Consider the following 72,089-nt stretch of genomic DNA (forward strand, 5'->3'; position numbering starts at 1 on the left):
ATGCCAGCCCCACCCCATTACTGTAGCTTCAACATTTCCCTCACAGCCAACTCACTGATGGTCAGCTAAGCCTCACTGACTTCTGCCTAAGTACTCACTTGGTCTGTCTGTGTTTTTTTGTTCTTCATACAAGCAAACTGAAAAAAGCACATGTGGTTAAGAACACAGAACAAAAAGTATCTCAGTCTCACACTCCCAATCTGTGCGTTGCATGGTCAGTTTGGGAGTGGGGAACATAGGTACTGTACTCCAGGCATGTAACTTTTAGATAATTAATCTAAACTACTTCTTCGGGCTTTTTTTTCTTGAAAATATAGGGAGAGAAGTGCATCCTTAGGGGTGTTAGGTACATTTCTCTCAGGCATTTGCCTAAGGATACCTTTAATTGCCCATTTGGCAGTGCTAGGCTCCTCCTCATTGGCAAATGAGAGCTAGTTTGCCATGGCACTCTTTCAAAGAGTACCTTCTGCTGGCATTTCCTTAATGGATTATGCAGTGAAAGCCTAATTGCAGGTCCCACTGCAGGACAACAGCAGCTCAGCATAGAACCAGTGATTCCTAGTAGCATTCAGTGCCTTCTTCTTCTCTTCATCACCTGGATGATGAAGAACCATTCCAGGTCACAGGAAGTTCATTTCCATGTATCACCACAGACATATATTCACTACCAAGCTACAACCAATTTGAAATAATGAGCTACAGGTCATGGAATTTCTGTTTCACTCTGTTATTGATTCATTGGGCTTTCCCCTGGCCTTTTTCTCCCTGGAGAATTGGTTTCATTTCTGTACATATGGCTACTGTAGCCTTCTTCAGTAGATGGGGAGAGAATTGTTGTTCTCCCTCAAGTTTGCCAGGATGGACCTCATTATTCATGTTCCTTCTTTATTTTTAGCTTTCCATCAGGCAAACAGCAAAAAAATCAAAGCTGGTTTATAGCCATTGCTGGACAGTTCTCCATGGCAATTGCTGCTTCATGGCCTGAATTGTTATGAATAGGACAACTTGTGATCTGTCCAGCCCTTCCCATATACAGCAGCTCCTGCTCCATTCAAAGCAAATTGATCCCTATCATGGATTAGCTGAAGATTTTTGATAGAACAACCTCTACAGAGGGCTCAGGAGGGCTGGCAGTGGAGAAGAGGCATTATGAAATACAAGAATGGATTAAAGAGAGGGTGACGTTGTTAAAAAACACCTAAATTATGTAATCAGCGACCTGGGCTCCAACTGTTTGTGTCCTTCCTCTCTTGCAATCCTGCTGCTGCTGTTATGGGGTTTTGCTTGGGAGAAATACTTTTCTGAGTCCATTTCACCTTGATGGATTATGATGTCATTTTAAATGTCAATTAATAATAATTGTGCCATAAAAAAAATCATAAATGTTATCTGCTTAAACCTACCATGTCCCTTTTATTAATATTTCTAATTTATAAGCATTTTGAGAAATCTACAGAGACAACAGGGCTAATAAATCTGGGGTGAAAGGGACTCCAGAAGCAGTCTGTGTGAGCTTTACACTGGATCAATGCCAGCTGTTGAACTGTGAGGAGATCAGAGCAGCTCAGGTGTCAGTGGGGAGACTGGTAGAGTCCAGTAAGGCATAAAGGATGGAAGACAACCTGCAAGGACATGAGGCTCCAGAGGCGATGTGGGCAATTTGCAGCTGCGGGAGCACTGGTGTGTCTCCGGCTGCCTGAGCTCGCTGACTTGCTCTGAACAGCTGACTGAGCACAGGCCCTCAGAGATGAGCTGCTGCGAGCTGCAGCATCCACACTGTGCATAAACGCTGGACAGCTCTGACTCTGAGTCGCATTTCTGAACGCAGTTTAAAGGAGATGCTTCAGAGGCATTGGGCAGAATATCATCCCATTACTGCCTTTATCCAGTGGAAGACCCCAGTGGGACAGGAAACAGGAACAATCCTGTTTCGTGACCGACAGGGTAAACACAATTCTTCCTCCTTGAGATAGCCAGTATAGGGCAAAAAATTCCAGAGTATTGATCCCAAGTTGATTTTAAGTCTATGTATCCAGAATTTTTCACTTCCTGAGATTCTTTAATTTATAAACCTCAGGGGTTGTGTGGACCTCTAGATTTGCCTGGCACCAAGAGCATGAGCTGAGAAAATCAACACGGCATGATTTTGTTCTAGACAGTCGCCTTCTGCTGTAAAGGATTGCCTTCAGAGCTCAGCAATCCCAGAGGAAGATGTGTTTCCTGCCTCAAGGAATTTATAGACTAAATTAGATGGGTAGCACAATAATTGTAACAAATGAGAGTCATCTGCATTTCCAGGTCAAGCAGAAATATAAAATATCCTCAAACTACCCTGCAAAAGCCAGCATATTAGAACTTAGCAGAAAAATGACTTCTTCATTCTCCAGTAATTTAAAAGTAAATAATTTCTTGTTTTGAACTTAAATAATTTGTTACATTTCAGCAACTCAATCATTTGAGAAAGGGGGTCAACTGAACTATTTTAATTTGCAAAATGTTCATTTGCATTTCAAGGGTCTATTTTTTACCACTCATCTTTATTTTAACATAATACGAAGCAAAAAAATTCTGAGCGAGCAGTCATTCCAAAGACAATATTTAATCTATTTTTTAGTTAATTAAATGGTATTTATAATTATTTTCCAATTTCTGTATCAAAAATACTAAAATGTTAAAATCCTTTGGTATTACTTAAACATTTTGATATCAAACCTGCCTTTTTTGCTAAAAAAACTTTTGTACACAAAACGCGGGATTTATGCATCATTACGCTGCTGCTTTCTAATCCCCTTTCAAGGGCTGTCACTTATTTATCCTATTTCCTACTTTAGTGCTTGTTTTGTTTTCCTATATAGAAGAACAAAAATATATTTCTCAGTTGGCATTGCCTTCAGTTTTAATAAAAGAGTACAATACAATCAGACAGAACAAAAATAAAGCCTTCAAAAGGACTCTTTCAAGTTGTAAATTTGGATGTGAGCATCTAATTTAAGCACACACAGAAAATCAACTTGTCAGTGCAAGCAGCAGGGAGGTTTAAAGTTGCAGGCTGAGACAGACTAGTTATACAAACATGCACAATTTGATTTTGTGACATGGAACTACAGAATCGTCTCAGCAGGTGCCTACACAGAGTGAGCTGGTGGCAGTGGAGACAGGCAGTGCAGACACTCTGAGTATGGGGTAATGCTGAATTCACTCATGACCATAGAATAGAAGTATTTATGCTATTCTGAAACGGGAACTTGGAGTCTGCCTGTCTCAATTCTCTTTACTTCAGAATTTTTTTAAAAAGAATGCACATGTATTTCTACCAGAAGTCTACGTTTCTCCCTTTCAAAACTGTGTGTGTTTAACTCAGCAAAAATGAAGCTGGGGCAAGGAAGAGGGATAGGAGGTGTATTTTTTCACCCTGAGAGTCTCTAGGGTATTTTACTCAGCTATTGTAGCCAAAGATATGGGTCCCCTCATGAGGAGTACTGGAACCTGTCAAACTTTCCTATTAAATCCTTCTCTTCCTCCTCCTCCTCCTGCCCCTGCAGCAAGAAATTATCCCCTTGAACACCTAGGTTTTAATAACAAACCAAAGTTTTCCATAGCAAAGGAAAATGTGGCCTTGTTTCACTTGATAACAGAAGCAGAGAAATCCATAGGCTTCACTACTGCACCTATATGTATCACTACTGCACCTATATGTATCCTTTGGAAAATGGACAGCAGGGGAGGCTGAAAAAGCGGACGTCCCTAGATCTGTTTTTCCTGCGCCTGAAGCTTACAGGTAAAAGGTAGCACAGTAAACATCAGAGAGTTTAGACACTGTAATGTATACTAAATTAATACAGTGAGGGCCAGGTCAAGGACTCTTGACTTGAGGCATCTGGGAAGTAAGATTTGAAGCCATTGCTCTATAGGAAGCCAGAAAGCAAGAAGAGTGACTAGTGCCTCAGGCAAACAGAGTAGGGAAAGTAGGGTGTCTGTAAAAGAATGTATTAGGTTTCTTCTTATGCTTTTTCATGAGTTTTGAATCAGGAAACTTAAGGAAAATGGAAACCTTGTTGTTAATTTGGCAGTTTTAATCTAGGGTATGGATTCAGAGCACTTTTCTTTCCCTTCTCCCTGTATACAGACAGCGTGCTCACATAAATTACCCATTCTCTCATTCTGCCTGAGCAAAGAAGGGGACACATCCCTCTCTGTGTGCCCAGCTGGGATTACACACTCCGGCAGCAAAGCTGGAGAGGACAAAGCTTGGCTAGAGAGACATTCCTCCAGTGCAGGGATCGGGAAGATGTTCCCTGCTAAATGGAGAAAGCCACAAGAAATTTTGCACCCACTCAAGAGCTCCCACCTCATCACACAACCAGGAAGGCTCAAGATCCTCCTTTATAGGCAGAGGGATGCAAAGGGAACAAAGGAAAACACTTCCCACTCTACCCCACGTGTGCCATCAGTGTGAAAGACACTCACTGGTCTATCCTGTTGCCTGGAGAGAAGTTTGATTCATAAAATCAGATAATTAAATATTCTCCATCACACCTGGTTGCATCATTTTGAACCTCTTCCATTGTTCTTTTCCTCATCACCCCCACTGTTTTTCCAGTATCTAGAATCTAGAAAAAGCAGAAAGCCTTTCATCTTATCAGGTGTGGTTTATTGCCCCCTGGTTACACAGTAATTTTGGTCTCCACTCCATGAAAAGGTTATATGATGGGATATCAGCTCAAGAATTGTCAGTTTCGCTGGACAAATAAGGCAGGGACTGCCAATACAATTATAAGAGCCTGATAAGGAAGGCACAGAGAAGAACCAGCAGGAAAGAGAGAAACGACCATAGCAATTTAAAAGGTGAGGGGCAATCTCAGAAGAAGGCAAGAAATGCCCCTGGGGGGAGGGAGAGGGAAGGAACAGGAGTGTATCTAACCACATTCTTTCCAAAATAAAAATTAACAAGAAGATAGAAGTGGATCAGGAGAGGAATCACAGGTATTCACCCTCATTAACCAGGAAATCTCCCACTGTGCTGGATGCCTAATTAGGAGGTGTAAGCAACTGGTGAGATGATTATCAAGCTAGCTTGCCTCATAGCTCTTGGATGGAAAGAAAATAATGTTTTCTCTTTAGAAGTATAGAGGGGGGTAAGAGGGCACTAATTCCTATTCCTAAATGTGTTGCAAGGGCCATCTCTTTTTCTCTTGTGACTGATAAGATGGGTTGATGTTAAAAACACCTGCTTGTAAAGTTCAAAGAGTTTTCACAATAGAAGAAAAGAGAATCTGAACCAAAGCTGATGGCTAGGAGGGGTAGCTGAAGGAAAACCTGGGAACTGCTGGTGAGGAGGGTTTTCATATGTGACACCTCGTTGTATGCAAGAGAAGTTGTATGCAAGAGAGAAGGTTGTCTCTCTTGCTAGTAAATTGCCTGATGGACCAGTATTTGTCCTGCCAATTATTTTCTTAATTCCATAATGGTACAACTCCAGTGGGCTTTTTCAGGTTTCTGCCTGAAAGCAGAAAAGGAAGATAACTTCCCCACAAACAAGATTTACCAACAAGAGGCAACCCTTCCCAGGGCATTTTTCTCCCGGGTCTGCAAGGAGCACACCTCCTCCTGCAATGGCTATCCGATTGTTCAGAGCTCTGTAAGCACAAGAGGCAGGGGGAACGCTCAGCACCGGCTGGGATTGGAAAGACTTTTAATCCCCACTTCCAACACTGCTTTCCCCAGCAGCAGGAGCGCAGGTGTTGGTGCCAGGGTGACCAGCAGCGAGGAGCAGGCGTGTGTGCTGAGTTGTGGGTCGCTTTTGTTTCTCCTCCCAGCGCTGCCGCGGGTCACCCGGGCATGGGTGGGGAGCGACACGCACCATCCCAGCCGCGTGTGCCTCGGGCTGCTCCGAGACCCAGGACAGCACCACAGCACTCTGGGACCCAGGGCCACTTTGGCAGGAATATGACGGACCCCCGGGTGTGTGCTGGACAGAGGAAGCCCAGCCTGTCCTTTTCCATTGAGGAAATCTTAAAGAAACCTTCTGCCAGCACTGCCCTGAGCAGTGAAACCAGGAACAGAAGTAGCTGTGCTGAGAGACCTCCGTCCCTAAAAGCAGGGTCACTGGTGGCCTTCAGTAAGTACCAGTTATTACGCTTAATGAAAATGCTCCTTGCTTTTTGATCCCTAAGGCTCTTAGGTTTAATCACGTAGAATTTTTATCCTTCAACTTTCGTAGGAATTTGGGAATTTCCCTTATCGGGTTCAAGCCATTCATTATATATACAGCAATAGTATTTTAAAAATAATTTGCTTTCAACCTCACAGTAGATTGGACTCTGGGGTTTTGTACATTGTAAAGCCCCAATGTCATTGGAGAGGTGAGTATGCAACCTGAAAAATTATTTCAGTTAACTCTCTTCAGTGAGGAGTGCTTATTGTAAAAAAAATACAGTATCTTTCTTTTTTAAAACAATACTCTTGTTATCTGGTGGGGGGTCAGGGGGGGAGGACGACAAGACAAATAAATGCTTGCCATAAGAAGGCCAGGTATTCAGATTCAGGAAGCAAGCCTAAGACTGCTGCAACTTAACAAAATTTTTGGAGTTTCCCTTATATAAAGAGTTGGGTATTGTCTGGAATTACAGCCAAATCTCATATCAGCACCCTTTTCTGATGGTAGCTATAGGAGTGTTAGAACCCAGTTGCTAGAATAAGAAAAGAGAAAGCATATACGTTTAATAATTTCTTATTATTATTATGGACACCAAGTTCTTTCATGAACTAAATAAAAACAGCTAGTAGAAAACTTGCATGACTTGGATCTTAGCAAACCAGCTAGTGCATAAGACTTTTTGACATCAGTTTCCACAGTTTAGTTACTCTGGTCTTGAGTGAACTTTTGTCCCCACAGAAATGATCTCCTTTTGTTAAACAGAGAACAAAAAATCAACACTTTCTGGATTTAGTATTTTTTCATCTTTTTCAATCTGTATTTTCCATGAAAAAGAGATATTTTATTTATATAACCAGATCCACTTAAACAAAAGATCACCTGTAGTTTTGATACAAAATTTTCACTCACTTCTCACTCAACTGCTTTCAACAAAGCTTAATGCTGCACTTCATTTTTTGTAATACAGAGAGACCCTTTTGTGGATCAGGTCCCCATTTCCCAGGATACTGGATGAACCACCCATTAGTGAGGGAGTCTTTTTCCAAAAGCCTGTCAGTCCAAGAAACCATTGCCTATTTGCATAGTTTCATCTATTTTTATGTCCAAACTGGATATGGACCTGGACTGGAAAGCAAACAAGATCTAATAGTGAGGGAAACTATTCACTAGTGTAAAATTAGTTACTGGGGTTGGACTCAAGCAGCCTAACACTGACTCTCAGTCATGCTTTGCACAAGATTTGGACTTCTTTTTGTTCATCTGTGACATAGGATGGCTGGTCTCATCACCAGGTGGCAGTCCCCACAATTCACCTCACAGCATTGGGGCTGAATGTACCACTGCTGCCTTTGCACCAGTAGCTGTGGCCTTCCATGGAAACTTGCATATGGGGAAGAGAGACAGCATTCTGTTGAATTTTCCCATAGGATAACTGGGGTTTGGGGGGACTTCTCCAGGTCCTCTGGAGGTACAGCTCTCTGCTCAAAGAAAAAACTGTTTCAAAGATAAAATTAGGTTGCTGAAGGCTTTGGTAATCATTGCTTGCCTGTTTCGCCACTGGTACTATTGAAGGACTGGAGCATTTGGAGGTTTTCTTAGGGTGCTTTTGCCAGCTGGAACTGGACAACTAGTCCTGAAAGAAACAAGAACTTGGTAGTTTGTAGAAGTGGATGAGGACATGGCTGATGCTGCTGCTGGTGCAGTGGGGCCCATGTGCCAGGTTGTGAAGGGGGAGAAATACTGCTGTGAGCTCTGGCAGTGTGGTTTTGTGAGCTAGAAGTCCTTTCCTGAGGGCCAGTGGCAGTCACTCTGTGCCACTGAATCCAAAGTGAGACAAACAACACCACCGAAAATTCAGTCAGTGTTTGTTCACAACATGGACCACAGAACTGCATTTCAACAACATGAGAGTGTTCTTTGGGAACAGAGACAGGACCTTTTTATAATAAGTCTTTTTCTCAAGCAATATGCTGAAGCCCAGTTTCACTGTGTGTCTTGGCTAAATGTGTCTTGGTCACTGCAAACACAAGGGTCTCACAAATCTGCATGAGGGACATGGTGGGTTCCTGGGACTGCACTACTGCACTGCCAGTGCATCCTCACCCCAAGATGCTCCACCTGAGCATACAGTCAGTTTTTCATCTTAAAAGCAATGCAGGCAGGACCACCAGGCCTTGCCTTTGGCTTTGCTTCACAACCTCCACACCAGAGAGAGACTGTAGCTGTAGCAAGAGAATATAGTGACTCTTCTCTCCCCTGCTAGAAAGCAAGGCTGGATTCATAAACTTAAGGGAATGTAGAACATTAACTAATGAAAACAGTATAGACACATGAAGATTCACTTAATTGTTACTGGAAGTGGGAAAACAGAAAAGCTGTAGAAATCTTCCAAAACGTTGTTGTACTTTGTTTTTGCAAATGATCCTGGATTTTTTTTTTAAAGGAAAACAAAACTTTTTCACTATTTGTTTCTTACCTAAGAATGTGGTACCTAAGTTTATTACACTTTGCTTTCTGAGCAGAACTGTGATTTATTCAGATAAGTTATGTTTATTTCAGGAGTGCAATACTCTGTGTTGTACATCTAGGGATAATTGCTGTATTCCATCTAAGTAATTCAGCTTCATGCCATATAACACTCTCATTAAAAAAATTGCGTAAATAATCAGCCACATCTAGTATGGCTCAGTGTAAGGTCAGGGAACTGAAATGAGCTAGGGAACTTGCTGGAAATTCCAGGATGGGATACAAATCCAGCTGCTTTTTCATAACAGTTCAGCAGAAGCAGCAGCAAAGAAGGGAGTATTGCAGGTCAGGGCTTAGTTATATCTTACTATGAATTTTAAGAATATTCCCCACAATCCCACATGGTGTTTATCTGAGCAAAGCCATGATTCATATGAGAGACAAGAAGACCCATATGGTACCAGACAGGCTACTGTAAGGTAAATACTGAGGCTAGAAATTACCATCTGATGTAGACAGTATCAGTACCATGATCGTACTTGTTTAAATCTAGACTCCAGATCATGGAGTCTAAATCTAGCCATTTTGAGCTAAGGAGATAGGTGGCACCAGGGGAGCAGAAGATGCAGAATATCAAAAATAGTTGGATTTAGTGGTCTACAGTTTGGACTCTATGATTTTAAAGGTCTTTTTCAACATACAATTCTAAATGAGGCATGCAAACCAAGATTCTCAAGAAAACCCATGGGTGCTGGACCAGATGAATCCTAGAAGTTGCTTCTAACAAATTATTCTGAGTCTCTGACAAAAAGGATGTTGTGATGTACAGTGCAAGCCTCTCACAAAAAGCTGAGGCTTGACCATGTATGGGAAGATCTCTGGGCCTGACTCCAAAGTTCCTATGCTTTTGTGAGTGTAATTCCTGTGGGATTTGGATTAAGATGTGCTGTGTTCTCTGAAGTGTTTGGTTTCCCAGTTGCAGTGTTAGTCATAAGGGAGTTCACTGCACAAACACAACAGCTAGCGGACCAGGAGCTGCAGTTGTTGAAGCCTGTTGAAATAATTGAAAGACTCTTGCCAAATTAAAAAACAAACAATGGACAAGAATTGACTGCACTAAAATGTGCAGTCTGTGTTTGTCCTCTCAACCTTTTGTCACAAAGCCTAGAAAGGGTAAAGGCCTTTGCAAGGAACACAATTAAACACCCAGTGAGCACTGATCTCCTCCCCCATGCAAACACTTTAATTTAAAACACAGAATATCAGTCCTATTTCAGAAAAAAAAAATTGTTCAGAAATTCTGGGAACCTGACTTTAATGTACTTGAAATTACATCTGAAGTGATTGTTCGTTACTCCCCTGGTTTCTGCCAGTGAGGTTTCACCAACAGGAGATGCTTTATCAGTCAGGGAAAGCTTGGGATGAGAGTGTTACACTTGGGAAATTAATAGTGAAAGCAGTAACAGATAGGGTAATTTCGTCATTCTGCCTGTTATGATCCTTCATGTTAAGGATAAGCCAATTAATTGGAATACAACCACCACTTAACACACAAATGTCAATAAGATGATTGTTCACCTTTAGCTATACTCCACCCAGCTTTATCACTAAAGAGGGAACAAACTGAAGGAATCTAACTGAATAGATACCATCTGGCCAATAAGACTAATTCACCCCACCTATTACAAGGAAAACCAATAAACCTGGAAAGCAAAAAAATAGGAAAGAAAGAAAAATATGTAGAAGAAATAGAAAAACAGCACAATACAAAGATGCTTTTGTTTCTCAGTGATAGGCTCTTCCCTGTTCACAGCCTTAGTAAGACCCTAAAATCATAAACCTTTTGCCTCCACAGGTCTGTCTCTCTCCAGTGATTACACAACAAGGCTTAAGTGGAATTTAGGTAATTTGAAATAATCTCCTGCTTTCAAAGTGAAACCCTACTGTCTTGCCTGAAATTGTCCATCCTTTCCTATGCAACTGAAAGTCAAGACAAAAAGACCATTTTGGGCCACAAGTCAAAGTAATTTCTGTGCATGACAGTAACAAGTATCTCATGTTGTGCTAGGCTGAAATGTCATTGCCTTCCCTGAGGGAAAAGAAAAAAAAAAGAAAAAAAAAGAAAGAAAACTAAGGAAAACTACATTCCCTGGAGGAAGTTTTGCCCCATGCCAGTTCATAGCTATTTTTCAGAGCTCCCTGCTGGAATCACATGAATGTGTACCAAAAAAACCCCTCAAGCTGGCCTAAAGAGCAATCACTTCAGGCAGTCTCTTCTTGGTGAGAACAACAAACACCAGAGAAGGTTGCAATGCAAACAGGATTGGGCTCCTAACTCTCAGCTCTGAACTCAGTATCATCTACCTTCAAGCTTATCCTCCAGAAAAACTCCTTGATTAATTTAGCCTGTCTTTGAGGTTCATAGTTCTTTGATCTCAAACAACAGATCCTCCCACTCCTTTTCACCAGTTCACAGAGGCACATAAGGCATTTTCCTATCTGCCTAGGTCTGTCTTCCATTTCCTCCCTGTTCTTTCTACTTCAGTCTGTATTTGTGCTCTATCCGTGCTTATGCATAACTTGTGCTCATCATTTGGGTATGTGAGCATCTCAGGGAAAACTTCTGGGGAGGAAAGTTGTATATGAAGGATAAAGGCATGTGAAAAGTCTTCTGTAATTTAGGAAATGCTTATGTCATTCTTAGAAAGCTTTTATCACTCCCCATAAGAGCACCTTGCTTAGGTACCCTTACATTTTTCATTATTGTAGGATATAAGCATCGTCACTTCTGTAACATATTAATTTTCACAGCATCACATCTAGCAAAGGAGTGCAACTAGCTCTTAATTTAAGGATGGGAAACTGAGATAGAAATCCTGGGCTAAGAACCTATGCCAGTACTCATATCCTCTGATCATCTGTTACTTAACCCCTGCCTCATGCTAGTGACTATTCCCAGGCCTATCCTTCTCTTTTATCCCACAGATATTATTCAAAACTTCAGATGTTTTCTCACTAGAAAACTCAAAGTTAGTTGATAATAAAGGAATAAAATGAGTCCCATTTTGCACAATGTGCCTCAAATGCAGAGGTGGGCCAGGATTTTAAGGTCCACATGACTGTACACATGTAATTGTGTTTTTAAGGTTACTCAAAGATTGGTGATATTTTAAATAGATAAGAATTGAACAATTATTCTTTATTGACATGAAGCTTTGGCTAATTTTTTACAACTTTGTTTTCTTCATGTAAGTGTCAACCCTCTATAAAATTACTGTTGTGTGGGTTCTTAGTGAGGGCAGAAGCAGAATTGGGTACTTTGTCTCCAGATGGTACAATTATCATCGCTCCAAAGCTGCTTTCAAATAGAACTTGTTTGTTTGAGAAAATAAATCTCTAACAATTTTTAAAAGTTAGATGTTTTGCCAATGCCAGACATGACATCATATATATATATATATTACATACATATATATACACATATGTGTGTATATATATGTGTGTGTGTGTGTGTGTGTGTGTATGTAAAATGTATATTAAAAAGTGGAGTCTCTTCCAGTACAGCCTGTAGTGGTTCACACCTGCTGTCAGTTAGATATGAGAAGGGAGAGGAGTCCAGCCACAGGTGCAGCAAACCTCTGAGCTTAGATGTGGGAGACTGCTCAGGAGTGCAGTCCATTATTGCATTAGGATTTTAATGTTCTCTGGCAAGAATAGCAGACAAACCTGTACTGTCATACTTGCTCCCAGGCCATGCAAACTATGAAACCGAAATTCCCCAATGGGTATGCTGTGTTTATGTGTTGCCTTTCGCTCTGGCTTTCCAAGCAAAGAAATCTAGGTGGGGAGGAGAACTAGAGCAAATTCTAGGTTTGCCATTAAAGCAATGCAAACACAGATGTCTTGTCTCTGAAGAGTCAGCTGAGCCATGATTGCAGCTACCAAAGGCAGCACATCAAACATTCAGCATCAGGGTTTATAGCAAGGCTGTAATATAGAAAAGGGAACTGGAGAGTGGGGTGTTTGGTGCAACTCTCTTGGGATGCTAACAGCCACAGATAGCCCATGGCTCTAAACCTTGAGTCTTCACAGCATGTTATATTTCAGTGCATGGCTTTGCAAGGTCTGCTTACATTTATAAGGAAGAGTAAGACCTCATATGATATTCATGAGGGCAGAGAAGTCACCTGGAAGATCTTTGTGGTGCCCCTGCTGCACACTGAGGTAATGGTATTAGTAATAAGGCAACACCATGGCTGAAGAAAGATTGTGGCTTCTGGGGCCAATTTCCTCAGCACTTGGGGTCAGGTGTCCTAGCACATGTCATCACTGGTTGCTGCTGGGGTCACCTCAGAGATTGTTCATAATGTCCATGCTGAAATCTAAGCTAATGTTACAGCTGCACTTCATGAAAATAGGCTGACACATGCTTCTCCTGTTTGTCCTGTCAACAAGAGCGTGCAGGTGATTTTAAAAAGATGAGTTGGCTGTCAGTACCTTCCTAGATATCACCAGTGTCACCTGTCACAAAGGCAGAGGGCAAATGTTGACAGTCTGGGCAAAGGCTGCCTTTAGAATGGTCCAATGCCTAGATCAGAGCGGCAGGCAGCCCAGATGGAGAAGAAAGGACAGAGGGACCTGAATTGGGGAAGACACTGACTTTTAGGCTATTCATTGGATCATTTTCCTATAGGGTAGATGTACCTACAGAGACATTTAAGAAAGGACCAGACTTTTAAAAGCACTTGGCATTCAGCAAATTCCATGGCAAGCTTGTTGTCAGATTTTCAGAGTAGCTCAATATACACTTTGCTTCCAAGTTCTTAAAAAAAGGCAGCCACTAATTTGGATACTGACAGAGAAGCTAAGATTTCTCAATCTTTTGGTTATGTCTCCTTGTTTTTAAAAATCTCTCATAAGGACCACTGAAAGTTTTAAGGTGGAAGGAAGCAGAGAGCAGGCAAGATTTGGGGGTCAAATTCACCGAGACCTTGTGTCTGGAAAATGGGGTAATCTTGGCATTGAAGTACAGCACAGAAGGATTAGGGTCATTTTAAATATGATCAGGTTTGAATGGTACAGTATCCAGAGCACTTTTTTCACACAAACTTGAAGGTGTGCTGAACGGTGGCTGCTTTATTCAAAGCTGTCTTCTGCTGTGTCCTTCACAGATTCCAGCAGCCGGAGTCAGTCTGACTGTGACTTACCTTCAGCCAAAATGCTTCTTCCCACCACATGTGCTACACCCGTGACCAAAGCAAGGAGAGTGCAGGCAACTCACTGCAGAAGACCTACTGCCAACCCAGTGTCCCTCCTGGGTGAGGACATGGGACATGAACGTCTGGAAGGCAAAAGAAAACATGAGGAAGAGGAAGATCAGCTATGTGGTTTCCCAGTGGACCATTCACTTCATGGTGAGTGTCTCTATATCCAGACTTTCCCCTTCAATGCCCCAGAACACGGCTGTTATCTTACAGTTATGTACATGGCGATACCAAGCAACAGACATCACAAATGTTTCCATTGGCTGAGTCACAGTAGATGGTCATAGCTCCTGGATGAGTCACAGAGACAGTTCTTCATTCTTGCCATCAAAAGACTGAAGAACCACTATTTGAGCTGAGGTTCCAGCTTAGTCCTAACAACTCTACCAATGTTAGTGGTAGGGACTGCTTTGGGTGTTTATTGCTGTGCTGTGTGGGGTGTGAGGAGTTACCACATTCTGAGCCTCACTGCCAGGGTTGTGCAACGCCCATTTCCTGGCAAATGTGCATTGCACAACGTGGAGAGAGAGGCTGGTGAATGAGCTGAGTCAGCTCAATGTGTCCTGTACACCTTGGACCCACTGTACAGGTGATGAAGAGGTCATCAGCATGCACACAGGCAAACTGGCGACATGCAATAGATCTGGCAGGATGTGTCAGGCACAATTTTCAATTCTGGCCATGTTGGTGAATCTGCTAATTTAATTAGTTATGAGCATTGGTAATCAGCCATCTATCTCTTAGCCAAAGCACTGAGCAATACAAGTATCCTTTTCCAATATGTTGCACAGACTTTAGACTAATCAGGATACGTGGTACCTGAACAGATAAGTTCCTAACAGACAGATGACAATTAATTAGCAGCATGTGACAAAAATTCCTCTAAGTTCTTTGAGTTTGAGGAAAAGTAAATGCAGACATTCATACATACACTCCAGAAAACAGGTTTTCAGCAGTAGCAGAAGGGTGGTTTTTACATAGTTTGTTTATTATTTACTCCAGGGAAAAGAAGGCATTTCATTTAAGCCTATTGAAGATGGCAGATATGGGCTTACTTAGCTGGCTTTTCTGAGATCCACACATCATCCTTGCTCCATACTTTGCAAGCTGGCAGGAGAAACAACACTTTCTGGGAAATATGTTTGAAAGAAAATCCCTGTTTCTGCCACTGCTGCCATGGTATACCTGAATTTTGTGACAAGCTGCTGTCACCTCCTCCTCCTGCACGAGAAAGCCATCAGTCTTGATGCAGGGAGAAGCCTTGTCAGATAGCTGGAAACTTTAGCTTTCCTCTGCCCTGTAAGCTGCACACAGCTCATGGCAGCAGAGCTAAATCATGTTGCCTCCTCATAGAAGAGCCAGGGCTGTATGTATCTGTCTTTCAGAGTTGCCTCTGAGTATAAAAGTAGAATATTCACATATGAGGGAGTGTCCAGCCAGGAGGATCACATCATAGCTGGGAGGTGGCTATCCTGACTTGGCATTTAGCCTCATTGACCAGCACCGTGGTGGGTACCAGCCTCATCAGTAAAGCAGAGGAGGAAGGATGTAATTATCTGCACAAAAGTGAGCCAACATGAGCAGCCCCCTTCAATGGCAATGTGTATTTTAAAGGCATTTTAAACAAAATCCCTCTGTTCCCTGCTCGCAGTGAGGTTTTGAAGCCAAGCAGAAGTTGAATGATCTGCCATTTTCTAGGCTACTGGTTCCTGCAGTTGCCGAGCCCTTGATAGAAACTGACTGGAAGAGGAGGGAGAATCCTGAAGCACTGGATTGACATTTTCCCCATGGTGTGCAAACAATGATGTTTTGGATCCCGTTCATACACTGTGTCATTCCTAGCAGAGAGCTGGAGGCCTGGGTTTAAAATACTTTCCTGTATCTCAAGTTTCAACCTCCTTCTCCCACTTTACATTATGGGGGAAGAGCTGGTGGCTCTTTTCTTCCTGCCTCTGGGCTGTGGCAGGTATCACCTTTCTCAGACAAAGTCAGCAACAACACTGCAGGAAGGGTAGACTGCATCATCCCTGGAAGCAGTCTCTAGTCCTGGTGACAGCTCAAGCTGTTAACAAATTAACTTTGTTTATGCACCTGCCAACTATGGGGTGCTTCAGACCTGCTTTTGGCATGGCAGCTACAGGTCAGTTATGGGTCCTCTGACAAGGCACCTTGTCAGTCCCAAACACCCACAGCATATCCTTGGAGGTGTCCCCAGGACCTCCCTCACACCCACACCAACAATGCCTGTAAGCACTCAGAGGAACAGCACCAGCCTCAGCAGCAGGAGACCAGGAGATGTGAAAAGACATCAGAAGCCCTGGGTGGGGCATTCCCTCACCTCTCTCTCTCTCAGCACACATCTGTTGATGTAAAACACCTTCATGATTTGTGAGGAAGGGCCCTGGACTCTACCTAGACACACACATCTGTTTAGTTGTCAGGGAATAGAAGAAATAAAGTGTGCTATACAATCACCTTGGAGGCAGGAGGGCTGGGCTTTGGTGCTATTTTGTATAGGATGAGAAGGGTGAGGAAGAGGCTTTGATAACAGCCTCCTTCATGGGCATGTGGTCTGAGATAGCAAGAGCACCCTGACTGTGACCCTGAGTATGGATTTGGAGCATATTTCCAGGAAACCCTGTAACAATTCCCTAAAATTTTCTTTTCCCACAAAATGGCTTCTGCCACTAAGCGGTTTAGAAATGCAGTGTCATTTAAGCTACATAGATTTGTGCCCTTATCACAAACCACTTGCAGGAAGCAATGCCTCTTGTACTTTGAACTTAGAGGCTGCATCGTAAGCAAAAAAGGAAGAGCCCTCATATGCTAGAGACATGCTGACACTGGCATTTAGTTTTGCTAAATCCTTATTTAAATTTGGGTGCCTTCATTCTAAATGCTGTGTGCTTTCAGCTGTGGCCTTCTGCATGAAAAGCTCAGCAGAGACTTTTCAGGAAATATGGATTCTTGGAAAGCAGCATTGATAAATCCCATTTTAGAAGGAGAAACATCTTTGATAAAATCTGTTTTAGAAGGAGATCATTGTCAGGAAGGCCTTACTTTGGAGCTGCAGGTTCAGACTTTCTTTGGGCCAGCTTCTGCAAGATAAGTCATTGCAGCCCCTTGGCCAGGTGCAGCCACCATCACTGCCAAGGTATTCAAAACTTCAGAACAAGCAGGGCAAATTCTTGTGGTTGTTGGTCAGCCTCTCAGCAACCTGTCCATATAAACACCCAAATCCGGAGCTCCTACTTTCCTTTTAATTACTTCTCTCTACTCTGTCTGACTTCCCTGGGACTCAGCTTGCCAGTTCAGAATAGTGGAACACTGGAGCCTGAGAGGATAGCAAACCCCATGCCTGCCTGACACATGGCAGTTCCTGGTGGAGATTGCCAAGTATGAGATCCCAGTCTGGTTTGGATCCTCCTGGGCAATTATTTTGCAATGTCTTTTACACGTGCTGGGTCTGATTGTATACCTTGTGCGGGTGTGCACTGTAACTACATCCAAAGGCAGTGTGTGAGTGTGCCCAGCATTGCACATGGATAATGTTTCCAATTTTCTGCTCAAGCAAAGGAGCGGTTGGTGCCTTGGAGAAGCCAGGTAACAGCATCACGTTCATAAAATGGTGGATGTCCGGTCTTGTGGGATTTCTTCTCTGGGCAGTAATTCAAGGACAGCATAGTTCATGCTTCAATAAATAGAGCTGACTCCCAATTCCACCAGAAACTGAGCAGTTAAGGCTGTGAGACACACGTGGTTCAGAGGTTCATGTTATTTGCTTCAGTTCATGTCTTCATTATTTGCCGTAGAGGAGGCTGCCCTAATGAGTCAACATCACCCAAATATTTCCATAGCAGAAATCATCTGCACATTGCTGACTGGGAGCTCAGGGATCTTTTTTATTAATCTAATTGTTTTATTGTTTTGATAGCATTTGTGATCCCAAAGCATATTTATGAATTCTGATGACAATTTTCATAAAGACAACAGGAAGTATAGAGATAATCTCAGTTCTGGAGGAATTCCAGTGTAAGTCATGTCCCCTCTGTACTGATGCCAGTTGCAGACATCCTTAGCTCAACGTTTATATTTTCTCTGAAGTTATAAATTCACTTGTACTGTTCATTTGTGGACAATATGGTCACATCCATGTACTCCTGTGAAACAGCATGGTTTATCTCTCATGGAACAGTCTTTTCCCCAATATGCTGACTTACCTCAATGAATTTTGAAACACCCAAGAGACAATGAAGCACTGTGCAATCACAGTCCCAGATAAATATCAGCTGCCCAGAATATGCCAGTGGGACTGTGAGAAAGGACACAAACATCCCATTGTCCTGCAGAACAAAAGGAAACAATTTTAAATGAAAAGGAAAAGCGGGAGAAAAAAAATTGCCCATATATATAATTTGGCTGCCATTAGCTGTCTTACCAGCCTTTTGTTTATCTGTGTGAATAGTCCCTGCAGCCCTGTGTCTCTAAAGTGCAGCGTTCCTCTCTATACACTTGGAAATGCCCCAGGTCATTGAACTTGTTTTGGTGGGTTTACTTTAGACATTGTTGAAGGCTGATTCTTTTTTTTTTTCTCCCTCTTTGAAGACTGTTGGTTTATAATGACACCCTGGATATTAAATGAAAACCTGAATACTTTCTCTCACCCTTCAAACTCTGTTCACATATAAGTCTCACTGGTACAAGTAAGCACTGAAAAAAGCAAAGCTGTCAGCAGCTGGGGACTATCATAAGGAATCATAAATTCTTTTGTGTTGTTTCTTTATGGGTTTTGGGTTTGGAGTTTTATTTATTTAAAATGTTAACATTCAGTGTTTTTCTCAAGCAGCCCCTTCTTTCCTGGGAATTTTTGATCCAAAGGGTACATTACACTGGACCCAGAGGTTAATTTGTTCTTTCTAGTTGAGTCTAATGTGACCTCTTGTAAGGCTGATGGCACGTCATAAATTGTTTATTTCAAAGGTCTTACTGAGTACTTATTGGCTTCTCCAAAATTGTCCTAGAACTTTTCAGTAAAGCCCCAGGATGTGGTACTGTTAATTATTCTTCTTTGAAATTGAGAGCAGATCTTCTACCTACTGTTTCAGCAAGCCCTTAACGTTTAAAGGGGAAACAGCAGAGGCAGGGTTGTAAATAAACATTCCTGATTGGTGTCTAGATGTTTGCAGGTACAAATAACCACAAAGAGCAGGAAGAAAGAAGAAAGCAGGCTGTCTGTTCAACCTGCAATAAGCTCAGCTTTCTCTTTGTTGCAAATGGCTGGTTTCTCACAAGAGTTTTGGAGAAAGCGTGGAGAGAGTGGTGGGAAACCTGTTTTCTTTGCTGAGAACCATTATTGGTTTAGGCTGGCCACCGGTTTTAAGATGAGGTTTGACTGTGGCAAACATTCACTGAAATGAATGTGTCAAGTGTCAAGCTTGAGATTTAGCTGCATGGGAAACCTACACATGTCTACCACAAATCCACACTGGCCTGAAGAAGTTCATGAAGGTGCAGGCCCTTTGGCCTAGGTACAGACCTGATGCTTTGCTTCATCCTTCAGATATTCTGCTAACTACTGTCTGTGCCAGAGTTATGCACACCAGCATTTCAGGCAGCAGCATTTGTAAACACTGTCATCACTTTGCTGGCAGACAGGAAAGGTTAAATTCACCAGGGGCTCAGGCTGATGGTGAGCACGATCCTCCACAACAAACTGTCTGCATGAATGGTTTCATACATACTGTCTACTCCTTGCCAACTTCTTTGACAAGCAGACTTAAGAAACTCCCCTGACCACCACTGTACAGCCTGCTTGAACAGGTTTCTAGCCTGGTATTTTTAGCAGTCCTGTTCACACCCCCTGAAGTCTGTTCCTCTCTGCATTTCAGTCTTGCTGTCAGGTGATTAGGCACCATACTCTGCCAGGGTGGAAGCAACTCTATGTGAAGGAGTTTTGGACTGAAGGGAGGAGGTCAAGATTTTAAAAGTTTTAAGTTGTGCTTCTCTGAATTAACTTTGGCAATGCCTGAACACACAGCAGCTGGATGCTAAAAGCTGTGTTTCACTATCAGGAGGCTCTATCTGGAGCACATTGTACCCATCCAATTAGGATCAGCCTCACTGGCTATGCTATTCCTTCTTAGGCTGGAAAACCACATAAAGATTAGCCACACTGCAATATTCATGCCTAAATATTGCAGCACATGCTCTTTTGAAAGCCATGAGCCACCTTTTTAACTAGGAGAAGGACCAGGGCACACCCTGGTCCTTCAGACAAGTGGTTTTGGCCTGATGCCATCAGCACTCTGTAATAATGGGTGGGTTTTGCTATGGGGCCGTCTGCCATGAGCAGAATGTCACCACAAGAAAACAACATTCATAAAATCCACATGAAGGAACTAGCTAGGAGACCCACATATCTGAATTACAAAGAAATGAGAGAGAGAGAGAGAGGGACTTCTCTGAAAAAAGCAAAGAAAGGATAAAACAGAACTTAAACAGATATAACGAGGTTCTATTTCAACACACCCAAGTTTCTTTCTGAGAAACAAATGACAGAGTCAACTTTGTTACGCAGAGAAAAATATATTTCTGAGGATATATAGCTAAAGCCACTTGCTTGCTACATAACTGCTTTCTCCTTATCAAAGAAGAAGAAGAATCTTTGGATCTGGCTGTCGCATACTGTGAGAGGGTGCCTGTCCAGAAATGACAAAGAAGATTGCAGCAAGATAAACTGATCCTACCAGTTTTCATCTCCCTGGATTACCTACATCAAGGCAAATATGTGCTAGTATTGGTTTCCAGCCCTTCTCCTGCGTTTTCAATTCCTTGTCCCTCTAGTGTATGGCCTAAGTAGGCCAGTCCTAGCTGCTACTAGGGTAAGTGCAAATTGGGGGTGCAGTTGCAGAGGTCTCCCTGAGGCAGCGTTTTTCTGGCTAGGTCAGATATGCATCTAAGCAACAGCAGTGCAAGGTGTACCATAGGCTATTTGCCTATCACAGAATGTAGTCCAGAATAAATTTGCTCCAATTATAGCATTATTGCAGCTGTGCAGCTTTTACTTTACAAACTGCAAATGTTAACAAACTTTTACAAGCAGTAGTAATCAGTATTGATTTGCTCATACCTCGAATTTCTTGAAATTCTGTTATACTGAACAGTAGAAATAAGCCACAATATGCTAAGCTAAAACTGTGTATATAGGTAATTGCAAATCAGATGATTTGAGCTGTGCTTAGTTTAAGGCCTTAATACTCCATGCTCTCTTACTTTTTAGGGAAGGAATGATGGAGGGACTTTACTTCATGTGGTTATTTGGAGGTCAGAGATTACATAATAAAATATGTTGTGAGAAGCCTCTGGAGACTATCTTGTCCAACCCCAAATCTAAGCAGGGCCATCTGAAATCTGGTGTCTTAGGCTTTTGACCAGTCAGATTCAGAATATCTGCAAGGACTGAGACTTCACAGCCTCTCCTGGCCCACATCAGTCTACCCTCATGATTAAAACATTTTTTGCCCGTTATGTAACCAGAATTTCCCTTGCTGCAACTTGTAGTCATTGATCTCATCCTTCCACTGTGCACCTTCAAGAATAATCTCTTATTTCTACAAAGTTCATATGTTCCAAATTGCTCTAAGTCTGACCTAGTAATAAAGCAGATCTGCAAAGGACAAATGAGCCTGATACTGAATTTAAAGGAGCTATACTGCTTTATCAGCGTGGGGAATCTGGCACTTGCAATGTCAACAGTAAGGCAATGTATAGACAGCTGTATCTCTAAGCATCTGAAAATGCTGACATATTTAGCTGCCTCATATTTTCAGGCTTGGTTTCAGCAGTCAGCTAACCTGCAAATGACTTTCATGGAGCATAAAAGCACACTTGAATATCCTCAGCTTTTATATAAAAAATAGCTCAGGAAAGTCAGACAGAGTCTTACTTCCCCAGAGACACTAGAGCCACATTTGAAAAGCCAAAGTTACACTTCCAACACTTCGTAGTCTTACATCTTCCACCCACATTCTTTATTAGACTGTAATTCTGAATGCTGTTGTTTGCTATGGGATCTCTAAGCTGAGGTCCGAAGGCAAAGGGAACTATCAAAGCTACAGTCAGAAAAAGTTTCATCTTGCAAGAGAAAATGTTAACATAGAGTCCCATGTTTTTTGCATTTCTTAATAGATTTTTTTAAAAAATTAAAAATAGAATGACTGATTACTTATTGAAAAAAACCCAAACTTTTCTATATTCCCTGCTGGCAAATCCCTGATTAGTTCACAGGAGTCTATTTTGTTAGCAATTTAATTTCTTATCTAGTCAAAATCAAAGTTTGTCCTTCAGTCTCTACTGGCCCCTAACTGACCTCATGTTACTGTATTTTGTTCAATCTAATGAGTTTCAGCTTTGCAAAGTCTGGTTTCAGTAGGATTAACACTTCTGAGCACTGTGCAGACCTTCCCCTTACATAAGACTCTTGCCTATAACACAGTTCACCTTTCCAGAAGGAAAAATGTGGAGGCTTTAGAGTGAGCTGATAGGGAATTTCTTTTGCTCATCACCACGTTATGTGGGTGATGCATCATTTTCATGTCCAAGAAGCTGGTATGAGACACCAGAGACTCATGTGTTTGCTCTCTTTGAAGCCACACTCTCTAGTCCTGAGCATTTCTCAGGTGCCAGCAGGACAGAATATAGTAAGCTATATAGTAAATATGAGGTGAAAATCCTCCTAGCAAGAAACAGCCTTATGAACTGGGAACCCTATCTTATCTACAGGAGATGTAGTGTCCTAAGATTTCTACTGTCAGCACTGATACTTTTCTTGCATATAGCAATGAACCCCCTTTACAGTAATCTTCTGAGAAGGTTCAAGTCTATGTAATCAGAACTTCTTAGAAGGTGTCCTTTATACCTTCAGCATAAATGCACATTAATATTTCTCATTTCAAATCTCTGCCCCAGTAGTGCCAGCAAGATTTAGTGGAAATAACATCTTTTCTCTTGAGTCTGAAGCCAGTGCTGTGGTTTAGTGAATAGTACTTCGATAGGCTGGTAGAAAGTCTAATGATACAGATTTAACTGTGTTGGACATCAGCTTTATTAGGCTGTTTCTGAGACATGGTAGTATTGACAGTATTTATCATAAATTACGTTCCTCAGTTATTCTTGCATGACTCGTTTCCTTTCAAAGTCCCCAAAAGGTTTAGAAAAGATTAAATATTCACAATGGTATCATGTCTGGGCTCCTTTCTACCAAGTTGCTGAACAGAATATTTTAATCTTTATTTTCTGTGTCAACAGAGTCTCAATAAGGTTTGAATTACAGAATGAAAAATGACATTTTCCAGTTGGCACAGAGCCCACTTTATATTGGCCTAGGTGTTTAGTTTCACTGCCCTCCAAAGGATGCTAATGGCTGAACAAAAGGGGGAAAAGGTACCGAATCTCTTTGAGGGGCTAAGCTAAACTTGTCTGGTTAATTGTTCCCATTAGAAAGAGTATGCCTCTAGTTACCTAGTATGAATTGTTAGTTGTCATCAAACCATGGAAGACCAAAAGCAGCCATTCAGAATAGCAATTTTCTCTTAACAATATGGCTTCATTGACAATTACTTCAGGTCACTGAGTAGCAAGCTCATGACAGTCACTGAAATAGTCGTAAAATTTTTATGTACCTATCAGATGCAGCTTTCTGAGCTCAGTAGAACAAACCCTGTGATTCACAATGCTTGGGGTGTGGCTTTTTGTGCTGGCCACTCAGTGTCAGCATCAGAGAAAATTCCAGCTCTGGGATGAGGCTGAACTCCACATTCTGCAGCTGCTTCTCTCAGCTGCTTCTTCCTCTTCCTTGCAAGACCTTCAGCATCATTTCGAGCAATCAAGACCTCATTCTAACTTACATCAAGTGCTATACAGAGTTCATGATCTAAATAAAATGTCCTGGTGTAAGAGGACATTTTCAGAACACAATAGGAACATTGAGGGAAGTACTTTTTGTGATCACACCACAACAGGTGAAGCAATGGGGTAGTCTAAGAGTCACCTTAGGAATTCACAGCACCTAAATTTTCACAAGGGCTTTAAGGCCTTATTCTTAAGGTTAAGTTCTTTAGGTTAAGCTTGTTTAGAAAGTCCCCACACCACAGCGGTGCAGTCAGAAAAATACCTTTTCTTTGCAATTGCAAAGTTAAACTGCTGGCTATCCCTGCTGCCATAGGAATGTGTGGGAAGAGGACAGCAGTCAGTCCGGGGTCAATGGCTGGTCCAACACTGAAGGACTTTGGTGACAAACTCATTGCAGGGCTAGTGTGGTTAAAATACATAGGTGTTTGTAGCTGTTGGTATGCAGTGGATCCGTGGTATTAGCAGAGCAAATGGACAGTTTTGACTCATTCCTTTAATGATAAAGGAGTTAATTAACATTGTCTGTTAGAGAATGTCAGGAGCCAGTCATCTGTGCTAAGTACATGTCTAGAAGGTGTTGTAAATGCCATCCCAACTGCAGAGCAATTTAGAGAAATTGCTGCATCTCTGAATCTTCTTGTGGTCCCCTAGCCTTTTCCTGTAAAAACTAATACATCTTTCCTTGTTTTTCACAGCTGAGAGGAAGGGAAAGCGAAGAATCCGGACAACATTCACAGCTGAGCAGCTGCAGGAACTGGAGAAAATTTTCCAAGTGACTCACTACCCGGATGTCCATATTCGCAATCAACTGGCAGCAAAGATAAACCTCCCAGAAGCCAGAGTTCAGGTACAGTGTACCTCCAAAAGGCTATGTTCTCTGCAATTCATTTGTTATTTGGAGTGCATTCTTAATAGTTTATGCCTGGGTGGCAATGCTAATGAGATGTGACCTCTCTCTTACCCCTCAGACAAGGCCAGTATCACTGCTCTCTTTTTACAAACAGGGAAAGAAGTATTTGACACCCAGCTGTGACTAACCAAATGGAATTAATCAAAGGGTTAACAGGAGCTCTAAGCATACTAAATGCATAGCAAATAGGAGTTGCAGATGGTTATGAGCAACCTGTTGGACTCTGTAGCAACAGAGCAGCCATTTATGAAAATATTTATTAATCATTTATCAACCATTTATAGGCTAGTATTCATCCAGTACAAGCTGTCATCCACATCCATCTTCCACAGGGTCTCAAAAAAGTGAAAATAGTTGCCCAAATAGAAGTGCTTCTTGGTGTTCTGTATTTTGATATCACAGGCTATTAAATGCCCTGGCTATAATTTCAGCACACAGAAACTAATCCAGTTTCCCCCAGTTGTAATATAATGTTGCTGACTGAGCTAAAAAATTGATCCCAAATTCTTACTGCATAGGAAATCTGCTACATTAAAATATATACATCACTCTATATGAGTATTTGGTGTTGTCTACCAGGCACTGTAGTGATGATTTTTGCATGAGGCAGTTTGTGCACTTGCCCCAGTGCTGGAGTCATTGATGTACTTCTTTGCATATATCTGTCTGTAACAATCAAAGTTCAACACAGAGCTGTTTATTGACTATGACATGCCTGGGATTATTGACTAGCCATGATAATATTGCTTCATCATTAGGTGACAGGGAGAATTAGACCTGCATTTCCACAATATGCCCATTAGCAATACCAGTACACCAACAATGCATTTCCAATGGCATAAAACACAAGCTGGGCTGCCAGTCAGTGTTCTCCACAGAACAATAAATCACATGAAAGAACTGGACATGTTTCTGTTTAAAAAAAAATAATCTGTATGGGGACAAATAAAAATTAGTTATTATGGGAAACATCAACCTGAGATGTAAATGAAATAAGTAGAAAGCCCCTCATGTAAGAAGTGCAAATGGCAAATTCCCAATTTAGACAGTGTTACACATGACACAGGAAATTCTGTCTTTGACCTCTCATCCTGGCTGATAAAGGGAAATCAGCCATGGAACTAAAAATTAGCAGTAACTTAGGTTCAAGTTATAGTTTTGATTGTCTGCATTTGTCACACAAATCAAATAGAACACAGAGAATTTGCATGTCCTCTTGCTACTTTGAAATAATAGTTTTGACAAAGCTAAAAGCTTTGTGTAAGTCAAATCACCTCAGAAATATAACTAAACTATCAAAACATTACATGAATAACCATCCGGATGAAACCCTTCATAACTGTGAAAAATCTTCTGTCCTCCAGTCAAGGAAAAAAGTTATGATTGCTGTGAAACAGCTTAAGTGGATAGATTAAATTGTATAACTGCATGTGTTGCACAGAAAAATTAAGAATCCTGTATGAGTAAACATGGGAAGAAATTATAAAAAATAAATAAGCAAAGCAGGAGGGTGCAGGCCAAAACTTTGGTCAGAAAAATTAAGGATCAAAAACTCAATAAAAGTCGATTAAGAACAAAATAGCAAAATCCAAAGTGATCAATTATATTGATCTGTTACTTTATAGAAACAGTAGGACTGTCAAGGATAATGCATAAATGGCAAAGGTGTTCAGTCATAATTTCTGCTCTATCCTTGGAAATATGCAGGTAAGGTGGCAACACTTTCTGTAAGGATAATGCTGAACAGCAGCTGCTACAGACAGATATTTTTAAATCTACAAATCTAAGTAACTTGCCTCCAGTGGTTCTTAAAAAGCTGCTTGAGAAGCATTTTGGGTCATCAGTGTTGATATTTAATCAGTTCTGGAGCATGAGAGACATTTCATTCCAGGGACCTTGAAGAGACCTAATGTTGTGTCAGTATTTAAAGGACGACCAAATAATGACTGGCCTGTCAGACAAACACTGATTTTTGGCAAAACTGTGTAAAGGGCTGTATACTCTGTTAATGGAGAGTTAATGAGAAGATAACATATTTAATGCTTATCAGCACTGGTTCATGAAAATAGACTGTACCAAACTCATCTTTGTATGTTGAGATTATTAGTGACAGTTTAAAACTGAATGAAGGTAGATTTACTTTGTGAATGAGGAAGGAATTCTTTATGGTGAGATTGGCAAGACAGTGGAATAGATTGCCCAGAGAGGCTGTCAGTGTCCCATCACTGGAAGTGTTCAAAGTCAGGCTGAGTGGGGCTTTGAGCAACCTGGTCTAGTGAAAGATGTCCCTGCCCGCAGCAGAAGCATTGGAACTAGATCTTTAAAAGATGCATTCCAACCTTGACTAGTCTATGGTTCTATGATTTTGTGTATTTGGTTGATAAAGGTAAGATATCTGCGGTAGACAGAGCATGAGGAATAGGTTTAAAACACAATAAAAATAACTCAGGCTGGGAATGGAGAAATCATTTTAGACATAAGGGTGCTGGAGAGCTAGTTAGGCAAAAAAAGAGCAGTTTGGTCTGAGAAGTGTTAAAATCTTTGCCTTACTTAAAAAAAAGTAAGTCCATGAAGTGAGAATTTTATCCCATGTGCAGATTTTAGGAGTACTTCAGAGACTGAACGTTGGCTGGAGTGCCCCCTTTGCCCTCTGTCACTTTGTGAGTGTTAAATGGTGCTGTTTCACCATATAACTCCTGAGTGGTAGAAAGGGAATGGAGTAGTTCATACAGACTAAGCAGTTTCCAGACACATGCAAACCTAGATAAACAAAACTGTCCTCTCAGTAACCCCAGATACTTCTAACCATCAGCAATATAGCAGCTAACTGTCAGCAATATAGCAAAGGGCTCTTGACATTCCCATTACTTCTTGGGTGAGATGCAGAAATAACTGAGCTGCTCATTATTTGTTTTAAAATACATATGTGTTTACATCCAAGAGTACCTGGCTTCAATAACTAACATTTCATGTTCACGTGAACCACTTGCTTGCATTCAAACAGCAAGTGCCTTAGCAAGCTAGAAACTACAACTGAAGGGGCTTCAGCTTTTCACAGCAGTGCAGCAAAATGAACAACTACAGCTGCACAATAAATACATTTATGCCTCTGCCAGAAGGCAGACTGGTCAAATCAGCTGACAGGTGAAAGGAACTCCCAGGAGAAAATTAGTTGTGTGCTTTCCAGTGCAAAAGAGATGGCAGACAACATACTCATATTTCGGAGTGATACCCTTGGGTCTTTCACTTAGGTCCCTTATGTGAATTTCCAAATGGTACCAGCCAAATATAGGTAGAGCCCTGTCACTGCATGTCTGCTGCTGACACACTTTTATTGCATCCCAGCAAAATATCTAGGCAGATCTTTTCTCAGTTTATTCACTTGGAAACAGGGTGGAAGAGCTCTGTCATGAAATGTTACACCTTGTAGGGAAAACAGCATGCAGTGTGCATTGACCACTGCACAGCTTTGACCACAGAAGGATCTGCTCTCCCCAGAGAGTGCTGGAAAACCTGGAATACAGTCTTTCCTTGAACAGGGCGATCATATTTCTTCTGTGAGCCAGAATAGAAAGCAGGGTATCATGGTAGTCAAGAGATCCCATATGCTATGCAAATTGTGAAAAGTGTTCTGTCACACCCAGTGGTTTACTTTAGATTCGGTCCCTGGTTCTCTTGAGCTGGAGGTCAATGTTTTCTGATGCTCAAGAGTTTAGGGAAAGTAGCTGGCCTTGAGAAGTTCCTCCTTCATATTCTGTTAATTTCTGTACCTTTTCTTTGTTACCTTTATCCAGATCTGGTTCCAAAATCAGCGAGCCAAGTGGAGGAAACATGAAAAGTTTGGCAACTTTGGTGGCCTTCAGCATCTGACAGAAGTTGATTTTGTTCCTGCTCCCAAGTCAGATATCACAGTGAGTATTGCACACTTTGTATAAAGCCACTGATGGAGAGCCAGCTATCCTTCACCAGCTAATCACTTCACCAGTAATCACATGGGACTATCCCAGAGAAGGAGCACTGGAAAAGAAAAAACTGTCAGTATGATGACAGGAAATCCCACCATCAATCAACTGATCAAATAACACATTTCTTCATAGAATTAAACCCGTTTTGTAAATATCCTGTGAGGTGCCTCTTGTAGAGTGGTCCTTCCCCATTTTGCTTCTAAATTTGTTCCCTGTAAATCATATTTGATATGGAATGTCTTTATAATTGGAAATTTCCTGAAAAGGAGGACCTAAGACATTTGCAGCCACAAAGTCGTGTTCCTTTACAGGCAGTATCTCTTTACAACATCCAGCCTTGGTTATGCTGACCAGCACTTTCTGCCCTTGACCTCTGCTTTAGCAGTCCAGGACTGTTATTTTTTAGGCTGCCACACAGGCTCTTTCCCTGACAGGAGTTTTTTCATGTCTAGAAAAAAGGCTGTTTTGCTTTCTGTCCTGGGTGACAGCACATCACTGGGTTTTAGGAAGTCTGTTTTTCTAAACTTTTTTTCTTAATTACTGAGCAGCAGGGAAACAATTCGGGTTGATTGTAAATTTCGTCTAAGTAGAAGTCCATATTGATTCACCTGAGACTATGTTTTTATTCTTGAAAGGCTCCTAGCTTGATGCCAAGAAAGCTCTCTGCTTCCTTTCCTGCCATGGGTTACTACTCACCACTGCAAGGACAGCTGACAAGTGCCTGGCTGCCCAGCACACTCTCCTTCACTCCCTACCACATGGAGCTGCTGCCCTTCCCAAAACCATACTTGTTCTTCAATGTCCTGCCCCCTTACAGCTCGCTGCAACCCCACAAGTTGGAAAGGAGTAGTATCTGTGCCAGCTCCTCATAGAGGAGGACACGGGGCAGTGGGGGGCTTTGGGCATGCCTTTCTCCCCATGTCCTCCATGGAGGTGTGTGGATCCTCTCCTCGAACAAACCTGCTGGGATGATGGGTGGCAGTGGTGCCAGGTCACCGTGCTGGAGGAGTGCTGCCAGGAGTTGCTGCAGCCCAGTGGATGTGGGCAAGAGACACCAAGGACCAGAAAGGAGCTCCTCATCTCCCTGAGGAGCAGCACACTCCTTGGAAACACAACCCTTCAACAGAGAGCCTCTCCCCAGCAGGACAGTGCACCAAGCAGCCCTGCAAAAGGACTGGGATTTTACTCAGCCACAAGACATTGGATGGCCCTATTGTACTGATGGCTTGGGGTAGGAAAGATGTCTGGGATGAAGTGTGCATAGGCCTAAGGTCCAGCCAAAAGTGCTTTTCTCTGCAGATTTTGGTCACTTTCCTCATACACCCTGGTGTTCATATACTGGGCTGCTGTAAAGAACATGTTTAGGTCAAAAATCAGTTTCAAGATACTTTTTTTTTTCCCAAGTAGTCAGTTGGGGAGGGGGTGGTGTTGATTTGCTGTCTGTGTTTTTGACTTGAATAAAGGGACACAAACACAATCTGAGCTGAAATATGACAGTCTGAGCTCTGGATTTGGTACTGCAAGTCTCTGGGGGCAAGAGAATTCTTCAGGTGGTTAATTAAAATGCTTATGAGGAAGCCTCTCGTTTTTTGACCTAAATTAAGAAAGCTCCAGAACTCCCCCAGAAACAGTAGCAAAAAGAGACAGCCTGAGTTTAATCTGCTAGGTCTAATAGGATGGTATGACCCCACAGTTTAGTTTAATTGTAGATAAATAATGAGATCAGCCTGCCCATTTATGAAATGTCTCTATTACTGTTATTTACATAATACTCATCCCCTTCCAACATATGGTGCTTTTCTCTCCCGTGCTTACCCAGGGTCCAATCCCATTTCCACTGATTTCTGCACTGTATATACTCTATCCTTAGTCTTGCAGGTCTTCCACAAGACCTTTTCCTCATACCTGCTTGGATCTGAATTCTCTATCATCTTCGTCCCTGGTATTTTATCAGTCACCTGAAGGACACTCAGGTCAGGTTCAGGGCTAAACTTCAGCTCCAGCAAATAGCTTAAACATCTTACTGATTAAAATCAACACAAATGAGTTGTGGTGTTCACCTCATGCAACTTCGGATGACTGCATTGTAGCCACACACACACACATGGACTCTCAAATTAAAGACCTTGAGCTTACTTTAAAGAAGAACAAGTGATCATAGTAAGGTTTCTGAATTAGGTGCAGTTCACTCATTAGTGAGATTTCTGGAATGTGAATTGTCCTTATGCAATGGTTATCTGGAGTATAGGCATCATAATCATCTAAAGCTAAGGGAACATGTCTCTTTGCACAACAGCCTGGGGATTCAGGCCAGCACCTCCATTGAGATAGCTTTTCTGCATGAGTATTTCTTTAGCCTAGAGGAGGATTCTGGGATGATCACATGACCATTTTCCTTGGTCAGGATATGGAAGTAAGAAGCTTAAGATGCTACTTTTACATTTTTTAATACTCTGATGTTTCCACATAATGCCAGGTTGGACACACCAGTCCTTGGGACATCCTCAACTCTGCAGTTCTTCAGACATACAGGATTGCTTTGGGCAAACATATCTTAAACCTGACAAGGAGTTGCTTGAGGGAGAAGTCATTCAAGGAAGCTGACCACACAAGACATGAGTATGGAAATGTAGTCATAGTTTCATCCTAACCTCTTCTCCTAATATCAAGTGATTCAAATGACAGGGTTTACAGGTTCCCTGGGGGAGACTCCTGCAGTTTCACAGCTCTCCATGACATTCCACTTGCATTTTCCATATGATAGCTTCAACCTTTAATCTTTCCTAAAACCCCTTGTGACCTTAACAATTTCTCCCTCTGGCTCGTGGCCTTGATTTCCAGTTTCACACTGACTTTTTGGTAAAACAAAGAGAGTAAGAGAACCCAGGGCCCTCTAGAAAGCTTTGCTTTTATGGTTGCCACTGTTTTGTGGGGGTGACTAGAAAAGAGAGCTGGAGTTTTGAGGGGGTTGTTTACTTTTAAAAGTTTCTATTTTTTCCCCTCCTGTTTTTACCACATGTTTTGATCACAGTGAAAAAGAGAGCATGCAGAGAGGGTGATGCCTGGTCTGCAATTCCATGCGGGTACACAGTAGACCTTGGGTCAGAAAAACCTTTGATTTAAAGCAGCCAAACATCTGGTTCCCCATGCTTTTTGACCAAGCTCTATGTGCTCTTCCCACTTTGTGCTCTGACCTGACTTTACTGAGTGACTGTAAAATGTCCTTCCTCTGTTCCCTCATGTCTCCCCTTAGCCTGGACAATGGTTGTCGCCTAAAGGCCTAATTCTGTTTTCTTGCTCTGCTGATATTTTGCCTCTGTGTAGTTTGATTTGGCTTTGGTATGAGAGAACATTATCACTTCTAGCTCAGGAAACACCAAATGAGCCAATGTCTGTGCATCTTAGGGAGATCAAGACAGAAGACTTGGTGTAAATAAGGGCTTAATTCAAAATAAAGTGGTCGGTGAATTAATTCAGATGGGCTTTTATCCAACCAGGAGAGTTTGCCTCTTCCAAGGTGGTCTCCTGTGACACTTACTCCCTGTTTATGCAAATCTGCTCTCTTCCTGGGACAGCTTTACCCCACTTCCAGGACATGTTCTTGCTTTTCCTGAAATCCATAATTTACACTGACTATCCAAAGATACCAGCACAGAATGATTTTATTTTCAAGCAGCTAACAACAAAAACTCACCTCCTGACCTCCTGAAGCCCAGCAGAATGAAGAGGGCGAGAAGGGAAAATGCCTTTCATTCCAGGTCTTCAGAGCTGGAGCTTCTGAAAGGACTCTGGAGTTTGATCAAAAATGAACCTGGTGTCAAAGCCACAAGGTGGGTTTAGATTAAATGCTTTAAAAGGAAATTCAAACAGGTTTGGTTTTCAATAAGCTCAAAAAAAAAAAAAAAAAAATCTGTGTCCCAAAGTAGCAAATGATTCATTATTCCAACAGCTATTGTCATGGACATTTTAAGGAGAGGATGTCCCCTCACGGGAAAGCTTGTATTGGCACTGTGACCCTTTCTGGAGTCATCATACTAAGTGGTACATGTTGGCCACCTGAATGATCTGAAACTTGCTTAAGAATTACAAGAGTACCAGCAAGCACCCACGTGCCAGGAATCTGTAGTAGTTGTCTGTTTCTCTGCATTTCAAAACTCTCATAGTCACGTTCTTTGCCATCACATTACTTGTCTTTGTCACATGGCTGATGTTGAGCTTACAGGACAGAAATTCACTGAATCCTTCATCACCTTTGATTAAATATAGATGCTGCTATTTACAGCCTTGCAGACCCTGGGCCTTGTCAGCTTTTAATGCTTTCCAATGCTTCTGAAAGCAGAAAAGAGTCACTTTGTCTGTCCCTCAATAATAGGAAAAACCAATTTAACACTTTCTTTCACTTCAGGAAGCACATTCCTGACTGTAGGGTGACCTTTCCTCTGCTTGTGACTACTGAAGCTAGGAAAACTTGTAGGGCTCTCAGCAATACCAGCCTTGTCTATCATAATCTTCCACTCTCTGAAGCCTTGCTTTTCCCTGCCTTCTTTCTTTTGTCTCCCACTCGCATTAACAGGACTAATACCCCTGCTACTTTTGTTTTATTCCCTCCACTAATCTCTTTTTGCTGCTCTGAATTTAGAGCTGTCCCATACAACACTGCCAGGATTTCCCAAGCAGGAATAGGTGCACAGCCTTTTTAGGGGTGCCTGGCAGGGTAAACACCTCCTCACTACCATGAAAATCTTGCTGGTGTAAGGACATACTCAGAAGGGCCTTTTTCCTTTGTTTTCCTGGAGCAGAAGTAAATAGGTGTCTGGTGTTCGGGGTCTATTATACAAATCCCAAGATTATCTTTCTTACAGTTACAAAAAGCAGGTCCCCACCAAGGGGTCTTAAATCTGAGCCTGCATCACAGGCGTTAGCAGTCTTTTACTGATGGCATTTTATAGCACTCTGCAGTGCAATCTGGCTGCTCTCAGACACTTGGAATTTCAACAAATTTTAACTTTCAAATTTTGACATTTCTCTATGTTATCTGTCTGCCTCAGGCCGATGTCTTAAATCCAAGCAATTCAGTCCCTGAGGCTGGAGAAATTGCACCTTTTAACTCAGGGTGACAAAATTTTGGTACCCTTTTGAAAATAGCACTTTGAGCAGGAACTTGAAATCTGACACAGAGGTGGCCTTTTCTGTTAATTTTGCTCTTTGCCATCATTGTCACCAACTACTGTCATCTGGCCAAAGTATTAGTCTTTGAAAAGTATTGGTTTGCACAGGTTTATTCTGTATCCTTTAGATGATAGCAATTACATTTCTTCTGGAGTTGATGCTCCCGAGGAGCATTTACGCTAATGGCTCAGCACAATTTCCCACCACAAGTTCAATTCTTGGCTTGCTGTGAACAGCACATGGGCCACAAAACTCTAATGAAAGCCAGCAGGACCCTTTTCCTTAGCTTCCTGAATGCCCCACTGCCTCAATCACAGGATCAGACTGGTGGAGCAAGCTCCTCAAGCCTAATGGTGAAACACATGAAATAAATAACTTCCTATGACCACTCACAAAATATGTAGGGTGCTATGGGGAAAAAACTGCCTTTTGATCTTTAGCTTGCAAAAATCTGCTGTTCAGCTCTCTGTAACTGGGGGCTAGAAATGCCTCCAGGAAGGATGGTGAGCCTGACTGTGAGAGAACAGTTCAGTCTCTGTTGTTACCAACAGGAAAATGTCCATCTACCGTGGCAGAACCAGACACTGGTGTGTGCTGGAAAAAAAAAAACACCACTTACACATATACTCACAAAAGAAAACTGCAGCCAGAGGCCTGTTCATGTTGCGCATGGAGTTCTTCAAATGCAGACCAGCATTAGCACAGCATTACAGGAGTTGATATAATTCCAGACAATTTAGTGCTCTCCAATATTAAAGGTGCTGTCCTTATGAAAACAACAGCATGTGGTAGCATCTTATGTTTTCTGTGGTTAGCTGAGCTACCTCAGACAAGCTGTTTTAATAAAATCAAATTTGTACTCAAGTTACAGTGAATGATAGCACTGAAGGAGCTATGAAAATTTGAAACTCCTCTTTTGGGAAGCCAAGTCTTCTCAGCTCTTGCAGGATCTGTTGCAGCACACAGCACTAGCCCAGGAAATGTTTTATCACACTGTCATAAAATAACTGGTTCTTAGTGTAAATGTTTACTAGGAACAAAATTAATCTTGTGCCTTCATTTTCTGTGGGGAGGATGTAATCAAGTAGAATAATCCCAGTCCTCCTTCTCCCAGCAGACCAGTAGATCCTGCCTGGGCTCTGATGTTTGCTCTCCTGGTCCAAAAACTTTGCATTCCTGCCTGCACCATGGCCCAGGCTGAAACAGGATCACCCTCTTTGCCCGTACTAACCAGAGCTGTGCATCCCATCCTCCTCAAGGCAGAGAAGACTGAGGGTGCACATGCTGGTGAGTAGAAGCTGTGATCAATAGGTCCAAGGTCCAGCTGTGGCTTTTGGTCTGGGAAGTGCAGCAGTAGGATCACATCTTCAGTGCTGGTGGTAGCAGATACCCTCAACAATGCTGGCTGTTCCCATTTCTGAGAAGGATTATTTTGAAATGACAGGGGCTTTTGAATTTAAGTATGTCTAAATCCCTCCACAGAGTCTGCCTAATTCAGGCAGTCCAGATGTGGCCACAAAACTATGGCTCTTCAATGCCTAATTGTATCAGGCAGGGTCTGGATACTCTCCTCAATGTAATGTATATATCTTAACAATACTCCTCTTCTTATAAGGCTGTCTTCACCATTCAATATGGGAAATAAGGGATGTAACATTATGTATATTCATTCAGAGTCACAGAACACCTGCTCCTGAACCACATGTAAAGAGAGTAGAGGAGAAATCATCTTGAAAAAAATTAGAAATCAGATGAGGATATCTTAATTAAAAGATAAGCGCAAATGAAATCACAACAATCAATGGTAGTTCAACTTTTAAGTGAAGTTTATCATCAGCAGAGCTGCTGTTGTTTTTCCCTTCCTCCCAAAATGAGAAGCTCTGGAAAAGAAATGTCCCTTATCAAATTTCATATTCACTTGAATTAGTCTGGAAATTTTTTTAATAAAACTTTTTAAAAAAAACAGCCTTGACAGAAAACTTTAATTCCAGCCAAGGCCCTTGAACCAACCACCCTGGGCCAGACAGTTCAGTGATGGAACTGGAGGGTGTCAGCACTAATCATCTGCCCCTGTTTTCTGAGGGTAAATTTGGCATCTGTCTCCAAGCTGGTGAGAAGAGGCCCTGGAGTCCTCCAAGGAATTGGCTTGTAATTCTGATGTTATGGCATCAGCTAATTAGTAGCTCTAACAAGCCTCACCTCCAGCTCCTCTTTGGATTTTTCTTCAATTATGGCTAAGAGTGCAGCCTGCAAGGAGGGGAGGTGAGGTGGGGGGAGTTGACCATAGCTACTGAAGGTTACCCAGCTGCATGGAATAAAAATGACTGCAGTATTTAATGACACTCCTGTTTAATTCTGACAAACAAGAGCACTAACATCCTGCAAATAGGGACAAATTAACATAGAAGATACTGAGCCGAGACAAGCCCCAGGGCCCTTTCTCTGGCCCTTTGCACAGAACTAAATTTTACCAATACCAGTTTTAGGGACTTGGCAGCCTTTGAACATGATTACTCCTTTACATATGGGTGTGATTATAAATACATAATTTCCTTGAGGTTCTACTTTATTAAAATTCTTAACTATAGGGGTTTTCTTGCTGCACTCTTTTCTCATACATATTGTACAAAACAGCAAATACTGTTTACCACAAGAAAAATAATCACTTACATACCAAAGGCAGAAAACACTTCAATTGCTGCTGTCCTCAAAAGAGTTTTCTGTTATGCTCAGAAACTTTGGCTGTTTTTTTTATCCCTTGGTGGCACTGGAAAATTCTCCCACTGAAACCAGTGTAGTCCATTTTTCATTGAAATCACAGCATTTCCCAACTGCCATAAAATGACATTATTTTAGAAATGCCATAAAATGGCATAGAATTTTACAAACACCATAAATGTGGCCATGGAAAGAGTGAAAAATGCTCAAAGTGTGGTTCCATCTCTCCCAAATAACTGTGACACCCCTGTCATAGTACAAAGCTTTGGAACAGTTATATCACCACACATAGCAATGTAAAGCACAGATGATGACACAAACAAATGCTCAGTGCTGACACATAAAAGAGCAGCTGTAAAAAAAAGCAGCCCATGATAAAACGTACAGCATCAGCAAGTGACTTTATGCAAAATATTATTTACTGTACAAACATACTGGGCTGCAAAATATAGCTAATAAAATAAGTGATTTCCCTGCCTGCTGCTTCCAAAATCACTCACAGTCTCCAGCAGGCACAGTTCCCTAGGGGTGATGGAAAGTATTTTCTAGCAGTTGACAAGAAATTCTTGATTAATTTTTTTCTGTTTTGCTAGCAGTGAAGAGCCACCCTTGACAATCTGATTTTAACTCACTAAACTCATTACAAGGTCCCACTGTAAAAAAAAATTAAAAGCAGGCATTCAGTTGCTAAATCAATCAAACAGATTGCACCTCCCAGAGATAGGACCTCTTCCTCCATCTCTGAAGTAGCCAAATGGTGTGCCAGCATTTTCATGCAGCACACAGCACTGGCATGGGTCATGCTAAATGTCATCTCAGAGCAAAGTGATGTGACAGTCGAGGTGTGCTGAGATTTGATCAATGCAGAGCAATAAGCTGGTGAGACACCAGCCAGGTTCAGCCTGTAAGCTACTTAGGGTCACCAGCCCAGGAGCTGCACCTCAGCAAAGTACCCTGCCCTTGGTGGGGAGGAGCAGATGGAGAATCCCCAGGTATCCCATAGGTATCCCTATGAATGCCTGTGTCACATATACATCTTTTCTTATTCCCATCTCACCTGCACTTGGAATTAATAAAATCTCTCCCTGCATGGGCCATCAGTTTTGAGATGTATGTGCTAATAAAGATCAACTTGAAAAAGCTCTGGGAAGATCAGGCAGGCCTCACAATTTCTCTATCAGCAATGATGAGTTTTGCTACCCAAACACAAAGAAAACCTTCTGGTGATGCCCAGACCATGTGACTTCCAAACAGAAATAGAAGTTCTTTTCCTTGGCCGATTGCCAAATTATTTATTTTTTTCTTCTTAATGGATTTGTATTCACTTTCATGGGACATCTTCACCCTGTTTAAAGAAGCCTTTCACCAGATAGCCATGGTCCAGAATAGGAGAGGGAAAGATGGACATGTTATGAAGAGTTTCTTCCCACCAGCTTTTTGCTACAGAAAGGCAGTCTGAATTCACCTACTACACAAATTTGGAAGCATTTTGTACAATTTGGATTCTGAGTTCCTTCCACAGTGATCTCACCCTGGCATTACTATGTGGGCACGGATCCCTGAAAATAGGGGACAGCTTTGGAAAGCACCTGGACTCCCCAAAGGTGCACGGCATGTCGGACATGGACTGCCACTCACTGCTCCAACTCAGCTTTTCTCCACAGAGAGCTGCTTCACCTGGGAAAATAATCAAAGAATCACAGCATCATAGAATGGTTTGAGTTTGAAGGGGCCTTAAAGATCATCCAGTTCCAACTTCCCTGCCATGTGTAGGGATACCTTCCACTAGACCAGATTTCTCAGAGCCCCATCCAACCTGGCCTTTAACACTTCCAGGAACAGAGCATCCACAATTTCTCTGTGCAACAATCAAAATACATGAAACACACTGAGATGATTCATGGTTTCCTACAAAGGCTCACAGAATTTTCCTGGTGTAAATTAACTCTGACATTTCAGGCAGAGTCTCCTGGGTGCCACGAGAAGCTAGATTAGAATGAGGGGACAGCAAAGCGAGAATTCCAAGCAAAGACAAAGCAATATCCTTTCTGGACAGTCTTTCTCAGACAAACTCCATTTTGTCCTCTTGGGAGTTTCTTTGTTAGTTGTTCTTTGGTTTTTTTGCTCTCCTTGTTTTCAAATGCTGACACATTGACGGATGCTTCCCATATATTTCCATCCTATAGTGTACTAAATCTTGATGCTGAAACAGCTACAAGTTCTTTCAAGGGATTATTTTTCTCATTGTTACACCTGGGTCGTCTGAAAATCTAAGGGGGTAAAGACACGTTCTCCACTGGCTCTGTGATTAAAATTATTTATCTTGCCACATCTTGCAGCATCACAATGAGCACAATTCCACTACCCTGTGTGGTACAAGCTCCTGCACTAGTCTCTGCTAATGACTTCTTTTTCCCAAGTAGGAATGGCTTCAAAGCCCCAGAATTTCCTCCTTAGGCTGGAAAAATACCTGAGACAAACTCAGATGGAATCAACACATTAGATAGGAACTATATTAAAAACTCAGAGCAACTTTTTTCTCTCTTATTAGCTGGGCAGTGCAAAGGCAGCGCCGGGGCTGATGACAGCAGGAATGTGTTCATTAACCAAAGGCATCACGGTTGCCTTCCTATTGCTGAGCTCTGCAACTCCCACCTACAATCAATGCTGCTTCAGTAGCAGAGTTTAATCTAAGATTTGCCCCATTAATCCTAATAAAGGCTAAAGATTTATCTTACTTTTTATGTTACTTTTTTTTTCTTTGTAGAAAAATTCAACTAAAAATCCTGATCGCTTTAACACTTGCTCTCAGCAGTCGTTGCACTGCCCACCATAATGGCAATGCCCACATGCCAGTCAAAAATGCCATGGAGAAATAAAACCATGGTCTTCTGAGTGATGGAATTTTCCTTTGCAAAGGAAATATTTTGTTGCTCCACATCTTGGGTTTCCTGCCATGTGAAAGGCCGTTCAGTCTGATATTTGCCTCTCAGCATTTGCAGAAATTGTATGCAGTACATCTGTGTCTCCCCACATACCAAGAAGCCCATACCTAACACAGTCTGGCCTGGAGTCATCCTACTTCCTGACAGATGCTGTTTCTCAGTATCTCCTCTGGAAAGGCAAACTGCTTAGAGGGGACTGGCAATCATCAGAGAAGTTTGCTGCAAGGTCACACACAGTGGGCATTGTCAACAACAGCATCAGGTGTGACATGCATCCCCCCATTGTTGCTTTTATGTTCTCTGAGCAGCACCACACACAGGCTGTGATCCTGCTTCAGAGCCTGGCTTCACTGCTGCCATTTCTTGCCGTTTCCCTTTAATGAAAGAGGTAGCTACACAAGCCAGTGCATGGAAGTGGACAGCTTCTTGTGTCTCTGCTTTCCCACAAGGTGTCTGGTCCTGTAGCTGATAGCACCACCCTGCTCTGCCCATTAGGTGAGAAAATGAGGAATGGGAAGCTCATTTCATCAAATGGCTGATGGCATAGGTTTTACTACCTGGGACCAGCTCAGAAGAATCCCAGCTACCCCTCAGCCAAGCTGGCAGAGTGGGAGCACCCACATGAGATAGGGCAGTTTAGGAATGACCTGCACATACCACACATTCCACATGGAGTTGCACTTAAAGCTCCTCAGCAGTGCCAGAGTATCAGGAAATAAAGGTTGCAAAATGTAATTATTGTGGATTTACACAGAGGCTGGAGGGAATATCTGGCAACCTTGTCCTCCTCCTAAAGGAAAGCTCCTCCCAAACCCTCTGAGAAGACCCAAAATATTCAGAAACTCTAGAAAGCAGCCGCCTAGCCACATGGACTGGAAACAGGTATCTGACTGGTTGGGCAGGCCAGTAGCCTTTGCATTTACATTTTTTAATCAGCCACTTGCTACATTACCCCAGTTCTGCACTGTACATGTGAGATGGGAGCAGAGAGACCTTCCTGCTGTCTGCATGAGACAATCAAGTCACTTAGCAGCAATTAGCCTCCCAACCAGCTTAGCTCATTTACAATTATACTATGGCTCCTGATAGCTCTGGAGTTCCAAGATATTGTTTGAGGAAGGTCGTAAACCAGTCTTTGGGTTTTGGTGGTGCTGAAATGGAGCCTGGAGCTAAATAAGGGAAAATAATGTGGCCCATAAAAAGGTTTAACCCTCAAGTGTCACAATGTAATCCACAATGTGCCATTTTAGGGACAAGTGAGAAACATTACCACCTTTTCCAAATCAAGTAATATACCATGAGCAACTAACCAATGTTTCCAACTTCTGCTTCTGTGTCTACACAGTAAGAAAAGTCTTCTTTTCTTCCTTTATGTAGAAAGGCATAATTTTTTCAATTCTCTGAGAAGCAGCACTGTATCTTTGCTGTTTGCTGTAAGTGCAATGTTATTTGTATTCATCTATCTGGCATTTTTAGTGTATTGGGATACCAGGACCCCGATAGTGCTCTGGCTGGCACTTAATCTCATGTATTAGGTACAAATTTATTTTCATTCTACAGGTCAGGCAAAGACATGAGCCCCATTTCAGTTGCTCTCAACCATCTCATGCAAAGTCTCTCCTGAATGCAGGGAGAGCTAATTTTTTAAATGTTAAACTGACCCATTGCAAATCCACCACAAAAAGCCCTGCAGACAAGGGGATTCAGTATCTGCTCTCTGAACCATCATGTTTTCTTGTGTTCCCCTTGCCAGTGTGTTGTCCCCCTTATCTGACATCTGTCAGGCTAGGAATTAAAACCCCACCAAGCCCTAACAACATCAGTAGCCCCAGTTTTCATCACTGATCTCCACCTGCAGGTTCTGATGCCCACAGTGCTACAAGCTACTGCTGGGCTGATAAGGTCTGATGTCTTGTGCTGTCAACAGCTTGCTCACTGGCTCATGGTGTCCTGGGGGACAATGGGGATGTGGATAACATTCTGCAACCAATTGTTAATCTGCTTCAGTCGATGCTAAATTTGTACTATAAACATTTGCCCTGAATGCATGAGCCATTGTGCGCACGGTGCTTTTTCTTGCCTGTTTGTAAATCTGGGGGAACTGTTTTGTCCCACTTGCCTCATGCAGTGGTGGAGCTGTTCATTTGGGGAAATGAGGCTACCTGGAGATCCCAGGAGGATGCAGACTGTAGATGGTTTTGTTTGTCTTCTGCTCCCAGGGTCCAGTCTCAGGGCATCTGGCTGCACTGACAAATCTTGTAGTCAGCTGCAAGACTTTGCTGAAGGAGAGTAAAGACATGTATGAGAAAAAGATGGCAAAACCAGAGGTAGATAATTAATGTCAGGAAGCAAGGAATTTTGGGGTTAACCATATCCCTGAAAAATGCAGGGCCAGTCTCTCTGTTGCTTTGCAAGGCCACAGTTCTGTCAGTACCAGCTCAATTCACTTTGAGCTCGAACCCTGAAAACTGTGCCTGGGATCTTTTCCCAGTAAACCGTCCTCTCTAGATTTACCCTGCTGCACTAGAAGCCCAACACACTGATCTCCCTTCCCAGGCAGGCAACAGTTCTTGATCCATGTGTTTCTTAGCTGATGATTCTCTTCTAACAAGGTTTGAAGGTGTTGTAGCCAGTAGCACTGGCATGTAAGGGAAGACAGCACAGAGAAAGAGACACCAAGCCCCTCCAGGCAGCCCAAATGCTGACCTTCTCTGCCTTCCAGAGAACTTGCCTTGCAAACTGCTCTGTGTCCAGCACAATTTCTTTGCAGGCAAGACTACATAAACTCTCTGAAGAGGTCAGCATGGGGGCAATCCACAGAGATGCCCTTTTTGCCCTTTTTTTCCAGCCAGTGACCCTGTGCTTACTTTCTGTGACCTGTCCTTGAGGAAAGAGCCAGGCAGTGGAAAGCAAATCACACCAGGAATTAGGACTAAATGAAGAAAGGAACAGCACAAAGCATAAGAAAGAAAGAGAATAGACAGAACAAAGCAGGTGAAAAAGTAAAACTGCTAATGCGTTAACTTCCACCAGAACTAAAGCTTTCTCTGATTCTTTTTTTCAAACAAAACCCTAAAAGAACAGCCTGGCAACATGAGAAACCAAGCCAAATAGAGGAGCCATCCTCACTTTCCTCAGGGATAGGTTTCAGCACTTTTCTAAACCCCTGTCTTACCACAGTGTCCCCTAACTCCCATGGCAGCCCATCAGAAATCCTCTCTGGGCAACTTGTTCCCTGCTGTGCGTTATTGCAGAGGACAACATGGGAAAGGATGATGCACTTGTGTGTACAGAAGGAGTAATGGGCTGTTTGGCTGCCTTCTTCAGCACACCAGGCATCCCAGCGTGGAAAGAGCACAGCACCAAAATGGCAGCCTGTTCCAACAAGAGCGTTTAGATAAGTTTTATGCACATGACTATGACAGAGAATCTCTTCAATTCCCAGGAAAAAATACGAGTGTTTGATTGGCTTCAAGGAAGTGGTGATACTTCTTCAGATAGGGCAGTAACGGGCTTGTTTGGGAGCACAACCTTGATTCGCTGGAAGTAGATTGCCAAGACTAATTAAGTTTAAAAGTGCCAAAGACCATGAAATGCTAAAGTTCTTGTGTTGCACACATCATAGCTATCACCTTCCTGCTAGCTTGCTGAAGAAATTGAGTTCTTTTTTATTGAGAGGAGGTACACTCTTTAGTACCTCTCACACCTTCTAATAATTTGTTAAAAAAATAATTACGAAATGAAGCACGGGGCAAAGTTATCTTCTTATCCAGTGAGCAACCTTACAACTTATCTACCCCCATCATTAGGGCAAAGTTCAGGTGGGATGTTAAGTAATGCAGCAGCAGAAGCAGAACTAACAACGGCTGTGAGGTTCCTACCTCATGCCTGTCTCAGTGCCTCAGGCTGGCACCACATAGCAGGCGGGACCTGGAGTTTAAAGTCAGCCACCTGATGTGGTGGCAACTCCCAAGGCCTAGGTTTAGTAGCTTTTATTCTTACACCAATAAACAATAGAGGCACAAGAAGACAGGCTCAATCTCTTAAGAACCAAATGTGTTTTATGCTTTGGCAGCTGAAGACATTTAACAAAATTTTTGCCCAACTTAGAATGGCTACATGTAGTAAGCAACAGTTGCTAGAAAGAGCTACTTGCTAGAAATGGCAGAAACTGCAATATAAGCAATATACATGTGAGTATTTTAACGATAATTGCATCTAAGTCTTTTTTGGTGGAGCACTAGGTGCCAATAAAAACAGAGCCCAGGCTTGCCTGCACCAGGAATTTGCCTCCAGGTAATGCAAGTGGTCTCCATCTGTGATACATCATGTGTATCATGTCTCAAGTAAAAAGTTTATTCGCCCTTCATTGGGCTTGAGTGGCACCATTCAGAAATTTGGATTCCTGTTGTCTCTGCAGTGACCTTTCCAGTTCTCACTACTATGCACTGAGTAACTTGACCCATAGAAAATGCACTTCAGAAGTAATAAACCTGAACAAGCCATGACCTCAAAAATACAAGTGGAGCTGCTGAGAGCAGTTCTGCTCTTTCCTTACTGGTACCATGTCAATAGGGGATTTGCTGTTTGTCATAGGAAACTGACAGGAAACATATTTAGACACTGAACTTCTGAACTTCTCCTTTCACCTGTGTTTGAACCCTGCTAAATGATTTTACAGCTATTATTGCTTTACAACCCATGACTGTAAATTCTTCCATTAGATTTTATTACTTAAGGATAAAAATGTGTGCCTGGGGTTTGTATTTATATTTAATAATATGTGTACGAGCTCCCATACAAAGTGACTGATAGATAAGATAGGAGGGAGAAAACGGCGGTTTGCATCTGAGAGCTGCGGTGTCCCTCACTGGGAGCCTCTGACAGGGCTGCAGCGGGGAGATCTGAGACACTCTGCCCCAAGTCACCTCTCCAAAAGGCTCTTGGAGACCAGGAATGCTGGAAAAGGAAGAAAATACCAGTTTTTCCAGCCTCAAGCAATAAGAAAATCATTATTATGGCCCTATAAAATCTCTGGAATGTTTAAATGTACCATTTATAACACAAGTTGCTCGGTTTTGTTCCGTTTTCTGAGGCTGTAGATCTAACAATTTCAATCTTTCCTCCGTCTTTTGAAAGGCTGTGATCTCCTTTCATTTTTTGACAAACCCTCACACTATGCTATAATAGGACTCAAAGGGCTTTATGAGGAAAACAAGGAAATAAACATTGTAAACAACTGGGATAAAAATTATGGAAATTTATATCATCAAGTTGTCAATGTTTCTTCTATATGCACTCACTGTATGTCATGTGATGAACTTTGAGAGACAAAGCTGTTTCCTTCTTTTGGTTTCTTTATTCCAGCTCACTTTTTGTGGGTTGTTTCCAATCAGAAATATTAAGAAAAGGTGACGTTTTCTAGCAGGCTCTGGCTAGGGAAAACTCAGAGTCCTGGAGAGAGAATTTTTTTCCTTCTGCTCCATCACTTGTCAGGGAGCCAAAATCTTGCAGAGTACAGATGGGAGCCCTGGGCAGGAAAGCAAAGGCAGCTGTCTGGAGCACAGTGTGTGTTGGAGCCACAGACAAACAAGCAGGGAGTGCAGGGAGAGCACAGAGACCCGACAGCCTGAAAGCCAGACACACCGCAGGCTAAGCCTTCTGACAGGATTTTTCTGCTGCTGGGACAGAGCTAGCTTTGCCTTAGGACAGCTTGATATCATTAAAAGGCTCCACTTTGCCTCCTTAAGAAGACGTCTGCAGGGGCTCCAGCCAAAAATATCCACTTTCATTGACAGAAGACCCAATGTCCTGCAAGGCTCTCAAAGGACTCACTCAAGAGGGAGGTCTAAAACACAGAGAAGCTCAGCTTCAGCCTGAAAAATAGGTAGCTGTAAAAGTGAAGGGAGATGGGTTTCTTCTCTTCCCAGAATAGTTCTCTTATTTCTGCCAACTCTTCTTTGAGATAAAATCAGGTTGAAAAAAAGAAAAGGGTTTTCATACAAGTTTAAAAGAGAATAGCGGCTCCAAGAGAGTAGGGAAGCTCCACTCCCTGATAGAGAAACAGCACTTAAGAAGGGACAGGAGTCTGGATGGACACTGAAAGTTTGGGGAGTGATTCAGGGTATATCAAATTCACTAGCATGGCTTCTGTTTCAGATGATACAGAACTTATATTTCACAGTTGTGCTCTCTGTTTCTCCACCTCATTTGTCTCCATTACTTGGTTGTTCCAAGTAAAACTCTAAAGGTTTTGCTCTGCGAAATGAAGAATGGGTTTGGAAGATCCCAAAAGACAAGAAATGTGCATTGATAGCATTTTTTAAATGGTATTATCACTCTGCTTTAACAAAGTTTAAGGCAATTAACTCCCTAAGACCCTCAGGTGGCTGATTTCCCCAATTACTCAACCAGAGGGAATGACATTGCAACTGCAGCAATTAATTAATTAACTCACACCAATTGATTGGAAGACTCACTCCTTTATTAAGCCCTTGCTTCAGTCTCCTGTCACTTTTCTGACACTGCTGGGAGTTTTGTTAAGAATTTCCTGGGGTTTTGCTTCAGCTGGAAGGCAGTCTCCTTTAAAGAGTTACAGTCAAAGCAATATGTCAGCTACTTCCTTTTCCAAGGATGAAGAAGCCTGGGCACAGGTATTGGGTGACCACCAGTGTGGTCAGATAATGCAGCTAAGTCCTTAGAAACTGGGGAAAGCCAACTTTTGGGCTGCTTGTCCAGCTGGATTGATCAAACCCACCCATGGTTTCTCACCACAGCAGCACAGGAAGCAAAGTGAAGGCATCATGGCCAGATTCAGCCCTGTTCCTGGAGGCATTCCCTTCTGCAGAGAGTGACTTTATCTGAGACAGCAGGGTGGGAAGGCAGAGCTACACAGCCACTGCCCAGAAGGTTTGGAAAGCATGAGGAGCCAAGCTGGTCAGACTGTCCAGTCTGGGTGGTGAGGATGTCAGTTTTCCCTCAAGGGTCAACAGAAAGATGGGACCTTTGTCTCCAAGCTCTTTGCTCCTCTGTGCTGAGCTATGATTGTACTTTCTTACTCTGGGAAGTTACCCGAGATGCACAGGCACTTGTCTCCTGCCAAGAAATAGTGGTGTCAGGACTGCCTGCCATAATTTCTCTCTCTCATCCTTTCCCACACTGATGGCAGGTTTCAACTTTTTGGGCTCTTTTCCAGTGGCTGTGAGATTTTTTTTGGTGTACAAGCAGATTTCTTTGGGTTTTTTTCCCCTTCAGAAAAGGACAGCACAGGGAGTACAGGCAGGAGGGGTATCCAATCCTGATGCAAACACTGTCCTAGGGACATCACCACATTGCCAAGATGAGATGGCTCCAGGCTGGGAAAGGACTATAAGGAATAAAAATACAGTGCACTTGCACTGGCTTTTCGATATTTTTTTGCAAGCATGCAAACAAAACTGTTTCCCTCCAAATTTTCTTCAGACAGGCATACTTTGTATGTTGGTGGCATAACTGGAGTACCTGTCTGGTCCTGTAGTGTCTGTTTCTCCTAATCTGGCAGACTGGAGCCCATCTCAGGATCAGGCAGCACTGCAGGAAACCCATCAGACAAACACCACAGACTGTCCTTCAGGTTTCACAATGGCTCAGAGTGCAAAGCATTTGAACTGGACAAGGCTCGCCCACTGCTCCATGAGCTCCTGTCTGGTTTGTGTTTCTCCTCACAGCCTCAGCTGCTCATCTCCATACTCCTACCTTTACCATCCCTGGTTACTTTGGCAGGGAGGGCATGGTGTCCATCTTCCAGTGTGTGAGCCTTCCTTAAACTGTTTGGAAAGCCATACTGAGAAGGGTCCCTAAAACTCCTGTGAATTACAGCCCTGACACTTCAGGAAAATAACAAAAGCTATCTTCCCTGAAGCCAAGGAAGGTGACAAAGTGGCCTAGACACAAGAGCAGAAACTCTATGTGAGTTCTGCTCTTGGCACAGCCAGGAGCTAGGAACCACTTCTGTGTCCCAAAGTACAGCTAGAGCTATAATTCTATGTCCATAAACTAGGAACCTGGTGTACTCCCTATGTGCTGGTCCAGAAAGACAGGCGTGAGTCCTAGGAAGGACTGAGCCAGTCATAAAGGGAATGAAGAGAAGATGAAAAAGATGCCTAATGATTTGGGAGCAGTCTGTATGATTCTACAGCTGTGGCAGTAGTGATTCACAGCAGGGTTTAATCCAGGCTTCTTCATTGCCGTCCTGTGAAACTGTGTTAAGCTACTTGCAGATTAAGTCTTTCCTTGTAGACAGCACCAGGGACTAATTAGTTCTTTAAAATGTAATATGTAAGTAAGTGCTGAGCTCCTTACTTATGACTGACTCAGATCTGATTGATGCATGAAAGTCTCTTCCGTGACAACAGCATCAGGCACTAGCCAAAGCTGCATTGACTGCTGCTGGTGATGGTCCCACTCCAAAAGCCAGTTCAAACTTCCCCAATTCCCTGCTTTCTCAGTTGTCTGCATGGTCACTAAGTCTCCAGATCAGCCCACCTGCATTTTTGTGTCTGATCCTAGTAACACTACCAAGCCTGAGTGAATAAAGCTGAGCGGCAGCCCAGGAACGGCACAGAAGCCTACACACTGCCTCCTTACCGAGAATGACTTAAAATCAAGTCAGCCTGGGAATCCACATCTCTGGCAGTGACCTGTTGTGTGTTCTTGGACGTAGACATTTCTACTTCTCTTGGTTTTTCTCAAGTTCATGCTCTGTCTCCTTTGGTCTCAAACTCTTTTAGGTGAGGACTGTCTCCAGCTCTGGGCTTGTAAAGCTCTGAATGCAACCTGATCTTGACCAAGTTCTCCAAGCAGTCTAAGTAAAAATAATCAATGCATAGGACTATATAAACATCAATCATTTTTTCTGTCAGTTACAGAAGAATGGTCATCACAGAAGGGTTACACTGCCTACTTTGAGGTAGGGCTGTATTTCAGGATGCTATCATTATAATTAATTGACCACTCCTTCAGCACCAAAAAAAAAAAATAAAAAAGCTCCTGCTTTTTTAATGTAACTCACTGTAATTTTCACACTTGCAAACCGTGTTTGCTGCATTGTCAAAAGCTATATTTAGTCTTTATCTTTCCTTATCATAATAGAGCCTACCAACATCATGCTGTTGCATGAGTGCAGAAAAAAACCCCAGTCTTTGCCCCAGAGAGAGATATAAGTGCTTATAAAAACAGTGATAATTCATTCTTCTAACACTTTTGTGAAGTAAGCAAGTATGATTATAAACCTCATTTTACAGATGGGGAAGTATGTCACAGAAAGGTTAAGTGATATATCTAGTAACGTGAAGCATGTCAGTGACAAGAAAAAACTGGAACTCTTGAGCCCAGACACAGTTCTCTAGTCTATAAAGCAGATATTCAGGAGCAAAACCAGAAATGAGGACCAGGATTACTGAAACAACTGTTTTTAAAATGCTCAGCAATTTTTGAGACAGGAAACTATGAAAGAAGAATTTCCCAACATTAATCTTTTGTCAATAATTCAAGTCCCTGAGCTGAGAAGTATTACATTTCCTAAAACTCTTCCTAAACAAACCCATGTCCCCTCGCTGTGTTCCTTCTTTTTTATTACTCAGTTTTCCTCATTTCAAAAACATCATCTCTAGAAGTATTTACCTAAAGCAGCAAATTTTAAACCAGATTTTTGTTTCTCATTTTTCCTGGATAGACCCAAGCAGCCACTTGTGCTCTAAGAAGCATTTCTGGGATGCGTCCCACATGGGGCCAGCCAGAGTCAGCCCCCAGGGCAAGTCTGGTCCCTGGCATGTGCCTGATGTGATTTCCTGCATGGAGGGAGGAGACCCTTTCCCACTGCTGCCACAGGTAGCCTGGGAGAGGGACAAGCTGGTGCTGAGCTCTGCACCACCACTCATTTGATGAGCTACCTTGAGGGTACTGTTTGAGGACCTCTGGACAGTGGGCTCCACAGCATCATTCCCACACCTGTTCAGGTATCATGTTCTCTCCAGCTCAGCACTGAGCTGTGCTGCAGCCCCTGTCCCTGCAAACAGGTTCTGCATCCCCAGCTTCAGGTGTGCCACTACCACCTGGAAGAGTTATTTATGCCTCCTTTTTTATTGTAACTGGCTGTCATCCTAAATTCAGCTGGCAGCAAAGCCACAGACGCTCTCCTCCAGCTTCAGGCCACAAAGAAATGTTTGTCTGTTTTCTGAAACATGATTAATATTTAACTTGAGGCACCCTATCCAGCTGCCTGGCAGAATGAGGGCAGGCAGTAGCCCTGAGGTGCCTTTCCTGCATGCTCACAGCTCCCATTCCAGCTGGAAAAGTTTCTCTGGGAAATGGAGTCCAGAAAAGTCTCCTCTGCCACGTCCCCCAAAGGGCACCATAGTTGATTCTCTCTTTACCTTTTCACCTCTGCTTGACCTGTTTGTAATGTGGAGTTTATGATGTAATTATATCTCACACAGCTGAAATTGTCCCCTGATCACCAGACTGATTACACTTAACAAGGCATAAACTCCCTCTTTCCTTCTCTGCCAGGAGTCCAATTTTAAGCTCTAATTGTTTTATAGGCCTTTTGCACTCCGGAGAAAGAAAAAAAAAAGAAGAAAAAAAAAGAAAAATTAGTTGCCATTTACACATGTTGTAAAGGCACATTTTTCACCCTCCCATCCACACAAATGCCTCTTGGGGACTGCCCAAATGACTAACAACCCAACAGCTTATACGCTTCAGTGCTTTCCTAATGATTGCTAGAAGCCTCAGCTTTTCTCCATCTCAAGTACAAATTGTTTCTTAGAGGTGAGCAGCAAAAGCCCTTTTCCAGGGCAAGGGTTTCTGCTCTGGGTCACCAGCAGCTGCCTGTTGGCACACAGGCTGGTGACAAGCCAGAGGCCACCGAGCTGCACTCAAACCTCCTCCTGCAAGGGCTCACCAAGGGCACCTTGTCTTGGGCTAAGAGATGGTATGCAGTGAGTTATTGTGGCTCAGCTGGGACAAGCTGAGTGATTTCTGGCTCTCTAGGAAAGTGGCCCTGACATTTCACAAACAGCAGCCAGGTTATGCACTGGGTAGTCCTGACATCCTCTGAAAGCATTCTTTTTCGGATGGGTTTTCCTGCTTCCCATTTTCCTCTTTGAAAAAGGAGGACACACAGTGTAGCTACAGACAGAAGGCATCATGGTATTACTGTCATTCACTATCTTGTTCTAAGCAATACAGCCCAACAGGAGGAGATTCACCAAAAGAAAAGGGGCAACATGAAAAGGTGGAACCTGAGGAAGGGAGGAAAAAAGGTAGAGGAAACAGGAGCCCGTTGAGTCAACTTTCCCAGCATTAAGACAAGGCTCACTGCCTCTCAAGCTGCCCATGCTCTTTTTTAATTGCAGTATTCTGCTCACAGCCTGTATCCACTGGTAGCAGGTGGTGTGCAGGATTCTAAGTTTTTTGGTCTTTTTGTGCATGTACAGCCCCTTGTACAGTAAGAGTCTTGCTACCTGAGGAGAGACACAGAGACACTGCTGAAATACAAGAGAAAGGGACATGACCCAATACTAAGAATAAGAACTTGTGTAAGGACTAGTGGACCATCAAAATAAGGAGATGAGATATCTCTGCAGGAAGTAAAATTAATGGCATTTTTGGATTACAGGAGTACATGCTGATGGTCTTCTCTGTCTCATCTGGCTCTTTTCCAGGTCTTTTGGCTGCTAGAGTTGGCTTATTCCACAGTATCTCTTGTTTTTTCCTTTTCCCTCCTTCATTCCCCAAGCTCACTTGGCCCTAGGGACCTTTAATGCCCCATTTGCAGTCCAGGCAAATGGTATTTCATAAAATCCCAGCCAGATGTCCAGCTGGAGAAGAAATCACATAGCTCAATTGATTTCTGTGGAGCTATAACAATTTATAGCAGCTGAGACTCTGGTCCTATAAACTGCAGTGAGCTTGGAAGGGAACTGTGAAGGGCTGCATACACCACAGGTTAAGGATATATATTGGCATTTGGGGAACTGGGAAAGGTTTTGGAGATAAATGTAAAGCAAAGCTGAGGAGCACAAGCAAAGCAAGCGGGCTGCCAAGCGAGGAATACAGGAGAACTGTGAGTTAAGAGCATTGGGAAATGACTGAGCACATCGGGGCACACTAGATTGCATTCCTGACACACTAGCTAAAAATATTATAATGGGAACAGGAAATACATCAGATGCAGTTCTGCACACATTGGTAAGGAGGGAATTTCGTAGGGTAAGTTGAGAGATTTTACAGTGACAAAACAAATTCATGAAGGCATAGATGTGGCTGTAACAAAGCAGGAACAAAGCCTGCAAGCCATGCCCAGTGGCATTTGCCCAGTAAGGGGAACATCAGGAGGGGTGTTGCAGCAAGACCCTTACTGTTCTATTGTTTATTCTTGTTTTATTAATATCTTCTTTTAAGATGTGGAATAGTTGGGGGGAAAGAGTAGAGAGGATGTGAGAGTCCACTTTCGAAGGCAGGCCAGGAGGAGAAATAACAAACTGGGAGCTGGAGAAATTGAAACAACAGGAAGAAATTACCCAAATGAAACATTAAGCTCGGGGATAAAAAGTAATTATCTGAGATCAGGGAGGGAGGAGGAAAATAATCCAAACCACAGGTGCTTAATGGGAAAGATAGCTGCAACACTGGAGCACTAAGGGCTATAATAGAGAGCAAATTGCATATGACTTTGGCAAGACAATGCAAGCCCCTTGTTTGTGTACAAAAGCACTGTATAGATTATGCAGCAGCAAGCCATGCTCTTCTTTTTCTATGGATGTTACACCTAAATTCTTGGTCTCTGTTCTGGGCATTTCAATATCCAAAAGCTATTGACAGAGCAATATATATTGATTACCAGAACAGACACATCTAATGACAAGAAAAGGTGGAAAGAGCAAAGTTGGTACCAGTTCACTAAGCAGTGACTAAAAGTAAGTAAGATCATTTCTGATAAGGAGGCAGACAAAAAAGAGGGACAGCAAAATTACTGGAAGGAAGGGAAATATAAGAAAGGATAAAGAAAACAGTTAATTTATTAAGTCTCAGAAAACTTTACCAGGAAACCATAGTAATCTACTTGGTATAACAGGCTTCTCCAAGGGAAGACAGTGCAGCCCAGTGACCTGGGATATTGTAAGGTGCCATAAATCACTAAAAGGGTTTTGTAGGCCGCTTGTAGGGAAATTGACAGTTGCTTTTGCCAAGTTTTCCTGATTTTTTTCAGACATTTATCTACATTTTTGGTGTTTTTTTTCTTGATGGAGACCATCCACACATTCTTTAAATGCTACCCAGGAGGTGGCATGAGCTTCTTATTGCTAGATATTCTTCAAGGGGCATCTTCCAAACCCCAAACCCAGACTCACCAGGCCTGCCTCTTTCCCATTACCCTTGAACCTGCTGAACTGCTGTTGTTTTTCAGGACCATTACAGTTTCCCAACCTATCAATTTGAGGAAGAAAGGCAGGACATCCCATTTTACTTTTCATTACACAAGATAGCAGAGGGTTAAACTGAAAGTAGAGTGAAAGAGAGAAGCTGGCTTTGTTCTTCCTTTCCTACTCCCAGCTCTCCTCTTCATTTTGCTATTACAAGAGGCCAGAAGGACAGAAAAGCCTATATATTTCTTCCACTTCAGTTGATATGATCTGTCCCCAAGGGATTCCTCTACTTTGTATTACCACAATTCCTAGGCCCTTCTTCCTCTGAGCTTTCCTTTTCCATTATTCCTCAATTATTGTGTCTGATAAAAAAAAATCAATTATTCCATTCAGTCTTCCCTAACAGCTCCAATTTCAAAGTGGACATGCCTAACTTGTTACCAGTGTGTGCTAAGCTCTACTGCTAAAGAGAAATCTCTAAACCCAACCCAGGAATCTGCAGCACCCCCCCCCCACCCCCCCATTTCACAGGGGTTTGCATGTTGTTATAGCAGTTAGATTTATTTTACCAAACACAATGATCTGAACTGTCATACAGGAAATATGAACTACATTTCCTTTTCTCTGTCTTCCCCTCTTATCCCCCACTTTGTTTTCATAATTGTGTGGAAATTCAGTTGCAACAGGGTGCTGAGTTACAGGCAGAGCGGGGAACTTGGCATTAACTCAGCATGAACCCTGGAACTCTGGTAGCTCTGATTTGCTGCCAAGAGAAACAAATTAGGTCCTGTTCTGCTTATAGGACTGTGTGTACAGAACATGATCTAGTAAGCAATAGCATTATCAGAGAAATGGGAGAATCCTCAGGGTCATTTCAAGGATGTACTGCTGCTTCAGTAGTGGGCTCCCATCTTTGATGCTGTCTTTGAAGAGCACCTGGGACAACAGCAAACATATTTGAAGACATAATTGCAAATAAGTAGAAAATAATTAGTGTATACCTCAAAACACAAAACGTAGCTCCATCTTGACTCTTTATAAAGCACGAATAACTGCTTTGATTTAATCTTAGTCTAATTTTGCTTTTCTATAAATGCACACAAAGCTCAGACACAAGAAGCTGTAACGTGTTGTCCTGCATAGGCTCTGTGGCCCAGAAGTATCTTCCCACAAAGCCTGCCCTTCACTCTGTCTCTCCCTGAAGCAAGTGGCTTAGCATTACAGAAATCCTTGAGGCCACAGAAGAATATCAGGTCACCCAAGTGTTGCAGACACCTCTTTGCTGTATTATGGAAACAGAGGAGCAGAGACCTCTATTTGCTACCCACAAACTGATGAATCATGTAATTGCTCATGTATGAGATCATAGTTTTGCCCCTTTGTAATCTTGCATATGTGCTTGCCTGTTGCACACATGAGTATTGACATTGCCAGTGAGGGCCCATCGAGGTACTGAGAGTCCTGCAAGAGGCCACCAGTTAGAAGATTAACTACCTCACCTTGCTTCTACACTGGTCTGTGAAACTTAGTCCTGCACACGACATCTGACAATGGTTGTGACAGTCAATGAGCAGTTCTTCCTGATTTCCCTGTAAACCACTGGGTTTTAGGCATTTTTCATCTCTTATTCATCAGCCTGTTGACCATGACACTGACTTGAAGACACCCTGGTTGCACAGGCAGCTGTACTGTCCCCTCTCTGGAGGACACTGTCCTCAGTGTCCTCAGCTGGGACAGAGTTAATTTCTTCCTAGTAATTACTAGCGTGCTGTGTTTTGGATTTAGTATGAAAATAATTTTAATGACACAGTCATGTTCTAGTTGTCGCTAAGTAGTGCTTACTCTAAGTAAAAGACTTTTCAATTTATCATGATCTGCCAGTGAGGAGCTGCAGAAGAAGCTGGGAGGGGGAGCATGGTGAGGACAACTGTTCCAAACAGGCCAAAGGGATATTCCATACCACAAAACATCATGCTCAGTACATTAACAGGGGTGAGCTGGCGAGAATGGGCTGATCACTCCTCAGGGACAATCTGGGCATCAGTCAGCAGGTGGTGAGCAATTGGGTTGAGCATCACTTGTTTCTCTCAAATTTTATTCCTCTCTCTCTCTCCTTTACATTACAGTTATTATTGGTACTATTAGTATTTGTTAGTAGTAGTATTATTTTTCCCCCAATTATTAAACTGTTCTTATCTCAACCCACTATGTTTATCTTTTCTTTCCAATTCTCCTCCCTACCTGGGAAGGGGTAAGTAAATTGCTGCAGGGTGCCAGCTGGGGTTAAATCACTACCCCAGCTGTATTTCAGGTGCACTGTCACCTGCCAGGCAGTGCAAACAAAACCATCTCAAGGTAGCAGGTATGATATTTTTTTAGGTTGGCTGGGAGACCTTGGGCCCTGGAGGCACTGCTGGGGGGTTTGCTGGTGTTAGCTGGAATGTGGATGGAATGCAAGATTGGAAACTTAGCAGAAGGCTCAGGGACAAACATTTGGATTACAAAATGAATCACTTCAGATTTCCAGGGAGAAATACCTGAAAGAGCCCCATCTACCCACCACTTTTTATCAAGGGTGTGAGTTTCACAAATCAGCAATCATTTGCAACCATAACCCGCAGGGAATATTTCCTTCAGATACAGCTATCCATAAAGATTTTGCATTAAGAGACATGGATATTTGCAGGCACCATCTAATTTTGAAAGTTGTCAAAACACCAGCAGCAGATAACTTTAGTCAGAAAACTAAACTCTCCCACAGCTGCCCAGCATCTCCAGCTCTTGCATTGGATTTCCCTAAAGATACAATTTAAACTGTGCAACCATAGGCCTGACCTTGTAGACTTTCTACATCCTCTCATACTAGCCTTTAAGAAGAAAAATTTATTTTTATGAAGAAAAACATTTTACAGAGCTTAAGAGGAGAAGCTGCAGCTGAGCTGCCCCACAGAAAGAAGCATGACTACAACCAAATCATCAACAGACCATGGTGACAGCTCAGCAGCCAGGGCTGTGCACTGTGCTAATGCTGCACACTGTACAAAGCCAGCCTCTTAGCCTCATTCTTCTGGCCTTATCTTACTGCTGCCCTGGTGATTCTCCCTTACTTAGTTGTATCTGTGCCCTTTAGGTCCTGAAGTGACAGCTACTGCAAGCAGAAGAAACCTGGGGGAGAGAAGGAAGACCAACAGACCTGGAGAGACTGCATTCTGGAATGAAAAAGAAATCAGTTCCCCCTTGGATGAATATGGGAAGGGGAGTGTGGAAGGGGGAAAAAACATAAGTGATCTGCAACAGATATGTAAAGAGAGGGAGGAAAACCCATGAACCAGTGAAGCTGAAGGAGGGTCGGCAGTGACAGATCACAAATTCATAGGCAAGCAGGCCACGAATTATGGCAAGGACAAAAAGCTGGAGGAACTTTGCCTCCACAGCCAGGCTGTGGCTGTTGCAAAGGCAAGGAGTTGCTGCTATTAAATGCAAGCTCATCCTCTCCTCCTGCAGCCTCCCTTGCTGGTGCCAGAAGTGGGACTGGGCTGAGCCCTAGTGCTGGGACAGGCTCTGGTGAAAACATCTGCAGCAGCAGTGGGAAAGGCATTTTGTTCTGTCCATGGAAATCTGCCACAGCTGCACAGAGGAGACCTCTTGGGTGGAGAGCACCAGCTAGCCCAGGAGGATGAAGGCCTGGTTTGCAAAAGCTGGAGCTAATGGCCAACAGTTTACTGCTCCTGCAGCAGTAGATCCCTTTCTTCCCATCCCTGAGGTGCTCCAGGAGGCAATAGCCCCTTGCAGCCAGGCAGCACCCAGAGCTGAGGGGTTATATTCTGCTTTCAGCATCCAACAGACAGAAACATGCCCAAAGTGATTGGAGTTCAGAGGAGAGCAGTAAAACATGATGAAAGGGTCAGAAGAGTTGATTTGCAGGGGACAAATAAAAGAACATATGTTTATCTTGGCTCAACAGTGACTGTGGGGAGATCACCAGATAGATGAGAAATATTTGAAGGGCACAGTCAACAAAAAGGGATATGAGGGTGGAGAGGGAAGTGTTACTGCTTCTTGACCAAGAGGCTTTCATTAGTAGTAGCAGGCTGAGAATAACCCTGACTGAGAATCTCCAGTAGAGATGGCTACAAAGAGAAGGCAGCCACTGCTTAACAGAGATGTGCTGATCTCATCCCCATCGGGTGTGGACAGGCTTCCCCTCTTCCTTGCCCCTACCACATCTAAACAAGGGTGCCGCTTCCCAGCAGATGAAGAAGGCCATTCCTCCTCTGAACTGACACTACAGACAATTCCTATAAAAACACTGACTTCACCAGAACTGAGATTCATCCAGCCGGACAAAAGCAGTTACATAATATTGCAGCAGTAAAATGCATCTCTCTTCAGACTGTGCCAGTACAAGCAACCTTCATCCCAGTTGTCATCTCACTGCAGAAATGTTTTGTTGAGCCTCCTGGACTCCAGAGGAAATTGCCCAGAACATGTTTCTGGAGGACTATTCTGGCTTAGCTAGCCTCAGCTCAAGGTGTTACAGCTGATGCTGTGTGTCTACAACTCTGCCCTTAGCATATGATAAAGTAGTTTGCCCAGATGTAAGAACAATGATTCAAAAGTTGTTTCATGGATTTGCTTACCCTGCTACATATTCAACTGTTGTATATTCCAGAGGACATGGAGATATATTGCACCTTTTCCCAGTCCCCTCTATTTCTGGACCTGCTTACTGGCAATGAGAAGCAATTCAGAGTGTATATACTGCTCATTTCAACTTGCTGCTTGTTGGCAAGAACGAGCAAGCAAGAAGGCAAAAGTATGATGGATTCCACTTTGCACAGGTGCTTCTCCATGAGCTGATGCCCAATGGAATGTGGAAGTAACTTCTGTGACATTTCCACCTTCCTCTGCTTGACAGTGTTCCCAGATTTCAGTCCAGCTGAACAGCAAACAAAAACATAACAGCAGGAGAGGGTTGGGATATTCACTTTGTGCATGCTTTCTAATCACATCACAGCTCTCATCGAACAACAGAAATATTTGCAATTTTGCCCATTGAGTTATATATCCTCTCTCCATTTGAAAAAAAATCTATGGTTGTATGAGAACACTGAGATGGAAACAGGGGATTATGGATACTGGGGCCAATATTTAATAGGTAGAGCCCAGGTTATCCCTCACCCACAGAAGGCACCCAGATTCCTGTTCTTGTTTCTGCCACTGCAGACATCCAGTTCTGGGTAAGGGAGGACCTTTTTGCAGATCACTCCAGTTGTACACAGAGACATATCCATGCTGCTATAGCTGGCAATGTCCTTTCCCAGCCCAAGCAAGATGGCACCATTACCTGTTGAGGGAAGTAGAGAAGTTAACCAGAACAATGACTTTGGAAGGCATCCAGAAGGCCCTGAGAGGTAAGAGCTCATGTTTCACTGAAATGATAGTATCTATCTGCCCATGCAAAGGGCTTTAAGAAGCAAGAACACCTTCATAGGAAGTATAGCATGTGTGCAGTGTAAAGCACATATGAGAAACTCTGAGGAGTACTGGCAGCTAGTTCCATCCTCTGGAAAAGTATTAGTACTTACTCATTGAACAGGAGGCACAGAGGGAGAGAGAATGATCATCAAGAAGTCAGACAAGGTTTTTTCCACATAATGTATGTCCAAAATGCCGTGCATCAAAGCACTAGGCAAAGTGTCTCTTCTTTGGATATACACCCAATTCATTCCTCCAGAGCACAACACAAAATCCAGAGAAAATATACTACTATGAAAGACAAGATCACCACTTCACAAAACCTATAGTATCCATCCAGCTCAAGCATAGTCCAAAAGTCTTAACCAATCATGTCATTTCACATGCCCTTTATGACTGGCCATGACATAGAAGATATATCGGACTGGTCAAAGTCCTTTGAACACCCTGGGACCAAGTAGTCCTCAGCTTCTGCAAAATACCTCATTCTGTAGCTATGACATTCCTTGAACAAATCTAATGTTCAGTCCATCTCTGGACACATTCCCTATCTTAATGTTGATAACAGCAGGTAAAGTTACAAATTTTGCTGAACTTCCTACTCTTTCTCACATCTGTGGGGGCACAGCATGAAAACTCATTCCTTCACCTCCTTTTGGAGGAGGCAGGCAAAGGCATCTCTTCCTCCCAGGCTGAGCTCCAGACAGACCCTCAGCAATGTGGCAGTGAACATCACTGGTAGCATGGCCCTGCTGAACTCAGCACAAGTAAATCCCTGTGCCAGGAGGGAGTAATGCAGCTGCTCAGAAAAGTCTGCAGACAGCAGGGGTTTGCACAGCATGAGAGAACAAGATTTTAAAATAAGGTGGCCATTGTATGCTTGTGTGCAACAGGCAATCAGTCCTGAGCAGGTGTCGCTTACCCCAGGCCCCTCACCTGTCTCCCAGTCCTAAGCAAAGATGTGCTATGAAAACTGAGGGTCCTTAGCCCGTGTACTTTGACCTGCTACCTCAAGTCCCTGTATGGGCACTGTGGGAAACTGGAGCCAGATGTTGAAATACTGCCATGCTGTGAGTGTCTCCACCTCTGTTTCACCTTGTCTCTCCAGGCAGTACTGGTCCAAATGTGTTTGGTGCTGTAGAACAGCCCCTAACCAGGTCAACTCACAGCAGCCACCAAAACCCACTTTGCATCTCCAAACCCAGCCCACACAACACTCTGGCCCCCAGCAAGTACTGATCAAGCAATGTTTTAATCTGATTTAGAGTTTAGGAAGAGCGCTGCAAGGAGAGGAAGCGCTCAGCCAGCACCTCCCTGGGTCAGGGAAGCTGAGCAGTTCTGTCTGGAGCAGAGAGCAGGGACAGAAGATGCGCTACACACCACTGTGGGCAGCAGTGCCTTCCCTGTTGCCTGACAGGGATTTCACAGTGTCCAAGGAAAAGTCAGCGAGGGCACCCAAAGCCTTCAGCCTGAAGTGTCTGCACCGAATTACTGATTCCCAGGTATGAGAAAACTGAGCAGCATCCGAGTCCCAAGAGAACCAATAGGTGAGCAAGCCTTTGGTGAGTTCCCCTTCCTCCCCCAGGTTGGCATCTCCCCAAGGAAGAGCTGAACCACGTTGCCAGAAAGTTTGTATTTCCCTTCCTGTACTGCACCTACTCACTGGAAGCAAAAAATTGGTCAAAACAGGGAAAAGAGGGATCCTACAGTGCTACCCAGACAGAGGGAAAGCTGCTTCCTAAAGTCAGGCAGAAGCTCAGAAATTTTCTCTTTCATTTCTAGCAGAAGAGGAGCATCTGTCTTCCCACCTGTTACTCTTAAGCATAACTCCTGGATTTCAGTTTCTGAAGCTGTCAGCTTGATATTAGTTAAAATGCATTCCCATCACAACTGAACATAATACCCAGCACTTTAAGTCAGCACTGGTTTAAAGGAGTCGTTTTAGCCACATTAATTTATAACTGGAAGGAAAGCAGTCTGCTCCTAAAACATATATTTCTTTGGAAGAAAGGCTTTGATAATAAGGGAAATTAAACTGAGGTAAACTCCCAGAGATTGCTGTACTGAGGGGTCAGACCAGTTTTTGTCGCCTGTGATTCTTTTTCCATTAATTTTTCATAATTTTTATGTGTCAATTACTGGTAAAACAGCATCATGTGTTCAGACAAACTCACGTGTTCCCAGCCTGTCTTTGCATCTTATTAGATCCAGCAGTCATCATGCTAAATTTGTGCCTTCCTGTTTATTTCCACCACACCAGATTGCAAGGAGATGTTGACTGTGTGTTCTTATAAATAATGATAGCACTTTGCATTTATATAACCTTCCATCTGTGGATCAAAGAACTCCACAAAGCAAGGTTTGATGTTCACATTTTATTATCTTCTTCACTTCTTGCACAGGGAAAAGAGGAAGCACAGAGTGAAGAGCTCCCATTCAGATGCCACTTTCATTGACTAGGGAACAGGTCCTTTTCAGTCCCAATTTTATAAGTGCAGGATATTTTTCAAGGCCTAAGGCCACACCTGAAATGAAGGGGTAAATGTAAGTACCCAGGACCCTCTTGCCTCCAAGCTTACCGAAAGCCCAATGTGTTGATGTCTGTATGGGCTATCCTACCTGAAGAAGACAAGGAAGAGTCTAAATTCCTTCTGTGAGCAGGTCTTGAGTCATCTCCAGCAAAGCAGGAGCAAGACAAATGTGCTAGCCAGGATGCTGGCTGTAGTGGACATGCTGTCTCTCAGAGGGACTTGGTAAGGTGGATAACTGCTTAATTTTAGTCTGCTCATGGCATGAACCCTTAGAGAAAAGAGCAAAGCAGCCAGGACAGAGCCTCATTAAGTGGCTTTGCTCCAGGAAGATTTTCAGTCAGAGTAAGCTACACAAGTAGGAGTTTACAAAATTAGTTGCTAGAAGTCAAACACCAAGAACAAGAACAGACAGAGCAAAAAGAATGTTCCTCAAGGCCAGGCCTGGTGTGGCCACTCAGTCAAGTTCAACATTTCTGGCTGTCACCTCTGTCCCTGCATGCATAAAGTAACTTCTGAGTCAGCAATCACCCCCTATTCCAATGGCCTTTCATCACTGCCTTTCCTCCCTCCAGTACACACAGCTTAAAGTTGCTATGTCAGGATACAGCACCTCAAGTGCCTGGAAGCTGCTCAAGGTGCTATTTTTGTGGTGTCCATTTATTTTTACATGTCCTAATGCACAAGGAAGGTCCAGACTGGGTGAGAAGGGGAGTGGAGAGGTCCTGCAAAATGTAAGTAGTGGTTCTTAAGTCTTTGAATGGAATTTCAAGGAGAAAGGAGCAAAGCAGTTGTCAGAGGAACCTGCTTTTAGTCTAAGTACTTGCTTTCATACTGGATTCTTTAAGTCCTCTTTAAAAAGAAATCTTGCGATGCTCTGTCTCCTTGCACTTTTAGACATCACTTTTGCCTTTGAAAACCTACAGCATAGTGATTCTGAGCAGCTCTTCCATTATCTACTGATTGGAGAGACATGCCAAACAAATTCTCTGTATCCCCTGTTGTATTCTTACCCATCAAAGAACAACCATGGCTTTAGGCAGCATGAAAGTGATTCTGCATTTAGTATTGTTTCCTCCTTCTTGCCTTCTTACCACCTGGACCCTGAGCAGCTCCACTCTCACATACATGCACACTGAGACATAGACTTTGTCTTCAGGGAATGGGATTACCTCAAAAAAGTCAGAGTTTAAATATGGCTGAGGGAAATGCAGAAATAAGGATCTTGCAGGCACCTGATCTTTGCATAGGACCTCCATGCAATAGCCTTAAATAAGGAGAATGGCACTTCAGGGCAATGGATGTATTAAGTCAAGAATATAATTTTAACTCATTTTCCAGAATATGTAAAACCTCCAGATATGTTACATATGTGCCAGCACACTGATCCACATTGTCTTTATATGACTCATCACCCAGTACTCCATAGGTGGGATTCCAAATCCCATGTGCTTCTAAGGCAGTCAATCCTGGTTTTAAGGAACATTCCCAGTTATTAAGTTTTCTGAAAATTCTGGTCCAAAATTTTGAAAGTTGTATGTATTTTCTAAAAATAATTATTCTTGCTGCTTACTGAAAACCAGTCATTGACCCTCTTTTGCCCAACTAAGTCAAAATACATTTGTGACTGTGTTCTTGTATTCTCCACTTGATAAACAGTCATGTTTTTGTGATCTTTTAAAAAGGTATTGAAGATATTTTCCTGCAAAACAGAGGAAATTTACTTTCTGTGACTCATCTGGACGTTACTAGGGTGCAGCATTAGATGCACATACAGGGCTCTTCATGTGTCTCTGCAGCACTGTATTGCTTTCACCTTTCTGACACTTCTCACACCGGTCATCTCCAAAAGCACACCAGAAGTCCAGGAAAGAGCTAAGGCCACCATGTAAGCACAGAGCAAGCTTATTCTCTCTCCTCCCCTCCAAACATTTTCCCAAAATGCTTCAATCCCAACCAAGAGAGATGCAAAAGGAACAGTAACAGAGCACACACAGCTAGCTCGCGTGGCAGACCTCTGCATTCTCTGGCATCACAAATCCTTATTAACCATTTGTTATGGATTTTGTTTTTATGAATGGAAACCTTGGCCAAAGAAAGGCAGGTGTTAGGTACCATAATAAACAAAAAAGACAAGAAGAACCCTAAAGACAGTAGCTACACTGCTCAACCACAGTGGTCATGGGCCTGGCCAGAAGCCACATATTCAGGGGGACCTCATAAGTGACACTAGATGTCTGTGGAGGCTGCCTTTCCTTGCACTTTCATGCACCACCATCAGTCCTAGGACATACTCTCTCTGCTTGGAAACCCGCCCTGCCCAATTTCAAGGCAGCAACTAAGAAAAGATGCAATGCTGAGGGTGATGAAAGATGAGCACCTCCACACCTCTCTCAGTGAGTAGTGTGAGGAACCAGCAGCAGGCATCACACCCACAGCAGCTCAGCCCCTGCTCAGGTACACCTCCCTCAATGAAGGTGACAAAACGATCACGGAGAACGACAGAGAAAAGGCACGCACACAGGAAGAGGGAGGCAGAGAGGAGAGCTGGCAGGCAGCTCCCCGAGGACACTGTGATTCTGTAAGTCTCAACACCACCAGGCAAGAACTGCAGATTTTAATCTTCGTTGTAATTAACTTCATCCAAACGAGCAGCGAGCTGACTGGCTTTCTCTGGGAGTCTTCTGGCAATTTAATGTGTCTTTAAAATGACTTGGCACTCCTAGAGGAAGAGGAGAGGGAGCAGAAGATTGATGCAGTGCCAAGCATTTACTCCCACTAATGAAAAGGGATTGCCAAGGCTGTTTGATTATATATTGTACACTATTCACTAGGTGCTACTCAAATGGGAGCACTGCTGTAACCACGGTGTTCTCAAAACTGTCAGCAAAATAACCTACTTTGCAACATGTGTGTGGAGTGGAGTGCAAAGCAAATGGCACAGGTATTTCAAATTACATCTGCAGCATGTTAAAAGGTAATGCAGCATGAAATCAGTCTCACTTACACTGAAGCAATGGAAACTACAGTCCCTTCATTTCTGGGCAGGTTTTGGCTCTGTGGTTTGTGTGCTGCCCTGACCAGCCGTGGCACAAGGGGCCCGTGCACTGTTCATTCAGCTCTCTTGCTTGAGATGGGGATGTGACTTGCTAAATGATTTTCTGTGACTGCCTTGGCCATCTCAGAGGTCATCTCAGAGCTTGGGGTGGAGCTGGGAGATCTGTGACAGGGTGGGAATTGGTAGCAACACTTGGTCATAGGCATATGAGTTAAATATTTCTTGGCAGTTGGTATTTCATGTTGACTGGCTCCACACCTTATTTAAAACCCCAAAATAATTTCTTAGAGGTTTTATCCTTCCCTGTGAGTACCATGGGAACTTTGATAAAATTTAGACCAATCAAATGTGATAAATTCTCTTAAGTTATTTACAAAAACTGTTTTTCTTTCTGCACTTGTTTCTTTACTGCTCTAGCAGACTTCATGGGGAAAAAAAAGCACGGCGAATACCTCAGCACCTGCATGCTTATTCATGCTGGGAGTTATGCATAGGACCAACAGTCTAGGATTAGGTTTCCACTTCTTTCAGCTTTTATAGCTGCTGCCAGCACATTGTCACAAGGTTTCTCATCTCAAGAGTGACATGGGTGGAGCAGGACTGGCAGTTTGGGAGGAGCAGGCATGGGGTGACCAAGAAGAACTAAGTTTCTAAGAACTAAGAACACCAGTTTCTAGGTGTTCTTCAACACAGTTAAGGTTTGTTTTTTGGGGTTTTTTTAACACTCTGGTAACAGCCTTTTGAGCCGAAGGATCCATTTCTGTCCATTACTGTCTGGTGCATTTTTCCCCTGGAGAATTTCCTAATACCAGATCTAAACATTCCTTGGTGTAAGTTGAGATCATCTCCTCTTGTCCTGTCACTTATCAACTGGTAGAAAAGATTGATTGGATACAACCTCCTTGGGGTAATTGTAGAGAGTTACAGGATTCCCCCTTGAGCCTCCTCTCCAGGCTAGAGGAACACAGCTCCCTCAGCTGCTCCTCCTCAGTCTTATGCTCAAGACCCTTCACCACTTTCACTGCCCCTCTTTGGACACACTCCCTGTGCCAAGTCCATGGAGCAGCCTGGAGTTGCCCAATGCTCTGCCCAACACACAGAGAAAGGCAGCTGTGTGCAAACTGCTGCTGGGGAGGGGTCTGTGAAACGATCCAGGTCCCAAACCATGCCCAAGAATCCCATAGGCAAACAGGAGCTGGCACAGTCCAGCAGTCTGCCTGAGAAGGCTCCAAAAGGACAGCAAAGCATAGCCGAAGAGTGTTTCTGGGCACTGTTTGGTTCACTAATGTAAAAGTGCAGCTATTATGTCCCATCCTGCTAAAACCGTATTTCATCATAAATATCTTTAATGATTATTCCACCTTCTCCCAAAGGTTTAGCAATAAACAAGCTGAATCACCACCTGCTATGAGGACTGCTAGACCTGCAAGGATTAACATTTAGAAATTGTAATGGAGTGGCTAAGATGAAGTACTGCATTGATCAAAGACACAAGAAAACCCAGAAGTGAGAATGAGAGAGAAGCTTTGAGGACATTAAACTTGCTGTGTACTGGGCATTACTGGGCATCAATCCTGATATGGTTGGGTGGGGTCCACTTGGGGTCCATTCCCAAGTTTCAATGGAAATTGCCCAACAGCAGAGGTGATGCCGGGCTCCTTCCTGCCAGCTGCCTATAGCAGGACTCTCAACACCTGCACTGGGCTGCTCCGGAGGATTTGCAGAGGGTTTCTATGATGCTCAGGTTGCTTAAATCTGGAAACACTTTCTTTGAAGCTAGTGGGATCCTTAGGTCTTCAGGTTAAAAAGGGGAGTATTCCTTTGGATGGACTACCACTCACTCTCCTGAAATTCACATTCTTTTCTCTCTAATGCAAGTGGGCAAGTGAGGAGTGCTCATCTGCACCAAGAGCTTCATGGTGGGAAGGCAGGCCTCTTTATAGCTCAGTAATATCTTATTTAGCAGCAAGCTCTGCTGAGTTCAGGGGCTTTATCCCAGGGTAAATCACTAATTAAAACCAACATGAATATAGGGAAAACTGGCCCCGTTGCTCCACTCCATTTTACAGTTTATTAACTCAGCTTTGTTTTGTAGTCAAGTATAAGGATTAACTTTTTTGTTTGTTTGCTTTTGAGTGTGTTTTGTTGTTTGTTTTTTTTTTAGCTTAAAAATAGAGCACTTATTGAGAAATCATTGACTGAACATAGCCTTGTGCTCCTGTAAGAATCTGATAACAAGATGAATGCCTGGACTGCTTTGCAATGGATAGATCAATATTACAATATGAAAGTGAGAAAATTATTTAGGATTAGAGGTGGCATGCTTGGTTCTGATCTCACACAGGATGTAAATCAGGCATTATGCCACTAGAGTCAATGCCAGTGCCCTGGGGTAAATCTATTAACACAATCCTGAATCAAACCAAATAATTTTCAGGGCTGTGGAAAGTGAGGAATGATGGTTAAGTGGGACAAAACAGCAAATGGAATAATGTATGGATCAATTATACACTGTTGAAAGAAAAAGTCCAGCTTCTACTTGCTTAAAATGGAGGTGCTCTGGACTTTTGCTGCAAGAGGAGGAGAGAGTGATGGAATGGATTTGTGAATTTATTCCTCAAATGAGCTGAAGTACACCACCCCCATAAGTGCATGAAAACCAACCAAAATTCCATGGAGAGAAAAGTGTAAGTTCTATTTAACTAGATATCTTCCAATTTACCCCAGTGGTAGAAGGAGCAGGTAGCCTAGTCTAGCTAGCCTGAAGGAGTACTTGTGGTACAACATGTCTTTGGCCTGAGGAACTAACCCAAATCTAGTAGATTGTCTTGGGCAGAAGCTTCTGTTGTTTCTAAATCTCTCTCTCTATAGCAGCCTTAATTGTAACTTCCAGGAGGAAAAGGTTGTTGACCCCTCAGCATCACCCAAGGCCTGCAAATGTACCATCCACTGTGGCACCCAGTAACACACTCCCTGATTTCCAAAGCACTAGTCTAGTCCATTCTGCTTACGTTATGACTTTTTTTAAATCTCTCTGACACCAGATTTAAAATCTGGCAAGACCCAGCATCACTACCCTCCCTTGCTTATTATCTTTTTACCCTCACCATGCAACACAAACTAGTGCTGCTTCATCTGGAAACCTGTCTGTAAAGTCAATCTCCTTCCTTCTGTAGACAAGCAAGAGCTGTGCCAGGATTAAACTGTTCATTTAAGGGCAATCAAGTTTACATGTGTTGTATTTTCTCTTGTTTTGCTGAAGAAAACACATGAGTGAGTGATTAAAGCAGACACTTGGGTTGCTGCAATTCATTGAGATTGCTGTTGTTTGCTTTGATGAGATTCCAGTCTGCAACAAATTTCCTCTCCATGATTAGCTTGGTGTGGAATACACAATGCTTGCTCCACTGGAATAGGACCTGGGGAGAGCAAAGGCAGCATGTTTATGCACTGATGTGCTTGATTGTTTATTGCAGTATCATCTCTGTGGGATAGCACAGGTTAACAGAGGGGTTGCAGCTAATCCATGCAGGACCTCCTACCCTGCCCTTCATAAAGCATTACAGAATGGTCCCTAGCAGGGAAACAATGTTGGTTTTACCTAAACTGATCCCTGCTCTGCACCCCACAAACAGCCTGTGGCAACTTTTAATGCTCTTTGATAGCCACAGACTCTCACTGGGGAAAATCTACAAGGGATTAACTGTGATAATATGTGACTGCCCACTACACTTCTCTCCCTCAGTCAGTGTTTTTCGTCTGCTGCCACAGTTTCATAATCATGCAGAGCTTTTGCTGCGGAGGGAAGGAGGACCCAGGAAGAAAGCCCACAGCCCAGGTGAGAGAGATAACATAGCCTTCCTCCCTGCGTCCCTGTACCTGCAGACTCGGGTGGCATCTCTTTCCCACACACTCACTGCTTCCCCATTATCTCAGTGCAACAACACAAACTCACCTCCTGACAAGAGATTAGCATGAATGGTTGTGTTTGTGCTGCGGCGTTAGGGATGGACTGAAATCGTCTTAAATGCAGCAAGCTCATGACTTGCATGCTTTTGGGCTGTGCCACAGACTACTTACACAGCTAGTGCTCCCGCTGTGTCCACAGCACCTCTGGAGGACCACCCCAGGTCACTACTGCATGCAAATTCGCTGCTCACACACAGCCTGCAAGCACAGCCAAAGCTGGAGGGTGCCAGAGTTCAGACACCCTCCCTGCCATGCTGTGCAGTAGTGTTAGTGGGAAGCCACACAAAGATACCAGCAGAGTTCCTGGAGGCACTTGTGGAGGGGCTTACAGACTCTGAAGAGGTGCTTAAAGTGGCCCTAAGCATGCCCAATGCGCCCCTCCTGCAGCAAATGTTCTGCCACGGGGTTTGCTCTGCACCTGGGCTGTCTACAGGTCCATGGCAAACAGGAGCAGATATTAGCAGTTATAATTCAGATATTTATGGTTAGAAAAAAAAAATAAAATAAAAAAAATGCTAGGGTTAACAGGATAGCAGAAACTTTGCCAGCACTAATCCACTCCAGAACAGGCATGCCAAAATGCCAAGAATTTAATGGACTTTGTTCTTAGATAGAGAGAGAAATCTTGATTCAGCATCTTGACTGCAATCACCTTCACCCCTTTTTGCACCTCCTAGGAACACTGCCACTGCGCCTTCATCGGCACAGCAGGAAGCCTAACCAAACCTATGGTACATGGGGATGCCCAAGCCCTGAGTGGGGTTTGGTCTGTTCCTAGCATCAGGGTAGCTGCACTACCATAGGCTCCTTTTACTCCCACTCTGTTCCTCTGGAGGTTACCCCAATACATCTGAACTTCTGCTTTCGGAAGAGATCCAATGGATGCTATCTTCTGCTGCCTTCACCAGCCATGCCTGGAGTGCCCCAGGAATGGAGGCTCACCTCTTACCACAGCTGTCAGCACACGCTGTAGAGGAGGGCTGGGGACCCATGAAGCAGAAAGCCATCCAGGGCTTGTCTTCCTGGTTCCCCTGTTTGCTTAGACTGAGTTTTGCATGAGCAAATTTTTGGGTAGCTTCCTCACCACTTTGTTGCTTTTACTCCCATTTGATCACACTCAGCATCCTCTTCATCCTTCCGTCTAGAGCTTTTCCTCTTATCAACATTCCTGCCATAGACCAAGTTAGTTCTATTGCCTCCTACAAGCATATGTGTGTCCTTATTTCACCTTTGTGGCAAACATTTCCTACCACATGCCTGATCTGCTGATGTACCTTTTTGCCCATCACAAAACAGCTGCCAACAGAGACTTGTGGGTCTCTAGAAGCTCTGGCAGTGGAAGTCACACCAATCCTCAACATCCCAGAAACCCTTTGCTCTCCCAGTAGCGCTGGATAATTGGAGCATGGCAGAGCAGTTTTCTGGCTATCCAGATGGTTTTCTGGAGTCAGGTATTCTCTTCCTTGTGTCCTGTGCTGAGCAGAGCCTGGCCCCCTGGCCTTGTGGAGCTGCTTTATTTCCAAGGAACACCCAGTTTTGCTGTCCTGGTGAGAAGAACTTGTATCCCATCTCTGTATTTCATATGCAGGGCACTTCAGAGCAATTACTCTGCCCTGGTACAGCCCTGGTACTCTGGCAAGAGCAATTTGCCCCGCCTGCTTTGTGCCAACACAGATTGTCTTATGTCCTGAGGGGAGTTTCAGATGAGCTTTATTCCTGGCAAACAAGGCAGGAGAGATAAGGAAGGAAAGCATTCCCTTTGGAAAGCAGTTTCATAACCCCTCATAATCAACTGTTGTCTTTATGACAGACAGCACATAACATGGAGCGGGCTGTAAGAAGGTGATCATGTTACAGTTTGTCCTTTCCTCTGATGCACCATCTTCTCTACCCCTCTCCTGCCCTTCTCCCTAGCCCCAGCCTGGGGACCATCGTGCAGGAGGGACTCTGCAAACACATGCTGCTTTTGTCACCTCACATGGATGGGCACTGCTACCAGGCCACCCCACACAGCAGCACCTAGGGAGTCTGAGTGTCCTGATCCACACTTCCTTGCATGGAACCCATGGCATCCATCTTTCCAGGGCTTCTGTGAGGCCAATAAGTGCAGGCCAGGAGCTGCAGAGGTGTGTGGCAGGTCCTGGAGGGAGACAGGTAGGCTGTCTGACATGCAGAATGAGAATGGGGAGCCAGGGATGGATCTGTGCTTTCCTGAGTAAGCAAGCCTTCCCCAAGAGTCAGGGTCAGGGAAGGAGTACCCTTTGCTGTCTGCATTTAGTTTTGGCTCCTTCAGAGAGAAAGCAAGGCTAGGCTGGGGTCAGACTGGTGTAGATGTCTCAGAAATTTGTTAAAAGATTAGCACTGAAAAGATTATTTTAAAAAAAATTAACCATCACAGGGTTTGGCATCTGCTCATCTTCTGAACTAATTTGCTCACAAGTCCTGGCCTTCAGAAGACTCTGCCAGATTCTGCAGTCATATTTGATACAAGGAAGGGGGGGGGAAGGAACCATAATACTGTCAATCATTCCCACTCTTAGATCTATTAGGCTTTTTTCCCCCTATCTTTGTAATTACAGTATTGTATAAAGTGTAAGATAACATTCAATCACTGTAAAATAAGATTTAATTATGTCATGATGAGATTCATTAGTTAATATTTGTATAGCACACTGAACATGGAAAGCAGTTAACAAGCACTAAGTATTAATCTTGCTGTTTCAGAAAACAAGGGAATTTGCTTTGGGGAAGCAGAAAAAACACAATAAACACATTCATTTGGGGTGTATCTTCAGATGGAATAAATCATTGTCTGGGCCACATGCACCTTTGGCAGGACCCTCCTCCTTGGACAAAGTTTTATCCACAAAGCCCTCAGTGATGAGTCTCTGATGAAGCCACTGCAGAAGCACTACAGGTCCCTTTTTACCTGGACTGTTGCCTACTTACAGCAAGGGCTGCTCTGCTGGTAGCAGCTATTTTTCAGTGACTACAGCACCATGTAAAATAAAACCAACACTAGCGAAGTATTGCAGGCCACCAATTCTGGTGCACCAGCAGCTTTCTTCCTTGGGGACTCTGACACATACAGAATGGGGAAAAACAAGGGGTACTTTGCTCTGCTATTTTGAACCAGATCATGATGACCCCAGCAGCAGTATCTTTCAGCATGGCAATGGTCTGGCACTTCTGTGCTTCAACAGACCATGTATGGAGAAGCACAGAAGATGGTGTGGAGAGACAGGCACTTCTCTTGTGCAGCCCCCAGCCTTGGCTTCTATGTGTGGCCCCTAAGAAGGAACAAATCCACTTAGGACCATACTATGAAAATGCAAAAAGCATGGGGAAAAATAAATTTTTTGAAAGGGGTACATTAATATGTACTAACGAGTGTTTCCTAACATGTAAACTGAAGGGGCTAGCCTAAGGTTTGTTTTGACTTACAAGAGCATGTAGAGAAAAGAAAAAAGCAGTAATTCAAAATACTTCCTGGCAGTGTCACTATTAGCTGGCTAGCCATGTGCCAACCCATTACCTCTCTGTTGTGTGAAGTAGCACAGTGTATCAGCTCTGAGAAGAAGCCCAGAAGCTGCAGTCTCCTAAAACTGGCTGCCCTGACCTCCTGACTTAGCTTCAGTGCCTGGGAGACTGCAGTGACAGGGCCAGCTCAGTCCTCCAAAAGGCTCAATTGAAAGAGCTACCCAAAAGGCAATAGCCCTTAAGGCAGTAAAAGCAGTGAGGCTGTCCGTGTATGCCACAGGGTAACACAATGAATTCCTACTTGCATGAGCGCTAAGGTTCATATGATTAAGACTGCAGAGTTTGTCCCCTTAACTCACAATCCCTCCTTGCAATCCCAAGAAAAGTACTATTAAGGGCATTCATTTATTTTCATTATCCCCATCTTCTCTGAAGCATGCAATGATACCCTCTTGCCAGGAACCTGCTGTTTAACTCTCAGCATCCAGTCCTTCACCTTAGTGGGTTGCACAGGAGGGTTTACAGAGCTGTCACACTGCAGTATCCATACCTGTGTACACTGGGATGTTCCACATTCTCCAAACTACTCCCATCCTTTCAAGATTCAGTTTTGCCCCCTTTAGGCGCTAGCTCATCACGCTCAGGCACAGAGAGGCAATGGGAA

The 72,089-nt window shown here is 43.1% G+C and overlaps 1 protein-coding gene across 1 annotated transcript; it reads left to right on the top strand.

Annotated features, from left to right (window-relative positions):
• The first annotated feature begins 5,946 nt into the window (after positions 1-5,946).
• On the top strand, positions 5,947-29,543 carry ISX (intestine specific homeobox). The gene is made up of 5 exons (XM_062491564.1): positions 5,947-6,118; positions 13,795-14,037; positions 24,492-24,643; positions 28,501-28,617; positions 29,307-29,543. Exons 1-5 carry the CDS (start codon positions 5,947-5,949, stop codon positions 29,541-29,543), a joined length of 921 nt encoding a protein of 306 aa, XP_062347548.1.
• Positions 29,544-72,089: the final 42,546 nt, after the last annotated feature.

The sequence above is a fragment of the Cinclus cinclus genome, chromosome 4 (assembly GCF_963662255.1).
Source record: "Cinclus cinclus chromosome 4, bCinCin1.1, whole genome shotgun sequence".
Taxonomy (NCBI): domain Eukaryota; kingdom Metazoa; phylum Chordata; class Aves; order Passeriformes; family Cinclidae; genus Cinclus; species Cinclus cinclus.

Coding starts and splice junctions, on each gene's coding strand:
- ISX (XM_062491564.1), top strand. CDS start 5,947: ATGACGGACCCCCGGGTGTGTGCTGGACAGAGGAAGCCCAGCCTGTCC. Junction 6,119..13,794: donor AGGGTCACTGGTGGCCTTCA/GTAAGTACCAGT, acceptor TGTCCTTCACAG/ATTCCAGCAGCCGGAGTCAG. Junction 14,038..24,491: donor AGTGGACCATTCACTTCATG/GTGAGTGTCTCT, acceptor TGTTTTTCACAG/CTGAGAGGAAGGGAAAGCGA.